The 72,089-nt window shown below is 37.3% G+C and overlaps 1 protein-coding gene, 1 long non-coding RNA gene and 1 pseudogene across 2 annotated transcripts; 2 read left to right on the forward strand and 1 right to left on the reverse strand.

Annotated features, from left to right (window-relative positions):
• Positions 1-19,745: 19,745 nt before the first annotated feature.
• LOC127094995 (guard cell S-type anion channel SLAC1-like) lies at positions 19,746-21,813 on the forward strand (annotated as a pseudogene).
• Positions 21,814-37,142: 15,329 nt separating this feature from the next.
• Positions 37,143-45,961, forward strand: LOC127091044 (uncharacterized). The gene is made up of 3 exons (XR_007791862.1): positions 37,143-37,223; positions 37,340-37,403; positions 45,839-45,961. It is a non-coding gene; the product is annotated as an uncharacterized LOC127091044 (long non-coding RNA).
• A 5,212-nt stretch (positions 45,962-51,173) lies between these two features.
• Positions 51,174-51,740, reverse strand: LOC127094996 (secreted RxLR effector protein 161-like). The gene has a single exon (XM_051033750.1). It carries the CDS (start codon positions 51,738-51,740, stop codon positions 51,174-51,176), a length of 567 nt encoding a protein of 188 aa, XP_050889707.1.
• Between the last annotated feature and the right edge of the window lie 20,349 nt (positions 51,741-72,089).

The following is a 72,089-nucleotide window of genomic DNA, read 5'->3' on the forward strand; positions in this document are numbered from 1 at the left end:
AACCATCACCAAAAAAAGAAACAAGGACATGATATTAAAGAGAAAATGGCACTGAGCTCGAATCTAACCTCCAATTACTCCAATTCCAAATATATTAAGAGATATGTGGAATTGAAAAATGAGGTACATGTACTGAGTTGCTTCGATTTGGCCTCAAAGCAACTCAATCTTCTTGCCTACATTGGTAGGACTTCAGACAACCAAAGAATCAATGGAATTGAGCAATAAATTGAGAGAATCGAAGAGTTAAAAATTTCTGCAAATTACCTTCAATGGAGGTCTGAACTTTATGGATCTTGAGCTTGCTTGCACTTGGACTCACTCTAATTTCTTGTAGGAGAGGAATGGAAACGTTTAGAAGCAATGGATTCCTGGAGAATTGAATTCCAAAATAGTGGAGATTCAAGCTCAAATTCAAATGAATTTATCAGGTTCATCCTCTGAGAGTGAAGGGTTTTCAATGAGGGATCAAAGCTGGCGCAATATGTGTGTTAATTCTGAGCAAATGGAGCTTTATTTATAGGTGAATCAAGTGATATTTTCACACTCACTTCCACTTTCCAAAATTTGCAAATGATGATGCCATGTTGCATGGGCGTGCATAGGCCCATGAAATCATGGTTTGAAGGTCCAAATTGAATATCATATGCTTTGAAGATTGATTGGATTGCAAGGCAACTGAACATTGATTCTTGAGGTGGGATTCATGCCAAATGATATCAGTCTGTTTAAGCCATGTGCAGCCTATACATTTCAAGTCCAAAATGAATGAATTTGAGCTCTTTGTAAAGGTGAGACCAAGAGGAACAAGTTTTATGTTGAACACTTTTTCATTTGGAGATTGGACCTTGGAGAAATTTGAGATGGAACTTTGGAAAAATTTGACATATCAAAAAATTTCTAGGTGTGAAGCCATATGTCTCAATATTCCACCTTGCTTAACTTTTTCTATAAGCTTCAAATGACAAACGTGTCTTCATAAAAGTTGTATATCTCTCAAATAACTTAAAAATGGTCACCAATTTCATGTCATTTAGATTTGAAATGATAGAGTTATGCATTTTTGAAGTTTGAAAAAATCACTTGATCAATGGTATAGGTCAAAAGTGACCTATAATGTAGCCTCATATCACTTGCTCAAAAAAGTTGAATTAGATCCCACACAAAACATCAACGTTGAATTAGACACATTTAATTTGATTGTGAAACTTTGGAACCTTTCATCTCATAAAAATTGAGCAAGTTATGGCCTTGGGAAGTTGACTTTCAAATTAGGGTTTAGACAAAATGACCTCTAATGTTTCAACATAGAAAATGATTTTACAAGAAAAACTAGATCTAGGTCTCAACATGAAAGTTGTTTGGAATGTCATTTAGAGTATGTTTGCTCTAGGAATCATTTTCATATGGTGAAAAGTTTAGGAGATAGGGTCTAAGGAGACCCAGTTTTGATCAGATGAATTCATCTGGCCAACCACCATCAACCAACTTGCTAATTTCCAATTCTCTTGACTTTCTTGGCTCATGGTAGATCATATATGCATAAGATGATTAAATTTGAAGTTTCCTTTGAGAAATTTTGATCAATTGGTGAGATAGCTTGTTGGAGAAGTTACTCAAGATACCCAGTCAAACTAGGGTTTCCAAGGCAAATCACCCTCAAACTCTTGAAGAAAACTTGATCAATATAACATGTAGAGATAACTGGGACTCATATATGATGTTCATAACCATTATTGAATCAATTATTGGTTGTGCGCTTTTTCCATGAGGGTTTCAAACCCTAGATGTGAACTTGATGAATAAAATGAGGTCATGCCCTTCCTTCAAAAGAGTTAGACAAATGCAAAGACATATTTTTGGTATTTTGGTTAGTAAATGATAATATACAAGCATGATATAATCACAAAGTCCTTGGTGATCTCTCTCAAGACAAACCCAATAAAAGAGGGGTAAGGAGGATGCCAAGACATGATCCCAATGCTAATGCTTATGATGAAATTGCATGAGGGATCTTAGGGTCAAAATTGGGGTCTTACAGCTGCCCCTATTTAAGAACATTCTATCTGAGGAGGCGAAGGTTAAAATATTCATGTCGACTCAGTAGAATGGGCTTAAATAACAACATATAGAAACAAATTTTGGTCCCTAAGAGACCTCATGATGCATATGATATGAATGCAAAAGTTAATGCTCAGTGGAGAAATATTGCCACAAAGGAAAAAGAAATCAGAGAGACCGAAAGTCCACATGAGCATAGTGCATTCCATGAGGAAAACTCAGTGGGGAGACAGAGACTCTTGGGGGGGAGAAAGGAGTTATGCGTAGGTCAGGCAACGACTTAAAACTACTGGGGGACTCGAGGAGCAAAGATACATGGCGATTGGTGGGGACACCAATGCGATCTACTGGGGAAAGTCAATCATATCTGATGGAGATCCACCTGCTGAGGAAATACCAACTCCGCTGGGGAAGGCCGAAATTCTGTTGGGGAGAAGGACACGCCGCAACTCAACTGGGGAGAAAGAAAGGAGTTCCACTGGGGATCAAACACTCTGCCAAGGAACTGCATCAACACTGACGTCCAGGAATACCAAAAGAATTAACTGCTTGGGGAACCTCTGATGTTTCACGCTTAAGGACTTGTTATTTATTGAAATGTTGTTGATATTCCTTTTACTTGCTTTGGAAAAGTTCTTGCTTTCATATTTTAAAGGAAACTTGATTTTGATTTAAAAATTTAATTTCAAAATGATCATAATAAAATTTAAAACTATTAGCTGAAGTAAATAAGAGTAGAAACAATTAGGATAAAAGCTCAACTTTATTTGATAGAATGGTAGTCTGCAAATGATAAGACTCCATAGATTTTACAAAAGTTGAAAATGGTAATTTACATGGAAAAGGGTTACATTGAGTACAGATGATCCTTAATCCTTCTACCACCTCTTGAGATCCATTGTGCTTTTGGCCGCTGCTGGGATGATGAACTGACGTCAACCCTTGTGCTTAAACAAATCTTCAAAATCACTGAAGATCAGCAGAATGCAGTTACTTGCCATAATCCCTAATTTTTGCATAAGTTGCCCCAAGGGGGGTACTCAACTTATTGGGAAATTCTTTTTGTTTTATGTCTCTAATTTTTGCCTGGATCGCCCTTTCGGGTTTTCAATCCACCGAGACGCTCATTTTTGCCTAAGCCGCCCTTTCAGGTTTTCAACTTAGCAAGTTGTTCTTTTATTTTTAGGCAAAGTATTTCTTGACTGCATTTGTGTTCACAAGACGAGTGAACTCTTCACCATCCATAGTTATAAGAATCAATGCACCACCTGAAAAGGCTCTCTTGAAAACATATGGGCCTTTATAATTGGGAGTCCATTTTCCTCTGGAATCTGGTTTGAACATCAAAATCTTCTTGAGCACAAGGTCTCCTTTTCTAAACACTCGAGGTTTGACCTTCTTATTACTTTCTTCATCCTCTGCTGATATAACTGACCATGACACATGGCAGTCAATCTCTTCTCTTCAATCAAATTCAACTGATCAAACCTGGTCTGACACCATTCAGCTTCAGTCAACTTGGCTTCCATGAGCACACGCAACGAAGGAATCTCAACCTCTACGGGGAGCACTACTTCCACACCATAAACAAGAGAGAAAGGGGTTGCCCCTGTTGAAGTGCGGACGGATGTACGATACCCGTGTAAAGTAAATGGGAGCATCTCATGCCAATCCTTATATGTGACAACCATCTTCTGGATAATTTTCTTGATGTTCTTATTCGCAGCTTCAACGGCCCCATTCATCTTGGGTCTATGGGAAGAAGACTTATGATGTGCAATCTTGAAGTCTTTGCAAAGAGCTTCCACCGTATTGTTATTCAAGTTCGATCCATTATCAGTAATGATCTTACTTGGCACACCATAACGGCATATGATTTGATTCTTGATAAACCTTACAACAACTTGCTTAGTTACATTTGCATACGATGCCGCTTCAACCCATTTTATGAAGTAGTCAATTGCCACTAAAATGAAACGATGTCCATTCGAAGCTTTGGGCTCAATCATCCCAATCATATAAATCCCCCACATGGAGAAGGGACATGGGGAAGAGATAACATTCAATAGTGTCGGAGGAACATGGATTTTATCAGCATAAATTTGACACTTGTGGCACTTCTTCACAAACTTGCAACAATCATATTCCATTGTCAGCCAATAGTAACCTGCTCGCAACATCTTCTTCGCCATTGCATGTCCATTGGAATGAGTACCAAAGGAACCTTCATGCACCTCGGTCATCAACAAGCCTGCTTCGTGTCTATCCACGCATCTGAGCAAAACCGTGTCAAAGTTTCTCTTGTATAATATATCACCATTCAAGTAGAAATTACCGGCTAATCTTCTCAAAGTCTTCTTATCTTTCAAAGATGCCCCAGGCGGGTAAATCTGACTTTGGAGGAAACATTTGATGCCGTAATACCACGGCTTCTCGTTTTTTATCTCTTCAATAACAAACACATGAGCTGGCCTATCAAGACGCATCACAGATAAATTGGGAACTTCATTCAAATACTTCACTACAATCATTGATGCCAATGTTGCAAGAGCATCTGCCTTCCGGTTTTCATCTCGAGGGATATGATGAAACTCAACCTTTGTAAAGAATGTTGAAATCCTCCTCGCATAATCTCTATATGGTATCAAACCGGGTTGATTCGTCTCCCATTCTCCTTTGATTTGATTCACAACCAAAGCCGAATCACCGAAGACATCCAAATGCTTGATTCTCAGATTCATGGCCTCTTCAAGCCCCATAATGCAAGCTTCATATTTTGCCATGTTGTTTGTACAATTGAAAGTCAATCTAGCTGTAAATGGTAGATGCGTGCCTTGAGGAGTAATAATCACTGCCTCAATGCCATTTCCATATTTATTAACAGCTCCATCAAATACCATGCCCCAACAGGAACCAGGTTCTAGCCCTTCTTCCTGCAATGGTTCATCACAATCTTTCATTTTCAAGTACAAAATCTCTTCATCAGGAAAGTCATACTGCACTGACTGGTAATCTTCAATTGGTTGGTGAGCCAAATGGTCAGCCAAGATACTACCTTTAATTGCTTTCTGAGATCGGTATTCTATATCATACTCTGATAAAAACATATACTGGTGCAGACGCTTAGCAGCCCAAGCCAATGTGTAACAAGTCTTCTCAAGCATAGAATACCGAGTCTCATAGTCGGTGAACTTCTTACTGAGGTAGTAAATTGCAAATTCTTTCTTTCCAGTCTCATCTTGCTGACCAAGAACACAACCCATACTATCTTCTAATACAGTCAAATACATGATCAACGGTCTTCCTTCAACGGGTGTAGAAAAAATAGGAGGTTCAAGCAGATATTCCTTGATACTATCAAATGCTTTCTGGAAATCTTTGGTCCAATCATAAGACTGATCTTTTCGAAGAAGCTTGAATATTGGCGCATATGTGGCAGTCGTGTGAGAAATGAATCTGGAAATATAATTCAAGAGGCCGAGAAAACATCTGACTTGCTTCTCAGTTTTAGGCGCAGGCATCTCTTGTATTGCTTTGACCTTGGCAGGATCAACTTCAATACCCTTCTCGCTGAAAATAAAGCCCAACAACTTATTAGAACGAACACCAAAAGTACACTTACTGGGATTCAAGCAGAGTTTATACTTCCTCAAACGCTGGAATAGCTTCAACAAATGCTCAACATGTTCCTCTTCATCAATTGATTTAGCAATCATGTCATCGACATAAACTTCAATCTCTTTATGCATCATATCATGAAAAAGAGTAGTCATTGCTCTCTGGTAAGTTGCACTAACATTCTTTAGACCTTAAGGCATCACTCTATAATAGAATGTTCCCCTGGATGTAATAAATGTGGTTTTCTCCATATCTTCGGGTGCCATCTTGATCTGATTATATCCGGAAAATCCATCCATAAACGAAAAGACATTGAATTTAGCAGTATTGTCTACCAACATATCAATGTGTGGCAGAGGGAAATCATCTTTCGAACTGGCTTTATTCAAATCTCTATAGTCGACACACATGCAGACTTTTCCATCTTTCTTCGGCACAGGCACAATATTGGCCACCCATTACGGATACTCAGCGGTCACTAGGAAATCGGCAACAATCTGCTTTTGCACTTCCTCTTTGATCTTCATAACCATATCAGGAAGTGTTCTTCTCAACTTCTGCTTGACTGGCGGGCATTCTGGTTTCAACGGCAATCTATGCTCTACAATCTCAGAATCCAACCCAGGCATGTCTTGATAGGACCAAGAAAACACATCTGAATACTCTCGAAGAAGATCAATCAACCCCTTCATAGCATCTGGACACAGCCGAGACCCAATCTTGACTTCCTTCACATCATCTTTGAAACCCAAGTTGACTAGCTCAATCTGTTCTTCAAATGGATGAATAATATTCTCATCTTGCTCAAGAAGACGAGACAACTCATCACTCACCTCTACATCACTTTCCCCCTCGGCTTCAAACACAGGGAATTCAAAATTTGGAGAAGGAGAAGGATCATTGTATTCAATGGGGTTAGGAACCAACCTGCATAATGATTTGATATTTTGATTTTAGAGAAGTGAATTTATGACCAAATATTATGCAGATGGACAATTATATTGTTTATTTATATTTTTTGTGATTACCGTTTTCAGAATAAGGCAAAAAGTAAAAATAAACATCAAAGATGTGGATGAATAGAATTAGTTTTATTGATGATCAATTTAAAATGCCCAGCAATGTTCACTTCTCCCTTAGGCATAGGAGAAGGATTTTAAAAGAAATTACTTAGATCGATGCAAAATAACAGGAATATCAACGGCAGTCCAATTGTTGCATGTCCCTCCATGCGTTACAAAGTTGGTGCAGTCTTCCTCTTCGCTATCCTCTAGCACAGCAGCTAAGTGTTGTTCATTGCCATGAATGAACCCTCCGCTATGGAAGTTGAGTTGCATATCTTCAAATCTAACAGCTGACGAGCCCTTCTGGAACCCCAAACCAGTTCTTCCTTTGTTGTCGGAGACCTCTACCACGCGCCCCCACTGATCAACAAGACATTCTTCAACAATCTTCTGAGCATCTTTCAGAGAGGACATAGGTGCCCCAACTCTCTTCTCAGCAACAACAGATAAGGCTTGGAACGGAGTTCCAACCTCATCCTCAGCTTCCACATATGAGAAAGATGACAGATGGCTTACCAACAACGCTTTCTCTCTTCCCACAATCACTAGCTTGCCATTCTTGACAAATTTGAGCTTCTGGTGCAGAGTGGAGGTAACAACCCCTGCCTCATGAACGCATGGCCTTCCCAATAAACAGCTATAGGCCGGGTGGATATCCATTACTTGAAAAGTAATTTGAAAATCACTCGGACCTATTTTGACTGGAAGGTCCACTTCACCAATGACTGTTTTGCGCGAGCCATCAAAGGCTTTGACAATCACCCCACTATATCTCATGGGAGCTCCTTGGTAAGATAGCTTTGACAAAGTTGACTTCGAAAGCACATTGAGTTACAAACCGGTGTCAACAAGTACATTTGACAAAGCATCTTCCTTATAATTCATCGAGATATGCAAAGCCAGGTTATGATTTCTTCCCTCCTCATGGAGTTCTTCATCACAGAAGCTCAAATTATTGCACGAAGTAATGTTAGCCACAATGTGATCAAATTGATCCACAGTAACATCCTGCTCCACATACGCTTGTTCAAGAACTCTCTCTAGTGCTTCTCTGTGCGCTTCGGAATTCAAAAGCAGAGACAACACAGAAATTTTTTAGGGAGTTTGGAGCAGCTGCTCAACCACATTAAATTCACTCCTCTTGATCAATCGGAGTACCTCATCATCATCATTGGCTCTTAAGTTACTGTATTCACCAGACTTATCCTTTGAACAACCAACCTGGTCTTCATTAGGCACCTCCGCCTTCTTACCAACAATTATTTCTTCTTTATTCTCCAGGAACACCGGTCGAAAAACTCGACCACTGTGGGTCACCTTCGTAACATCGGCAATGCTCACCACTGAACTGGTCGTAGGTAACGAGACCTCTTGACCATTCTCTATCATCGTAGCATTGTATTGATACGGTACAGCCTTATCAGATGCATACGGGGCTAGGCCCGCTAACCGTATTACTAACGGAGATACTGATCTTTGACTGGCACTCTTGTTACTGCTATCATACGGGATTACCAACCGTTCTTGCTGCTTGAAAATGGGCACTATGACATTGACGTCGTCATCTACATGACGGGATTGACAAATTTGGATCATGCCTTCATCCATCAGACGCTGGATGTCCCTTTTCACCATAACACACCCTCTTGGGTTCATGCTACAAATATCACAACCATCATGATCATGCTCACAGTCACTCACCATACAGATGTCCTTGTGTATTTGCACCAAGAATCCACGAATAAAACGTACATCAAAAACTTTGTACTCACCAGGACAACTGTCCACCATATTAACTGAAGAATTCCCATGAGCGGGCAAAGGGTTATCTTTCACATTTGGCGCGCGGTCTTCAAAGGACACCATACCACTCTTCATAAGCTTTTGCACCTCATATTTCAACGGACAACAATTTTCAATATCATGCCCAGGTGCACCCTGATGAAAAGCACAATGAAGCTCAAGTTTATACCACCAGGGAAGTGGTTCTGGGATCTGCGGTGGGTTCCTCGGTTGAATCAAATTTTTGAGGACTAATGATGGATATAATTCTGCATACGACACAGGAATCGGGTCAAAAGAGACCTTCTTCCTCTCAAAATTCTGTTGATGATGATGATTGTTCTTGGAATTGTTGTTGTTGTAGGTGTTTGTTCTTTGTTGTGGTTTTTGTTGTTGACGTTGATTTTGTTGTTGTTGAATTGGTATTGTTTGTTGATTAGAGAATCGTGGAATAACGAAATATACTTGATGATGATGATGTTGATGGGGTGGTGGATTTCTTCTGATTTGAGGCCTCCTCTGCCTCCCACTGGAAATTGCATTTGTTTCATTATCCTTCCTCTTGCTGAAACTACTGCCATATTTCTTGCTCGTTAACGCCTCATCTTTTGACAAACGTCCTTCACGGACCCCCTCTTCAAGTCTCATCCCCATATTTACCATTTCGGTAAAATCACTGGGGGCACTGGCGATCATGCGTTCATAATAAAATGAACTCAGGGTTTCAGAAAGATTTTCGTCATCTCTTTCTCCTCCAGAGGAGGAGTGATTTGGGCAGCCAACTCCCTCTATCTCTACGCATACTCCTTGAATGTCTCCTTATCTTTCTGAGATATGGACCTCAGTTGGTCCCTATCTGACGCCATATCCACATTGTATTTATATTGCTTCACAAAAGCCTCTCCTAGGTCATTGAAAGTATGGATGCTTGCACTGTCCAACACCGTATACCAACAAAGTGCAGCACCTGTCAAGCTATCCTGGAAGTTGTGAATCAACAATTGGTCATTATCTGTCTGAGTTGACAACTTACGGGCATACATCACAAGATGACTGACTGGACAAGAATTCCCCTTATACTTCTCAAAGTCAGGCACTTTGAATTTCACTAGGATTTTAACATTGGGTACCAAACACAATTCAGCAACACTCTTCCCAAACATATCTTTGCCTCTCAATGTTTTCAATTCCTTGCGCACCTTAATAAATTGGTCTTTCATTTCGTCCATCATCTCATAGACGTCCGGGCCCTCAGATGGCTCGGAATGATAGATGGTGTCCTCTACACGAGGCAAAGTGTGCACAACTAGAGGTGGCACAAACATGACCGGGCTAGATGCTGACATGGAAGCAAAAGTAGGCGCGAACCCCTCTGGCACAAAATTGGGCGGCATTCCCCACGGGAATCTGGCAGGCAGGTTTGGCGCGAAGTGGGCAGTGGCAGCAGGCACGGTAGAGGTAACCACTTCAGAAATAACTGTCCTCGCGGGAGCAGCAAGAACTGACTCCACCATAGTAGTCAGTCGGGCGATCTCCTCTTTCAAATCTCGGTTCTCTTGCTCAAGGTGCTCCATGATTCTCGAATGATTAGCTTTGGTGTTATACCGGTGAGTCAGCTTGGCTAAAGCATGGAAGAAACACCAATCAGACACCTGGCAAAAACCTGCTTATGCAAATTATGCATGAAATGCAATACTTGATTATTATTATTTTTTCAAGGAACTTACTATATCATTTGCAAATATATATTTAAATGGCAAATTGCAATAATTTGATATGACCAAAAATCACTTTTCATTTATATAAATTGGAAGGATTACACTGAGTAAAATTTCAGAAACAAAAAAAAAAGATACCAGAGAAAAGGAGACTAGTCATCCTAAGGATCCCTAACAACAATTTTAGAAGATCTGGCTGAAGCTGCGTACTTCCTTCGAATGCGACGGACCTCGGTCTCAAAAGAAGCCTTCATCTGAGTCTTCTCGAGGACAAGATGGTCAACAATATTCTTCCAAGCAACGGAAGGCTGAGGCATGCTAGAAGATGAAACCTCTGGCTCTCTTTGTCTCTTCGTCACTCGGTCTTCAAGTAGCTCAATCGGTGCGTCCTTGTCCTTAGACTCGAACAGCAACTCTTCATGCTTCTTGCTCAAAGCAAGGAAACGCTCTTCCCACATATCCTTCTCTTGCTTCATCTTGATAAGCGTGTCTTCCAACTCCTCTACATCTTAGTTAGGGAGAGTTAATGGCTCAACCACAACCATAGACATAGGTCTTTCACAAGGATAAGGCATCTTCAACTCCATAGCTCTTTTCTTCACCCAAAGAGTGTAAGCTTCCAAAGCTACACAATTGCACGGACCAAGCTCGTATCTTCCTTTCTTATGCACATTATGCCAAGCATGCACAATCTTCTGCCTTAAATGTTTGGTATCTTTACCCTCTTGATAGAAAAGACCTTCTGACAACATGTTATTAGGTCTGTCTCTTAAGGGGAACCCAAGTTGACGACGAGCCAAAGCAGGGTTGTAGCTGATTCCTCCTTGTGTACCAATAAGGGACACATTAGAGAATTCTCCACAACTATCAATAATATCCAAACTGCTTAAAGAAGGGTCATAGTAAACTATATCATCATTAGTGAGAGACATAAGTCTCTGAGACCACCTTAGACATTGTTTGTTCTCCACAAAAGTAGGCGTCTGAGGCAAGTGCAAAATAAACCACTTGTATAGAAGAGGAATGCAACAGACAATAGTTCCACCACCTTTTGAGTTCCTTAGATGCAAAGAAAAATACATATCACCCAACAAAGTAGGCACATGATTCCCAATCAAGGAAAGTCTAATGGCGTTAACATTGACAAAACCGTCAATGTTAGGGAACAAAGTGAATCCATAGATGAGCAACACAAAGATAGCTTCAAAAGTGTCCACACTACCAGCTTGAGCAAAAGTGGTAGCTTCCTTGATGAGGAAAACAGACGGGAACCCAAATAAACCTCCTTTGTTTACCCAATGAGCCTCTATCTCAGACTTCTTCATGTGAAGAGCTTCAGCAATAATACTAGACCGGGGAATCTCCTCCAATCCACTAAAAGGCACTCTACTAGAAACAGGTACCCCCAAAAGATGAGAATACTCCTCCAAGGTAAGCACAAGCTGAAAATCTGGGAAAGTGAAACAATGGTAGAGAGGATCATAGAACTGCACCAATACACTCAAAAGTCCTTCAACCACATCAGTAGACAAGATAGACAAAAGCTTCCCATGACGTTGTTTGAAGTCCAAGGGATCTAATACAAAAGATGTTAGCTTCCTTAACTCTTTCAAGTCGGGGCATCTGAAACTGTACTTCTTAGTGTTCCTTCGTCCACAATCCATGGTCTGAAAATATTTGCAAATGATACCATAGTTCCTTGAAATTTTCGTGTGATGAATGTTATGATGCGCATGAATGCATGAATGCAACAATCACAAATAAGGGATCACACACAAGGAAAACAAAGGTCAATGGATGAATCAAGTCATTGTCAAGATCAATCAACCATTTTGGTGGATTATGGTTTACACCTTATCAACACCCAAGTTTCATTGATATTGACAAAACTTGATTGGATCAACCAAGAGTCAAGGGTTTGTTGCAAGTCACGAGCATGGAGTCTGGGTAAGAACCATCCCAAAGGAGTGAACTAAGGATAAAAACCTGTAGATCATGTTCTAAAAAGTTCCCAAAGTCTTAATTCCATCTATCGGATATTATAGGTTAAGATGACTGACTCATCGACCCATAATATTCTCAAGAGAAACTCGTCTGAGTGTAGTATCATGTAACAACTGTTATCAAGTCTACACTTGAACAGTTTCCGCACTACGTCCTAAATAGTCCAAGATGGGTTAGGTGTTCTAAGCTCCTCAGCTTCTCCGACCCAATTAGAAATAGTAATGCCTAACCACAAATACTTGTGTGACATTTCCAAATCCAAAGGAGTCTCCACTGAGCAGATGAATCTCAAGCCAACTTGTTAAGGACTACTCCACACAAGTCGAACATGACTATATTATCCTCATATCTTAATTGCACTCAAGTTCGGGTTAGAACTTATCTCACCACTCAGAGATCACCAAGCACAACAAGCAGATTATATCACACATACATATATACAAACATCACATATATACAAATATATTTACACAAAAAGTAGGCTAAACCCACTGGAGAGTACTCCCGAGCAGAGTCACCACTTAATTTCTGTAGCGATAAATTCATGACACCAAGCTATTGACAAGCTAGAGATCAATTAACAAGAGTCGCCACCGCGTTTTTATTGTTTCCAAGGGATAAGGGAAAAAGTACGAACAAAACCCAAATAGTAAGAAGTTTTCAAATAAAAACTAATAAAAAATCAGAGATCACAGATAAGGGGGTTGGTTACACAGAGGGAAGGTGTTAGCACCCAAAGTGTCCTAGGTACTCCTAGGGAGCCCTTTTTGTGTGCATATGTATTTTGTACAAAGTGATGTTTACAAACAAATAGAATGGGGGGATGAGAAAAGAATTCATTAATTATATTTTTGGGTTTGACAAGACCTTCGATCTTGTGCCTACATACCAACATAAAAATGAGGGATCAAAACCTCGTAGTTCATGCTAAAAATTTCAAAATGAGTGTGTTGATTTTAACAAAATTTAAGTTTGAAAGGTACAAAGGCCTAAAATGATTTGAATAAGTTAGTTCTTTTTGGCTTTTTGAAATTTTAGGTCAAGTATTGTTAACTTTATTCACAAGTTTGATTTAAGAAAATATGTTTGAAAATGCAATGGCATAAGGCCAAAGTTTCTATCTTTTTGTGAAAGTGGTCAAAGTTTAGAACAAAAATAGTTCACACAAAGAAGGTTTTGAAAATGGAGGGAGAGATTTTGAAATTAAAGAAATGGGGAGAAGATGAAGAGACTATCGTATGCATAAAATTTAAAATTTTAAAGTTGAAAATATCTGACCAAATGGGCAGCAATCCAATAGAAATAAATGTCAATAGAAACCCAGAATTCCCTTGGACTTTTAGAATTAAGCAACACACAAATGCACAATTATATTCTCTTGAAGAGCAAAGGCATCAAATAAAGATGGCCTCATCCAAGATTATTCACTTCAATGATCTTCTTCAAAATAGCCCATGCAACAGATGAATTCCACAAGTCACAAGTTCAAAATAACAACTTCATATTGATCATGTTGCAGATGAATCTTAGAGAGATCTTCAAGGATGCATCAGATGAAGTTAAAATTGTAAGCACTTGGTTCTTCAACAAGTTCGCATTTGCCAAGTCCTTTAGCTTAGGAAGGTTGCCTTTATTCTAAGTCCTTTGCTCAAGATCAAACCAACAGTCCACTCAAAAGTTTTTTAGGGTTCTTGTTTTTATTATGTACATTAAATGATCAAAGACCACATAAACAAACAAAGCAACACAAACAAATACCATGAAAGAGGGGAGACTTACAATCTCTCTAACTAGAATGCTTGTGCCTTTTGTCACAAATTTAGCGCTATGTTAAGCAATCGTAATTGGACTTTTGTAGAAGTCCCAACTATTTGAGGTCGGGCAATAGACTTTTGGTGTTAATGCATATTGGAGACATAGTATTATGAACTATGCTTCTGAAACATACCACACACAAAAAATATGCAAAAGGTGTGGCCTAATCTCATCCATACTCATGTCAATTTTTCAATCAACTAGCATTAGGACTTTGAGATGTCATAGGCCAAATGGAAATGAATGGATGAAAAAGGGGAATTAGATGAAGAGGGAAGGGGATGAATGAGATCACAAATTGGTCACTAGTGGATTTTTACCAAATTAATATCATTCATTCATTTTGGGAGATGGAATGCACATTCCATCAATCCCCTAAATCCAATTATATTAACTTGACAAGGTCAAATCAACCTTGACCAAGGCCCAACAACAAACAATCACACTCAATTAGGTCAATACAAATGGTCAACACAATTTAAATGGCATTTATTCAATTAAAAATAATAAAATAATGCATTAAAATCAAATATGTTTTGTCCAAATCCTAAAATCTCATCAAAACACCAAAAAAATGGCCATGAGATTTACCATAGTTTTTTGGACATTTAAAAATATTTTTAAGCAATTAAAAACAAATGCAAAACCAATTAATTCATGAAAAATATTAATAATGATCCAAAAAATAATTTTAATTCAGAATTTGGAAGAGAAAAATATTTGAAATTTTTTGGTGAAAGTCCCATATTTTTTGGATCAATATTGAATTTAATATGAATTATTGAAGAAAATGCAATTAAAATAAAATATAAGAAATTCAAAAATACGTGGACCATCAGATTTCCCTCATTAATTGAGGTGGCAGATCTGATGATCCAAAACGCGCGTTCCACATATGTCTTATTCAACCGTGTGGCACAGATGGTAATCACAAGGGACGATCAAGATTAAAACGTGGAGGATGGATCCTATGGTTCAGAGATTGTCCAGATCTTCGTCGGTGCCAGAGCTCAGGTCATCTTCTCCGGTGGCACTCACCGGACTGGTCAAGAAGAACCATCACCAAAAAAAGAAACAAGGACATGATCTTAAAGAGAAAACGGCACTGAGCTCGAATCTAACCTCCAATTACTCCAATTCCAAATATATTAAGAGATATGTGGAATTGAAAAATGAGGTACATGAACTGAGTTGCTTCGATTTGACCTCAAAGCAACTCAATCTTCTTGCCTACATTGGTAGGACTTAAGACAACCAAAGAATCAATGAAATTGAGCAATAAATTGAGAGAATCAAAGAGTTAAAAATTTCTGCAAATTACCTTCAATGGAGGTCTGAACTTGATGGATCTTGAGCTTGCTTGCACTTGGACTCACTCTAATTGCTCGCAGGAGAGGAATGGAAAGGTTTAGAAGCAATGGATTCCTGAAGAATTGAATTCCAAAACAGTGGAGATTCAAGCTCAAAATCAAATGAATTTATCAGGTTTATCCTATGAGAGTGAAGGTTTTTCAATGGGGGATCAAAGTTGGCGCAATGTGTGTGTTAATTCTGAGCAAATGGAGCTTTATTTATAGGTGAATCAAGTGATATTTTCACACTCACTTCCACTTTCCAAAATTGGCAAATGATGATGCCATGCTGCTAGAGCTGTCAATTTAGGGGGCCAATTAATTTAGGCCCCAACCCCAAAAATAAGGGGGCCTAAAAAAATTAAAGAATAGTAAGCCCTCAAATATATAGGCCCTAAAGTTAGATGGGCCCAAAATTTAAAAGAGGGCTATAAGGCCCCAAATAAAACTAAAAAACTTAATTTTGAAAAACAAAATAAAATAAATTCAAAAAATAAAAAAACTTTATTTTGAAAACCAAAATAAAATAAATTCAAAATATAAAAAAATAATTTTTAAATAAATCTGCTAAAAATTTCAAAAATAAAAAACAATTTAATAAAAATTAAAAATATAATTTTCAACATAAAATTCCAAAAATAAAAAAGAAAAGAAAGCATATTACATAAACCAGTTCAATTATGTGACTTGCTAATATTTATACACTTGAGTAGGATTTTATGTTCTTTTTCAAACACAAACAACAATATTATCCATCTCAATTCACGAAAAATACTATGTAAACATATCACTGAAAGATATATGTTGATACTCCGGACATTCAACATTCGAAATTCAAGTAAATCAATACAAACATGAACCACATATCACATAAACAAAGACACTAATTCAACCAAAAAAACATGAAAAGATAAATTCAACAACCAGAATAAAGTATATGGCACTAAAATTAGTCTTCCACTTCAATCTTGCAATCCAAATGTATGTTGAGTCATTGTCACCTCAGTATTGCCTTCATCATTAGTGTTGATATCTTCCTCATCTTAAAAACACAATAAATCATACTTAGGTGCAGATGCAACAAAACAATGACATGAGTATATCATAAACATGAACAAATAAAAATAAATAAAATACAAAGTAGTATTACCATTCATATTTTCCGAAAATCCATGCAACCAGCTTCGAGTACAAATCAACATTTGGATGTGTTCAGGAAGAGTAGAACTTCTGTATTTCGTAAGAACACGTCCACCGATACTGAAAGAAGACTCAGATGCTACAGTCGTGATAGGAATGCTAAGCACATCGCGTGCCATTATGGAGAGTATCAGAAACTTTTTCTCATTAAACTTCCAATAAAGAAGTACATCAAAATCTTCAAAGTGTTCTTCATTTAGCTCCAGTAATTCATCGTCAAAGTATATATCTAATTCATTCTTTCTAAGAACAAACCTACTCTCAATTGAGTTCCATGTTTTAAAATCCTGCGATATATATAAATAGTTAGGACATATTTTACTCTCAATATTCACAGAAACAACATAACATAATTTTAAACAATATTTAGATAAATACATTTCATTTCTATCTATGTAAGTTCTTAATGTTGCTATGTTTCTATGTTAGATAAAGACCAATCTGTTTTTTTCTAATCATTTAACAATATTGAATATTTTTTTTACAACTAATTAAATAATGTCATTGAAATAATTGAAATATGTTGCTATGTTTCTATGTTAGATAACTCACATTCAACTTTCGATTAAGTTACTAAAGATTTAAGTAACTCGAAAAAGAACCAAATACATTGTCTGCAATATTATTCAAGCATTTCCTTGTGACCATTATTAGTACTCAACATTCAGAATACACATGTATGCTTTACTAGTAAAGCCACATACAGAGTACAACACAAAGTTTCATGCAATAATCCTTACTAACAATTTCATGCAATAATCCTTCTCTTTTTCTAATACTAATAAAATATAAATAATAGACAACCTAAAGTTTTCAAACAAGTATATATATAAAAGAGGAAATGGGGTGAAATAAATATGTTAATATAAAAACTTACGGTTATAATCTTTGATTTTTTAGCTTTATTCCCCTCTCTAGATAGCTTAGCCAATGTGTTGAACTCATTAGATGGTTGAGAAAGAGAAACACTTTGATTGGTAGAATAACTCACATAATCTTCATAAAGCCCTTTGAATTTATCCATTACATTCTTAAGTTTCCCTTCAGAGGTTGAGGCATCAAGTGTAGTATAGCAAAACTTCAAAAATTTATCCTTCAAGCGTGGGTCAAGAATAGTTCCAAATGCTAGCACAATACTATAGTTTTTCCAGTATTTGTCAAATTTCATTTTCATATTATCAGACATATCTTTTATCACCTTATCAATACTTTTTTGATGTTTTTCTAAAATGCATTGGACTTTCCACACTTGCATGAAATACAGATTTGCAGTTGGATAAGATGAACCAGAAATCAAATTGGTAATTTCATAAAAAGGTTCTAAAAACTCACAAATCCTTTCCCCCTTTTCCCATTCCTCATCAGATGGACAATATTTATAGCTTCTATCCGCCACCTTATAAAACTCAAAAGCTTTCCTATACTGCAAGGAACTTTCAAGCATCAAATAAGTGCTATTCCATCTAGTAGATACATCAAATCTTAAACCACCGCTAACATTTATCCCTGCATCCTCGACACAATCTCTGAACTTAAGCATCCTTCCATCATATCCTTTAATATGCTTGACACTCTCTCTAATTTTATGGAGGGCTTCACTAGCAACTTTTAAACCCTCTTGGACAATTAAGTTGAGTACATGGGCCGAACATCGGATATGAAAAAATTCACCATCACACATCAAATTGCCTTGCACTCGAAGATGAGTTTTCAAGTGGTCTTGCATGTTATCATTGGCAGATGCGTTATCCAGCGTAATAGTAAATATTTTCTTATCTATTCCCCATTGTTTTAAGCAATCAAATAAAGTAGCTTCCAGTGCAATACCCGTGTGGGGGGCTTCATTCGAAGAAAGTTAAGAAGACAACTAACTAACTTCCAATTTTCATCAACAAAATGAGCAGTCAAACAGATATAACCCTCACTAGTAGATGTTGTCCAAACATCCGATGTTAGACAAATTTTATTTGGAATCCTACCCATGATTTCCTTAAGCTTGATCCTTTCTTTATCATATATTTTTTCAATATATGACACCATGGTATTCCTAGAGGCCATTTCAACACATGGATTCAAATATTTCACCCAAACTCGAATTTTTTCATACTCGACAAAGCTAAAAGGAAGATCATGTGCAATAATGGCTTCTCCAAGTAATTCACGATGTGTGTTTTGGTTGATTGGGGTTAGGCTTGACGATTCCTCTAGACTAAGAAGGCTCAACTGGAAACTTTTACAAATAAAAACATGACGACTTAGATGTGAAGTTCCATAACTTTGACCAGACTTGGGGTTTTTTCCAATGGCAAAATCAGTACTACAAAAATTGCATGCAGCTCTTTCAACTGCATCTTTTCCTTTGCCGATTTTAGTGAAAATAATCCAAAGTGTTGACAATATTTCCTTATGAGTTTCATCTTGACCTTGTGCATACTCACTCGTATCCATTGACTTCATACTATAACAAAAAGAATGTGTGTTATGTCATGGTTATATATTAAGAGTCACATTCCAAAAACTAAAAAAACTATATAAACATAGAGTTAAAATATATTACAATGAATTTTAATATCATTCTATTTACTTGTATACTCCATTTGGTAACTAGTAGAAAGATAAAATGCTGAAATCTGAAACAGCGATAGACACTTATTATACCTCATCATATCCAGTCTCTGTTTAATTAACTGCTTTCAAAACCTCAAATAAAACAGCAATATTGCTGCAGCAGTTTGATATGCTTTTGTGAGCTGGGAACTGAAAAACAGAAAAGCAGGACTAACCTCTATATTAAGGAATATCTTTTTGCTGAGCAAACTCTCAATGTCCTGGAACACAACATAAGCTCATAAGTACATGAGAGTTCCATATAATATTCAGTGCAAATTTAATTACATGTATAGATTTTCATTTCATAACAGAAGAGGCACGCAGCAAGTATTACATACAACAAAAAGAAAATAAATTAACATTTGATTTAAAAATAATAATTAATGATTGGTGTTGAGAGTGCTGACCAGGATAAGCTGTGCTCAAAACATATAAATGACAAGATATTTTTAGAATGCAGATTCTTCAACTACAACACATGGACCAGTCTTACCAAGTAGCTAACTGAATATATCAAATTTATGAAGGTTGTAGAGGGTAAATCTTTAGGTTACATCCTAACCTCCTAAGGTACATAGAACTATTTATCTTGAAAAATCATTTGTGCAGCTTAAAGCTTTTAGATTAGTAGTGGCACATCAATCAAAACTAGACTGGACTAGTCAGTTACATTGGAAAACCTGTAAATTGATCAGATGCCTGGTCTATTCAGACCTAAAAACTGGTTGATGACCAATAGATGAGTCACATCAGTGGTTGATGACCAATAGATGAGTCACAACAGTGGTTGATGACCAATAGATGAGTCACAGAAATGGAACTAGCTTAGGAGGTTTGAATCCTGCAAATAAGATTGGTTTGGAAGGACAGAAAAGAGATTTCAGTATCTTTAAGAAGAAATCCACTCTCAGTAAACAGAATTCTTTGTTACCGAGAAAAACCGAGAAGGAATTGGAGTCTCAGAAGATTAATGTCACTTCTGGTGTGGATGATGATTCTGTTAATGCAAGTGTTCCTGCTGGTAGATACTTTGCTGCTCTTAGAGGACCTGAGTTAGATGAAGTCAAGGTGAGAAATTGCTACCTAAGTTTTAAATTTTTACCTCAAAGTTGCATGAATGCATGCATGTTAGCTAGATATATGCTATATATCTTTCCAAAGACTCGATCACAGTTAAAAATTATGGGATTTTAAAATGATGTTTAAGAGAATAGTTGATCAGATATTTTTATTTTTAAAATAGTTTTTAAATATGTATAAATGATCAATTATAATGTTGTGCATGCATTTGACACAGGACTATGAGGACATCCTTCTCCCGACAGATAAGCAGTGGCTGTTTCTCCTTCGGTTTCCTATAGGATGTTTTGGTATCTGTCTCGGCCTAAGCAGTCAAGCGGTTTTATGGCATAATCTGGCAACAAGTCCTGCCACAAGGTTTCTTCATATTACACCAAATATCAGTTTTCTAATATGGTTGTTAGCCTTAGCAGTGTTGATAGCTGTTTCCATCACCTACATTCTGAAATGCATATTCTACTTTGAAGCAGTTAGAAGAGAGTATTTCCATCCGGTTCGTATCAACTTCTTCTTTTCCCCTTGGGTTGTCTGCATGTTTTTAGCAATCTTTATACCCTCTAAACAATCCCCACAACAAAACCTTCACCTTGCCATTTGGTGCACTTTCATAGCACCTTATTTTCTACTTGAACTCAAAATCTATGGCCAGTGGCTTTCTGGAGGCAAAAGGCGTCTATCTAAGGTTGCAAATCCCTATAACCATCTCTCTGTGTCTGGTAACTTTGTTAGAGCAATTTTAGCTTCAAAAGTGGGTTGGAAAGAACCTGCCAAATTCTTTTGGGCGGTTGGTTTTTCACATTACCTTGTGGTGTTTGTTACACTGTATCAGAGATTGCCAACAAGTGAGGCGTTGCCTAAAGAGCTACATCTTGTGTACTCTATGTTTATTGCAACTCCCTCCGCGGCTTGTCTTGCTTGGCAGAGTATCTATGGAGAGTTTGATGGGATATCCAGAAATTGCTATTTCATCGCGTTGTTTCTCTACATTTCACTTGTTCTTCGGATCAAATTTTTCACTGGTTTTAGGTACAATCTTGTGTCTCTATCAAAATATAATACAACTTTGGTTCAATAATCTAGGTTTAGGTGCTAGGGAATTTAACTTTGTATCTTTTTATGGACAGGTTTTCAGTGGCGTGGTGGGCTTATACCTTTCCCATGACAACTGTTTTAGTGGCAACCATCAAGTACGCAGAGAAGGTTCCTGCCTTCATTAGTAAGAGTCTTGCTCTTGGACTTGCATTTATGTCATCAACTATGGTCTCTGTTCTGTTTGTGTCCACTCTCCTGCATGCTTTCTATTGGCGCACTTTGTTCCCAAATGATCTTGCTATTGCCATAACGAAGAGGAAGCAAGGTGGAGAGAAGAAACCCTTGAAGAAGGCCTATGACATTAAGCGTTGGACAAAGAAAGCTCTGACCAAGAACTCCGAGAACAAGGATAATAGTAAGAATAATGGCTACAACAGTTCATATGATAATAGTAGTGTCATGGTCTATGATGGGTAGCAGCATACTCCTATATTGCCCTTATAATTCTAATGTGGGGCCAATCATGGATTTATATTATCTTGAGCAGATTATGCTTGAGAAACCTATATTTGAATGGTAGTTTGTGTTTTAAATTTTGTTAAAAATGCTCTACTCGGATCAAACAATTTCATATTCATTAAACTGGTCCAATTACTAGGCACTACGCCATTGATATGATTACCCTCCAATCTGATATCAACTAAAGAACCTAAATTTGCAACAGAATGACTCAAAGTACCACTAAGATTAAAACACGGCAAATTAATCATCGAAACTTTACCATCAGAATTGCATTTTAATCAAATTTATATCATGTATAAAGTTGTTGAGGCATTTCCACAAACAGCTTGTGAGTCTACATATTAAGCAGTATTATAAACATGTTGATTCAAATGAGATAAAAAATGAAATTTGATATTAATAAAACTAAAGATTAAAGAGAAATGGAGATAAAAGAGTACCTTTATTTCTGTGATAGAGAAAAGTCGACGGCGGTGTAATTGGTTGACGGTGGCGGAAGCTTTGCACAGAACATGAATGGAGTGATAAACTCAACGTCCAAATTTTGGGAATAAAATAAGGCCCCTCAATGGCACCTAAAAAATTGCATTATATAAAGGGCCTAAAATACATCTCAATGATAAGGGGCTTAATATATTGGGGCTTTAATAGGGCTTAATAATTGGGGCTTTTAAATATAGGGCTTATTTGACAGCTCTACATGCTGCATGGGCGCACATAGGCCCATGAAATCATGGTTTGGAGGTCCAAATTGAAGATCAAATGCTTTTAAGATAGAATGGATTGCAAGGCAACTGAACATTGATGCTTGAAGTAGGATTCATGCCAAATGATATCAGCCTGTTTAAGCCATGCGCAGCCTATGCATTTCAAGTCCAAAATGAATGAATTTGAGCTCTTTGGAAAGGTGAGATCAAGAGGAACAAGTTTGATGTTGAACACTTTTTCTTTTGGAGCTTGGACCTTGGAGAAATTTGAGATGGAACTTTGGAAAAATTTGATATATCAAATATTTTCTAAGTGTCAAGCCATATGTCTCAATATTCCACCTTGCTTAACTTTTTCTATGAGCTTCAAATGAGAAAAGTGTCTTCATCAAAGTTGTAGCTCTCTCAACTACCTTCAAAATAGTTACCAGTTTCATGTCATTTGGATTTGAAATGATAGAGTTATGCATTTTTGAAGTTTGGAAAAATCACTTGATCAATGGTATAGGTCAAAAGTGACCTATAATGTAGCCTCATATCACATGCTCAAAAAAGTTGAATTAGATCCCACTCCAAACATAAAAGTTGAAGTAGGCACATTGAATTTGATTTTTCAACTTAGAAACCTTTCATCTCATAAAAATTGAGCAAGTTATGGCCTTGGGAAGTTAACTTTCAAATTAGGGTTTAGACAAAATGACCTATAATGTTTCAACATAGAAAAGTATTTGCCAAGCAAAACTAGCTCTAGGTCTCAACATGAAAGTTGTTTGGAATGTCATTTAGAGTAAGTTTTCTCTTGGAATAATTTTAATATGGTGAAAATTGTAGGAGATAGGGTCTAGGGAGACCCAGTTTTGATCAGATGAATTTATTTGTCCAACCACCATCAACCAACTTGCTAATTTCCAATTCTCTTGACTTTCTTGGCTCATGGTAGATCATATATGCATAAGATGATGAAATTTGAAGTGTCCTTTGAGAAATTTTGATCAATTGGTGAGATAGATTGTTGGAGAAATTACTCAATATACCTAGTCAAACTAGGGTTTCCAAGGCAAATCACCCTCAAACTCTTGAAGAAAACTTGATCAATAAAACATGTAGAGATCATTGGGACTCATATATGATGTTCATAACCATTATTGAATCAATTCTTGGTTGTGCTCTTTTTCATGAGGGTCTTAAACACTAGATGTGAACTTGATGAATCAAATGAGGTCACGCCCTTCCTACAAAAGAGTTAGACAAATTAAAAGACATATTTTTGGTATTTTGGTTAGTAAATGATAATATACAAGCATGATATAATCACAAAGTACTTGGTGATCTCTCCCAAGACAAACCCAATAAAAGAGGGGTAAGGAGGATGCCAAGACATGATCCCAATGCTAATGCTTATGATGAAATTGCATGAGGGATCTTAGGGTAAAAATTGGGGTCTTACACAAAATAAATATATTTAAAAAATAAAATAAAGTTATAAGAAATAAGCACAATGCACAAGAGGTGCCCATATACTAGATAAAAAGTAAGAAACTCGACAAAAAACACAAAGCCTCAAGCATGGGGCAATAGTCAGAAGCAAAACCACAACTCTACAAAACCACCTCACTACTCTCAGGCTAGTTCTCGAAACAACCAAATACACCATCAAGAGGGTAAATATCAACACGATAGAGATCCACCATCATACACTGAGTTAGGGAAAACACTTGATCCACTATAGATGCGGGTAGAGGACAGGGTTCTAAAGCCAATTCGCGAAGGTGCAAGAGTTCTCCCATACCTACCCAATAATCAATTCAAAGACAAAAATATATTCTTCTCCTCTACTTATTTTGTTGATTATGTGACTCTATTAAAGATAACATAGTTTCAGGCTTTCCAAATATACCATATTACAACATGTCAAACCATAAGGTAACCACCTTTATACTTTACTCTCCCTCCTAAAGAAATGAAAAATTCAAAAAGCAACCTAAGACCTTAGTGAATAACTACCTATCACGCCAACCATATGAAAACCATATACCACACTAACAAGATTATCTCACAAGTAATAAAAATATGAGAAGCAATCTCAACCAGAAACCCATAGACAAGAAATCCTACTAGTGTCTGATAACACCCATCTTCTAAACAGCTTGACACTAAAAGGGAATTTATCTTGCAATAATTGCCAAGAAAATACCAGGTCTTAGACGGAGCATAACTACTCAAAATAAGAGAAATAATATGACTCTAAAATGAAAGAAATGTCATAGAAGAAGTCAGACTCCCGCACTAGACGAGGTAAACAAAGGCCACTAAAAAGTACCACCCCTAGAAGGGTTCCAAATCCACTTTTTTTCTAGAGTAAGGTTAACATCTCTAAGTAAGACATGAAACTCCTCTATATTGGGAAACTCTCTAAGATAGAAGGATTTTTTCCATATAAAGTCCCAAGTAAAGACCCCATTAATAACCTCCTCTATCTCACCCGCCAACCCTTGTGGCTGGAGAGAATTGAAGAACAACAATGATACTTTTACTTTTAAGGGATGCTCTATAACACCCTAACAACCCCAACACAAAATAATACAAATTTAAAACAACTATACACATAGGGTGTCACACAAACACAACATAAACCTGCTCCATAATACGGGTTAGATAAAACAAGTAATAACTTAAACATCTATCATCACATGGGCTCATCGCAGCGGAAAAATAAATCAAATAAAGTAACTTAACAAACGATTAAGTCTCATAACAATTTCTTTTAAACATAAACACTTTGTTATGGAAGAATTCCTTCAACATCAACAACCTCAAAATAATAACAATTAATAAAACATAACGTTCTCCTGTCTAGTGTTATAAATCAGAGCAACTAAATCTAAATATTGCATAAAACGAGAAAAGAAGAATCTCCTCGACGCCATGCTTCAGCTTCTAAGCAGCTTCTCATTAACCAGCTCATTTGTATCCAAAAAGGAGCACATAACCACACAAACAACAAAGGGGTGAGAATAAGCTCAAAATATATAATGGTGCAAAAGTATGCAAGGGTAGCCTAAGAAAACATCAACAATCACATATATCATTCGCACCATTTCTACATAATTCATTCGCATCAATCACGTAAGTATTCTTTATCACCAATATCAACATAATCATTCGAATTACATATGCAAACAATGGATGCAATATACTTAACACCACGACTCTATATGCATTCCCTACCATTATGGATAACACATGTCCATCTCGCTCCTGAATTCCCTCCTTAGAACAGAGCACACAAATTCGCTTCTAACACCTCTAGTAACGCTTAACTGATTCCCATTTGGAACGAGCTACTCGCTCTTGAATCCAAACCATTGGACCATAGCACATCAAAACTAGACGAAAGCATGTACATCATGATGCATGATTTTCAACAACATGCACTATCACCAAAGTTATCACCGTGCAAATTACCACAATTATGTATAACATCATACTCATCATACAACAATTAATTAATTTCTACCATAAATAATAAATAACACTAAGGTAACTCCAAAAAATGGTCAAACGGTAGCCTAATCATAACATAACATAAAAAATTGGAACCAATAACTCAATTCCACACAACTGAGCAAATGACGCTCATTTTGGCAACATGACATGTTACCCATCACAAGGGTATTGCCCGTCACCGCCCACACCATTTCACAAAACATGGCTTGAGGACCATGATGGTCTACCCATCATCGTCTCAAAGGCCATGACGACCTGGTCGTCATTAGGGTGATGCCTGTCACCTTGAACCGGAACACAGAAACTACATTTTTTCCATGGAGTTCAATCGAGAACTCCGATTTTCCCTTCCCATCCCCCAATTTGATCAATAACATTAGGTAAAACAATATTTATCATCAATACATCATCTATCTATCAATTAACATGCATTTTCCTCAATTAATCATTGTTCCTACATGTTTTATTCATCAAAATCACAACAACATAAAAACACCAATTCATATCATCTTCACTAACAAGAACACACAATTTCCATGGGAAATCAGTATGTGAATTTCATATAATACAACATATCATTCATACTATCACACAAATCAATTTACATTCATCAAAAGGGAAAAATTAGGTAAAAACCTAATGGGATTAAGGACTTCCCTCTATCCAATCATGCATTCAATACCATATTTGGAGTAATCCCCATACCATTGATTTTCCAGCAAAAGCACCTTCAAGCTCTAACGATGGAGGTTCTCTTAAGCCCTTGTTATCCTAGCCTCTCATCTTCCAAACTCAATTTTCATGTACTAACCCCAAAACTCTCTACTAACTCCTTTTTTATTATAAACCTAATTCTCTTTAATTAGTAATTCCCATAATTCCCTCATTTATTCTCCTATTTACCAAAATACCATCTTTGACTCTAATTTTATTTTAAGGGTTAAATAAGTTTTTTATCCTCATAAATATTGCGATTTTCATTTTTAATCCCTCTAAGAATTTCTTTCAAGAAATCGTCCCTCCAAATTTTTTTGTCCAACCAATTAGTCCTTGGCGTCAAACACCACTAATGGATGCTTACATGGCAAGACATATGGATTTTTGTTTTGTTTTTTTTTTAATTTTCAGGAATGATAGTGTGTAAAATACCACAATTTAAAGTTTAGCCATTTTCATTTTTACCTTAATTAGTCTTTCTTAAAGCCTTGTTCTTTTTTGTCCGATTCTTTCCCCTTAACTTTGTGTTTTTTCATCTTCTTTGTCCAGCTTCTTCATTCATCTTTCTCAAAGCCTCCTTATTTTTCATCTTCGTTCATCTTGGTCTGTTTCGTTCACTTTCACCCAAGCCTCATTCGTTGTTACCTAACCTAATGTCGTCTTCCTTTATAAAATCACGAGTTCGGAAGTTTTGTGGGTGTCAGGTTCGTAAGGTTTCGTACCAATGCAATAATGGACCTAATAAAGGAATGTTTTTTTATATCTCCTTATTGGAGGAGTGATTATATGTGTAATCTATTCTTATGGGATGAAGACCTTGGAGAAAAATATGGAAATGCATATGGAAGCATTATGAACTCAGAGCTAGAAGTTATGGTATCTATGGGATATATGAAAACCTTGTATGAAGAATCAAGGAAGAAGAACAAGAATTTGAAGACCAAATTGAAAACATAAAAATTTCATGGAAACTTGAATATGTTGAGTTTTGTAATGTATTTTTCAATATTGAGGACCTCCTGAATCATTTTTTATGTCAATCACCACAAAGTTTGTAGGGAAGGTCAAACCATCGACATGAACTAGCACATCTTATACAATACCAAGCGGACGAGTCACTGATGAATCGGTCAAAGCGAGTGTCATGTTGCTTGGTGTGATCTCTCTTATCTCCAATTCCTTAAATTTGCTCAGCGACATGACATTGATGCTCGATCCAAGGTCACATAAAGTACGGGGGATTTTTAACCCACCAACGGTTCAAGTGATGTTGAACTCCCCAAGTTCTTTCATCTTTAGTGGAACTTCCGACGATTCTACCATCTCCTTTTTCTTTGTCATGTTGACATGTCCTTGAGCCAACTTCTACTTTCCACGTCTCAGCAATATCTGCATAAACTTAGAAAACTTGGGAATAAACTCTAAAATTTTATGAAAAGAGATACTTACATGAAGTTGTCCCAAAACTTCTTTAAAATTTTCAAACATTCCATCCTCAACCTCATGGACCAGTTTCTTCTTATTAATGTGATATGGTAATTTTATGTACTTTTGTAAAGGTGGGTTCAATTCATTTAGGATTTTCTCCTTCGATCTCTTCCAAGGAGAGTTTTTGTCTATAAGTTGATCAATGGTGACTCCTCTTTCCTCTTTGTCACCTTGATTTACACTCTCCTTCTTTTCACTCCCACCTTACGTTTTCTGGATTTCATCCTCTTGAACTCTTTTAGCTTTATTCTTTATAGTAACTACTCCAAAATTTGTAACCATAACCTTGCATGTTTAATTTTTAGGATTATTAACAGTGTTACCGGTGAATCATCCACTTGAGCTTGGAAAAGAAGTTATTTGTTTGGATAATTGACCAATCTGAATCTCTAAATTCTTGATTGACGCATCATGGTTTCTGCTCAAAATTTCATGGTTCCTTATTACCTTATCAAAGCTACTTTGAGTAAGTTTAATGAAATTCTGCAAAGTCTCTTCCAACTGTGATGGCTTCCTTTGAAACTGAGCTTGTTGGCTTTGTTGCATACCTTGGTTAGAATTTGAACTCTTATTATTATTCAAATGGAGAATTGGGTGATCTTTCCAACTCGGATTGTATGTGTCGGAATACGGGTTGTTCTTTTGAAAATTAGGAAACAGGACCTCCTCACTTGTGTCTTCAAACGAACACCTTCCATTCACACATTCTCCTCCACAAATATCGCACCTAAGTGCATGTACCTGGCTCAGATTAGCTCTACCTAGGCTTATTTCAGCTAGCTTTTTATTCAACAATTCAATTTGAACTAAAAGAGCAGTATGGATATCAAGAGGTAACATACCTTTAGACGTGCCTACAATTTCAAGCTAGACCGACCTTTCACTTTTTAAGTGGTACTCATTCATACACATATTCTCAATGAGGTCTTTTACTTGTGGTTCATTCATTTGGAGGATAGTACCTCCTATGGAAGAATCCAATAACATGTGAGTTTGACTCTTGAGACCTTTGATGAAGTTTTTCATCTGCTCCATATTATTCATGTTGTGATTTGGGCATCTGCACAACAAAAATTTGAATCTTTCCCAAGCGTCTTAAAGTGACTCAATTTCCTGCTGCTCAAAATTAATAATTTCTGCTCGGTGCTCAGTAAACTGAGTTTTAGTAAAAAAATCTTTCAAGAAAGGCGGAGCAACCAATCTATTCCAAGTCCGAATTGTTCCATTCAGAAGGAAAACCAACCAATCTTTCACCCTTCCAATCAGTGAGAACCCAAACAACCTCAATTTAACATGGTCTTCAGAGACATCAATTGGTTTGCACATTGAAGTTGTTTCATAAAAGCGTGCAAGATGCGCCCATGGGTCTCTAATCGCGTTCTCGTTGAATGGATTTTCCATTGAACCTGAAAGTACATAATTTTTAATATCAAAGTTAGCAGGGTTTGCCGGTACAAAACCACCTAGAAACATGTCCTTCATTAGTTCGTTTACAGCAGTCCCTCCTAGTGAGGGGTTGCGCAGCTGCTATGATGAATTCTTCTTCAGAATCAAAAGAACTTGATGGTTTCTCTTCTTTTGATATTTTGTCATATAGAGTTTCTTCTCTAACTGCTTTTCTGAGAGCACGTGTGGTTCTTTCAAATTCTAGATCCAATGGAATTAATGGTGATCTTGAATTGTGCATACACAAACAGAAAAAATACCTCAGTAGCACTATGATAAACAATAAAATAAAAACTTTAAAAAAAATTGCACATATGTCGCCTTGTTGAAAAATCAACAGTCCCTGGAAACGACACCAAAAACTTGATGACATCTCGGCAAGTGTACTGATAATGTCAAAGTAATAAAAAGATTGAATCCACAGGGACGGTCTCCATGCAAGATAAAATGTGTGCGATTTATACAAACTAGTAAAAAGAGTGAGAGGGGGGTCGAGTTTCACTGCAAAAAGTAAATAAACCAGTAAACAATATTACGAAAGCGGGCAAGTTTTATTCTAGAATCCCATATTCCTCTATTGTTGATGGTTAATTTCATGTATGAATGATCTAATCAATATAACCCTACGGTGAATTAACAAAACTTTTATAGTTGATCTCTAACGAAATCACTAACCATTATTTGGAGCGTAAGTACAACAATTTCCCTAGTTCCAACATATAGACTAATGGCCAATATTCCCTAAGTGCCCAAAATCATATAAAAAGAGTATCTCACATAAAAAAATGTTATGAGCAAGAAGAAATTGAATACTATTATAGATCAATAGGTTCATACAATGATCAAATCAACATAGAATCCAACAATATATAAATAGGTTCATGATAACACAACCTAACCTAGAGGATCTTAGCTACTCATAGTGCAATTAACAATACCACAATTGATAGATACAAATAACATGATAAGTCCCTTGAAGTGATGTCCTCTAATGGCTTCAAATGCTCAAAAATTCTCCACTTCTGCCCTCAAAACTGTGCTTCAATCTCCAAATTTCGTAACCCTTGTGAAAGTACAGAAAATCCTCTTTTAAAGGCCTCAGAATGGACCAGAACGCATCAGAAAAAGTCTAGAAAAGTGACCATCGTGCACACGATGCAACTTTAAATGCCATATCGTGTGCCCGATGGTGCGCGTGATTATTCTAGTGGATACACGCTTGTGCTCCCTTTTCACTCAAATTTTTACTAATTCCACAATTTACACAGTTAGCTATTTTCCCTCATTCTTCAGTCATTCTTTCTCATATTTGCTCGAATTTCACTTGTTTTTCTCTGATTCTTTGACTAATTAGATGCAATGACGGACTGTCATCACAACCCCAAACTTGAGTCATTGCTTGTCCTCAAGTAACTCGCCTGCACTACACATTTCAACAGACAACAAGTCACACTATAACAATCAAGCATGCTCAAATTAAATATTTCTTTTACCTGACCATTGTTCTACCTCCCATCTTTTATCCGACGAATTCATAAAACACCTTCAACATTGACGCTTGTGCTCCCTTCTCAATTAAACTTAGTTTGATCATGTTCTAATAGAGTTCATCATAGAAATCACAACACACACATTAGAGGACTAAGTTGTAACTTGGCTTATGTTAGGGTAGGATATATTATGGAAAGTAGGTTTAAACCTTTGGAGTTAGGTTCCTAGTTCACCTTCTATCATCATATCTCTTTGTTCCTTTTTGATAGTACTATAGAGTTTTGATCCTCCTTATAATATCATTATTTTCTTTTCTCATTCATTTTTTTGAATAAGTGCCTTTTTTCACTTCTTTTTTCACAAATTTATTTGAAATTTTGGATCATATTCTCCAGTACCCCAATCCCAAACATAAAACTTTGCTCACCTCCAAGAGCAACCCCAAACATAATCTTTTTCATATACTTTAGGAACTATACTTCTACCTAACTCCAAAGAGAGGGTGGAAAGAAAAGATCTTTCATGTAATATGGCTAAGAATCTTAGGCTACATCACCTAAAGAAAGGCATAAACTCTAAGTTGTTAGCAATGAATATACCTGTTACTGCAGGGTGGTTTACAAAGGCTCAAATTTATAAATAAAAAATTGCCTTAGTGTATGTTGGTCAAACCAGATAACTTAATCGAAAATATATTAAACCAGATAAAAGAATAATGCATGGATACACTTATACAGAAAGAAAAGTGAACAATGGAGATATTTTACTCAAACTGTACTAGAGAGGTATCTATAGGTTGAGCACAAGTCCATTGATTATTTTCTCATCCTTCGCCTTCAAGTTGCTAGTTGCTATGGTGATGATCAAGATTATTTTTGATCATCTGTTCAATGCTAAACTGCGAAACATGCAATTTGAAAGAAACAAAATAACTACAAACTTGTTTATTGAAGACAATACAGATCTTCGTGTCAAGGTTACACTTGAGTTGCTAATTTCTCTTGTGGATGGTCTTGAATAAAAATAAAATAAATTCTATAAAACAAAAAATGATTAGAAATGATGGGTTGCCTCCCGCTAATAGTTTGGCGCATAATGCTCAAAACACGTCAGGCGCAAAGGATACCCTCACGCTAGTGAAAACTCCTTCTTTCATTCTTTTATGGACTTCACTACCTTTCTCTTCCAATTGATAGCATGTATCTAAATCTTCCACATATGTTGTCCATTGATATGCATTGAACACCACCTTCTCCTTATTAAACTTCAAAGTTATTCACTTGTCTCCACATCTAATTTTTCCTTCCAAGTTGCCAAGAATGGGCACCCGAGAATCACTGACCTTTCTGAATCATTTTTCATGTCAATCACCACAAAGTCTGTAGGGAAGGTCAAACCATCCACATGAACTAACACATCTTGTACAATATCAAGCAGGAGATTCACCGATGAATCGGCCAAAGTGAGTGTCATATTGCTCGGTATGATCTCTCATATCTCCAATTCCTTAAATTTGCTCAACGGAATGACATTGATGCTCGATCCTATATCACATAAAACATGTGGGATATTTAACCCACCAATGGTGCAAGTGATGTTGAACTCCTCTAGATCCTTCATCTTTAGTGGAACTTCCGACGATTCTATTGTCTCCTCGTTCTCTATCATGTAGACCTATTCTTAAGCCAACTTCTGATTTCCACCTCTCAGCAATACCTGCATAAACTTAGCAAACTTGGGAATTAACTCTAAAATTTCATGAAAAGAGATAGTTACCTGAAGTTTTCTAAAAACTTCTTTAAATTTTTAGAACACTCCAGCCTCATCCTCATGGACCAATTTCTTCTTAATGATGGAATATGGTAGTTTTATGTACTCTGGTAAAGGTGGATTCGGTTAATTCAGGATTTGCTCCTTTGTTCTCTTCCAAGGAGAGTTTTTTTCTATAAGTTGATTAATGGTGACTCTTCTTTTCTCTTTGTCTCCTTGATTTACACTCTCCTCCTTTTCACTTCCACCTTCCTTTTTTTCGATTTCATCCTCTTGAACTCTTTCAGCTTTATCCTTTATACTAAATACCCCAAAATCTGTATCCACAATCTTGCATGTTTAATTTTTAGGATTATCAACGGTGTTACCGGTGAATCCTCCACTTGAGCTTGGCAAAATAACTATTTGTATGGGTAATTGACCAATCTGAGTCCCCAAATTCTTGATTGATGCAATATGGTTTCTCCTCAAAATTTTATGGTTCCTTATTACCTGATCAAAACTACTTTGAGTAACTTTAATAAAATTATGCAAAGTCTCTTCCAACTGTGATGACTTCCTTTGAAACATAGCTTGTTCCCATTGTTGCATCCCTTGGTTAGCACTTGATTTCTGATTATTATTCGAACAGAAATTTGGCTGATCTTTCCAACCAAGATTGTATTTGTTAAAATACATGTTGTTCTTTTGAGAATTATGAAACTGGACCTCCTTACTTTTCTCTTCCAACAAACACCTTCCATTCACATGTCACCTCCACAGAATCGCACCTAAGTGATTGCACCTAACTCACGTTAGCTCTACCTAAGACGCTCTTAGCTAGCTTTTTATTCAAAAATTCAATTTGAACTAAAATAGTAGTATGTGTATAAAGAGGTAACATACCTTTAGGTGTGCCTACAATTTCAAGCTTGACCGACCTTTCACTTTTCAAACGGTACTCATTCATACACATCTTCTCAATGAGGTCTTTTATTTGTGGTTTAGTCATTTGACGATAGTACCTCCCGCGAAACCATCCAATACATGCGAGTTTGACTCTTGAGACCTTTGATGAAGTTTTACATATGCTTCATATTATTCATGTTGTGATTCGGGCATCTGCACAACAAAAGTTTAAATCTTTCCCAAGTGTTATAAAGTGATTCAATTTCCTGCTGCTCAAAATTAACAATTTCTGCTCGGCGCTTGGTCAACTGAGTAGCAGTAAAAAAATCTTTCAAGGAATTTATCCTCTAAGTCCAGATTGTTCCATTAGGAAGGCAACACAACCAATCTTTTGCCCTTCCAATCAGTTAGAACCCAAACAACCTCAATTTAACATGGTTTTTAGTGACATCAGTTGGTTTACACATTGAAGTTGTTTTATAGAAGCGTGCAAGATGCGTCCATGGGTCTCTAATCGCTTTCACGTCTTTGGTCATTCTTCTTCATATTTTTTCGACTTTCACTTGTTTTTTTCCGATCCTTCGACTAAATATATGCAATAACAAACTGTCATTACAACCCCAAACTTGAATCGTTACTTGTCCTCAAATAACTCGCATGCACTGCACATTTCAATAGACAACAACTTGTATAATAACAATCAAACATCCCCAAATTAAATATTTCTTTTACCTGATCATTGATCTAGCTCTCAACTTCTATCCGGAGAATTCGAAAAACATTTTTAACATTTTCATCATAGAAATCACAACACACATTAGAGGACTAGTATGTAGCTTGGGTTATGTTAGGGTATAATATTTTGAAGAAAATAGGTTTAAACCTTTGGAGTTAGGTTCCTAGTTCTCCTTCTATCATCATACCTCTTTTTTTTCCTTTTTGATAGTACTAGGGAGTTTTTATCCTCCTTATAATATCATTCATTTCTTTTCTCATTCATTTTTTTTTGAAGAAGTGTCTTTTTCCATTTCTTTTTCACAATTTTTTTTGAAATTTTGGACCATATTCTCTAGTACCCAACCCCAAACTTAAAACTTTGTTTACTTCCAAAAGTAATCCAAACTTAATTTTTTTCATATGCTTTAGAAATCATACTTCTATCTAACTCCAAGAGAGAGTGTAAAGAAAAGATCTTTTAAGTAATTTAATTAAAAAATTTAGCCTACGTCACCGAAAAAAGACCTAGACTATAAGTGATTAACATTGAATATGACTATTACTAAAGAGTGGTTTACAAACGTTCAAATGAGTCATAATCATTGAAATGAATGACGTTTGCAATGCCACTATTCGAGCATAATTCAATGAACTTTTGACATCATATGAGTAAGTTATAGACATTTGACAAAAGGATAGGTTGATGTCTTTTTTTTCTCGAGATTATTTGGTGTAGGACTAATGTGAAACTGGGGGTGTAAGGTTGGAGATGAAAATGATAGTTACTTCATCATCTTTGTTGTGAATGATTCAGGCAGAAAGTGATCATGTGGTCATACTTAATTTCCACTGTTGAAAGGGGAATTTATGATACTCTACCTTTGTAAATGCTGCATTATTAAGTACTTAATAATTACAATCTGCAACTGTTGTTCATAATTCGTCTACATTTCTAAAGATAATGGCCTTTTGGAAGGCTTAAAATATATGTTCCAACATTTGGTGTTGCTGCTTAGGAGGTAGTTGATCTGCTGCATTAAGTTGACAATGTTTTTGATTCAATTTTGTGGGGAAGGACCACTGTTGTCAATTACTCTATTTAACAATATTTTTTAGTAAATAATGTCTTCAGAGAAAAATCTACTAAATGCTGGTTTTTGTTAGATTCTTTAGAGTCCATCTCATTATTAGTGACATCTTGCCATAAATATTGAAGTGTAGGCTCATTCTCTCACTAACTTTTAAATCATATACACCCATATTATATATATATATATATATTATATATATATATATATATATATATATATATATATATATATATATATATATATATATATATATATATATATTATGAAAATTATTATATAAATAGTTCTTATAGAGTACATTTATTATATAAATATATAACTGATTATGTTAAAATCATTTTAAATGTCCAACTAAATTTATAGTATTTATTGCCATAACAATTCAATTGAATCAATTGTAAGTTTAAAAATTTGAACAAAATTTAATTAAATCAAATTGTGAGACATGTTATAGTGACACATATGCACATGAACATAAGTTAATTATTTTTAAGAGTTTAATAGATATTTATAGTATAAAATAAATTTTATATTATAGTTGAATAGAAATTCATCACTCTGATATATTATATAAGTAATTTAAAAAATTTCGTCCTATTTAATAGGATATATGATTGACATTGATTAACAATTTATATTGTCAATGTATATTCTATTTTCTCTATTTTTAAATATAATTTTTTTTAATTATTTTTAAATATAAGAATTTGTTAATTAATTTTAAATATGAAAAATTTTATAAAATAATTATGATGTATATTTATATTTTGAAAAACAAGTTGCTATATTATTTAAGGCTGTAAATTTATGTATATAATGCCTCCCCTATTTAATATTTTTAGCTCCGACCATTATTAAAAAGAAAATGAATGATTTAATATTCACGTGTGATCTTTAAAACAACAAATTAATACTCTGGCTAGTAGTCAAAACCCGATCTATTTTGTGGGTTGGGAAGTCCTCTCACAATGTCTATCATTGGAGGGGACTCTTACTTTTTGCATTTTCAATGGAAACATAGAAAATTTTCTTCAATGTCTTAGATAAAGGTACAACGTTTTTATTGTGAAAAAGGTATATTTTTTTTAGTTTATGTGTGTCAGTTTTAACTTTTCTAAAGATGTTGTTTGCACTAATAACAGAAATTTGATAATGAAGTTTTGATGTGCTTCTTCTTTATAGTTGTAAAAAATTCAATATAATTTTACCTATTATGTTTACATAAGCCTTGAAATGCAATTTTAGACTATTCATTTTCCTTTTAATAGTGGTCCAAACTATGCAAAATACTTATAGTTTTATTAATGATATATTTACTCCTACAAAAATGATATTGCAACACAATTTAAATTAAAAAATCAATAATAATTTCATGGTTAAAGTTAATAAAATCAATAGTAATAATTTCATGATGAAATGCATCTTTCTCTATATATATTTTTTATGAAATAATAAAACTGAGTCTAAGTCTATATGGTAGATGAATAATAGGTGGCTGATAATAATCATAATAATGATCCTCAATTGGCTGATTTCATTGAGAGTAAGTTTTTGGATGAACATGTAACAAATTTTAATGTTGTAGACGTGTTAATTCTTTTTTCCTCTCCAATTTTCTATGTTTTTTTCTTCTTATATGTATGTATTTTGCTTGAACAGGTTCAATATATTAAGAAGATATCAGAGTATGTGACACAACTGAGACTAGTTGGAAAGGGTCATGGTATGTAATATGTATATATTTTCTACTCATTTGTGATCAAGAGAATATAGTAATATGCATGTGTATTAAAAGAATAATTGTTTTTGTTGTTTCTTGCATTGCTGGTTGCTAGGTTGTTATTTTTGGTGGTAGAAGGATTGTTTCTTATTTTAGTAGCTAGAAAGTTTCGTGTGTTTTACTTAAAAGTTGGAACTATTTGTTGGAACAAGTACAAAAGCTTGTATGTGAATCAATGGAGGTGATGGATAATTTTGATGAAATTGAAGGATTGGGGAAGATGAAGTTTAGAGAGAATAGAGATTAATTGAGAGGGTAAAAATCATATGGCATTAATTCATTCAAATTGTTACAAAATGTATATATATATTGCCTACTAACACTAAACAAAGTAACAAACAAAAGCTAAACAAAAACAGCCTAAAAATAAAAGTATTTTTCTGGTTTTCCTGCAGCATTCTGGCAGCTTTTCCAAAGAGCTTCTCAAATAAGCTATTCTCCAAACATGCTTCTAATCATAGTTACATTGCATTTGACTTATATAACATCCAACACACCACCTTAAGTCAAATGCTCGATGTTCTTCATCCCCAAATTCACCACGAGTCGCTTGAAAACATCGTTTGTAATCGATTTCGTCAACAAGTCTGTGACTTGTTCTTCACTTTTGTAGTAGCTTAAACGTAACTGTCCAGAACTCACCAAATCGCGCAAGTAATGGAACCTCATCTCAATGTGCTTGCTTCTCCCATGTGCTATGGGATTCTTAGTAAGGTTGATGGATGAAACATTGTCCACCAACAACAAAACTCCCTCTCTCGTGCAGCTGTCCAGCTCACGCAACAGATTCACAAGCCACACAGCTTGGCATGCACACGTCGAAGCTGCAATATACTCCGCCTCGCAAGAAGAGAGAGCAACCACCGGCTCCTTTCGAGAATGTAACAACTCAATTTTAGTAATTATTTCTTATATTATTATTATTATATTTTATTTTATTTATTTAGAGTGTTAATTAAGTAATTGGTTGTTAGGTAGTATAATAATTGATTATATTAATTAATTTGGTGTGTTAATTAATTATTTAGTTGATATGAGATACAATGAATAATTGAATTAATTAACTTGGTGTGCATATTGTGTTAGTTTAATTTAATTGAACTTATTAGAGATATTTAAATATTAGGTCTTATTTGGCCTATTAATTAAATTAGAGGTATCACTCTTTAAGCCCAAATATAATATTAATATAAATAGTAAGAGGTGAGGAGAGTGAGAAGTAGGATTCATTTGCTCATTTGACGGCAATAGAGAAAAGAAGAGGAAAAGTAAGGAGAAGAGGGGAAGAACAAGAGAGAAGCTAGGGTTTCCAAAAAATTGAAGAGGTAAGCGGGAGAATCCTTATTATTATGGGTTAGTATAATTCAGGCAATGGGTAGAAATATGTTTAGGTTGAAATCCCTAAATTGCATGGTTTTGGAATTGTTAGGTCTTGATGAATATTCTCGATTTGTGGTGATTTGATTGTGTTACAACTGTAAATTAATGTTATATACTTAGAGTATTCTATGAGTCATAATTTTCTGAACGTTTGGCTTTTTACGGAATCGAAATCGGAGGTCTGAAAGTCCTCCAACGATGAAAAACGCAGAAAATTCTGCATTCTGTTTTACGTTAACCGGTTACCCACCGAGCGTTAACCGGTTACTTGCTTGAAAATCTGCGCAGGAAGTTGATTCTGGTTTATGTTAACCGGTTACCCACCGAGCGTTAACCGGTTACTTGCTCTGTTTTGTGTTAACCGGTTACTCACCGAGCGTTAACCGGTTACCACTGTTGAAAAATGAAAAATTGAGATTTTAAAAAGTTGTATTCATTTGCAATGAGATCTAGTGTGCGTAGTTGATAATTAGCCTATATTTGTGAATGATATATTGTTATGAATGTGTATATGTACCATTGGTGGATAATTCATAGAGTTGAATTATGGTGATATGTGGAATGTTAAGATGGTAGAGATGATCTTAATTGCATATGTGTTGGTATTTGTACATTCATTCATGGCATGGTCGACTTCATGGTGGAAGCGGTGAAACTGTGGGTTCACATGGTAGCATACGTTGATCCTTAATTGGAAATAGGCGTAGTAGACGTTGATCCTTGAATAGAAATAGGCGTAGCATACGTTGATCCTTAATTGGAAATAGGCGTATTAGACGTTGATCCTTAATTGGAAACAGACGTAGTGGCTTTGATCTTGTCCGAATCGGAAGCGTGGCTTGGATTCTAGATATTGAATCGGAAAGCGGTGAAACATTGGGTTCACATTGCGGTACCACATGCATAGAGTCACATGTCTTGCATTGAGTCACATTAGAGTTATGTGATAATGGAGTGTATGCATTGTTGTGATTGTGATGTGTGTATGAGATATGGTAATTGAATTTGATGATGTTTGGATACATAACTTGGCAAAGTATGTGATTATGTGATAATTGTAGTTATGTGTATTTTGGGGAATATAGTATTGGAGTTTAATATCGTACTCCTTGCGTTTTGATGGATGTTTGAAACATGTGAAATAAATATTGGTTAGTATTATTTACATGGTTATACGAAGTGTGATGAATTCCTTTAATTGTTGATTTAATCATTGTGCCTTATTATACTTTATCATAATGATTTGAATTCTCACCCTTCTGTTGGAATGATGCTTTACATGGCATCGTGTAGATACTCCAAAGTAGTATTGCTGAAGTAAGTGGACGGTAGCTCGCTCGAGATTAGCCGGAGAGTATCCGTATTTTAGTTTGAAGACTAGGTAATGAGTCAATGCTCTGGTCATGTAACACGGGGTAAATTAGTAGTATTGAACTCGTATCTTATTTGGATAAGTATTATGTTATTACTTGTGAACATGCTTATTTGCAATTGCTGTTTGAGTGGCCAGAGTGCCAAATATTCTGGTTATGGTTTTATTTTAACTTGAGGAGATTATTGAGAGATGATCATGGTATGGAACATGGATTATTTTATGAAATACATGAGTATTCATTATTTTCCGCTGCGAACGCATATTCTTGAATATTCATGATAATTGAAATGTGTTATTTTAAATGACCAGGTGTATTGTATATTGATGATGAATGATGTTGGTTTTTGAAAGCTTTTAGTTTTTGAAAACGTCGACGTGACGCCCTTTTGTTTATATGCGTGCTTATTTACTATGATTATATGTTAAGTATTTTGGGGTAGAAAAAGGGGTGATACATTAGTGGTATCAAAGCAGGTTGGTCCGTCCGGCCAGGTTGTTTAATTATGTTTGTTCCCTAGTATGCGACATGTGTGTGAGAACACTGTCGATGCTTGTTTTATTCTCCGTTGTAGGTTGGGAATGAAATAAGTGGGGGAGAAGCGTCTGCTTATCTTGGATGTTCCAATTGTATCAAGCTTGGACATTATGTTGTCGCATGTAAGAGTGCAGTGTTGGCTAGTTAACCTGTTTTGAGAATGTGGTGCTTTTCCTGAACCCGAAGAGAGGTCGGATTCGAGGATGGTGTTGGTTAGAATTTAATCGGGTGTATATCAACTGTTTCGAGAAGACGGTTATTTTTCCTGAGGTTGGTGCTAAGGAAGATTGGTTTGTGTCTGCTAAGCAAGTTGATTAATCGGTGCAAGATGGTGCCGAGTTGTTTATGTTGTTGGCAACTTTGGATATTCGTGAGAAGAGGACGATTGAAGAATTGCCAATAGTTTGTGAGTTTACGGAGGTATTTCCGGAAGATATAAGTGATTTACCTCCGGAACGTGAGGTTGAGTTTTCGATTGATTTAGTTCCTGGAACTAGTCCTGTATCGATGGCTCCCTATCGAATGTCTGCTTCTGAGTTGAAAGAGTTGAAGAGTCAACTTGAAGACTTGCTCGAGAAGAGGTTTATTCGTCCTAGTGTGTCACCGTGGGGTGCACCTGTTCTGTTGGTCAAGAAGAAATAAGGTTCTATGAGATTTTTTGTTGACTATAGACAACTGAATAAAGTGACGATTAAGAACAAGTATCCACTACCGAGGATTGACGATCTGATGGATTAGCTGGTTGGAGCTTGTGTGTTTAGCAAGATTGATTTGAGGTCTGGGTATCATCAGATTCGTGTAAAGGCTGAGGATATTCAAAAGACTGCTTTTCGGACAAGGTACGGTCACTACGAGTACTCCGTGATGCCTTTTGGTGTGACTAATGCACCTAGTGTATTTATGGAGTATATGAATAGAATTTTTCATGATTACCTGGATAAGTTTGTTGTGGTGTTCATCGATGATATATTGATTTATTCCAAGAGCAAAGAGGATCATGCCGAGCATTTGAAGGTTGTGTTATCGGTGTTGAAAGAGAGGAAGTTGTTTGCTAAACTCTCTAAATGTGAGTTTTGGTTGAGTGAAGTAAGTTTTCTTGGACATGTGATTTCGAGTGGTGGTATTTTTGTGGATCCTACGAAGGTTGAAGCTGTATCTCAATGGGAAGCTCCTAAGTCTGTTGTTGAAATTAGAAGTTTCCTTGGTTTGGCTGGTTATTATAGGAAGTTCATTGAAGGATTTTCTAAGTTGTCGTTACCATTGATGCAGTTGACTAGGAAAGGTCAAGCTTTCATTTGGACTTCGCAGTGTGAAGCGAATTTTCAAGAGCTTAAGAGAAGATTGACTACGGCTCCTATTTTCATTTTACCGGATCCGTTAGAAACTTTCGTTGTGTATTGTGATGCTTCTTTGTTGGGTTTGGGAGGTGTTTTGATGCAAAAAGGGCAAGTGGTAGCTTATGCTTCAAGGCAACTTAAAGTTCATGAGAGGAATTATCCGACGCATGATTTAGAGTTGGCCACCGTTGTGTTTGTGTTGAAGCTTTGGAGACATTATTTGTTTGGATCGCGATTTGATGTGTTTAGTGATCACAAGGGTTTGAAGTACTTGTTTGATCAGAAAGAATTGAATATGAGGCAAAGGAGATGGTTGGAATTCTTGAAAGATTATGATTTTGGTTTGAATTATCATCCTGGAAAGGCGAATGTTGTAGCCGATGCATTGAGTAGGAAGTCATTGCACGTGTCTATGTTGATGATTCGAGAGTTTGAATTGTTGGAGCAATTTAGAGATTTGAGTTTGGTTTGTGAAGCGACGCCTTCGTGTGTTAAGCTTGGTAAGTTGAAGCTTACGTGGGGCATTATTGACGAGATTAGAAGGTCAGAAGTCAGATTTAAAATTAGTCGATGTTATGACATTGATTAATTAAGGCAAAGGTGGTGACTTTCGGATTGATGAGAATGGTATCATGAGGTGTCGTGATCGAGGTTGTATTCCGGATGTTGCGGATTTGAGAAATAGGATTCTCGAGGAAGGGCATAGAAGTGGTTTGAGTATTCATCATGGTGCTACTAAAATGTATCAAGACTTGAGGAAGATGTTTTGGTGGCAAGGTATGAAGAAGGATGTAGCGGAATTTGTGTATTCATGTTTGACTTGTCAAAAGTCAAAGATTGAACATCAAAAGCCGTCTGGTTTGATGCAACCGTTATCTATTCCCGAGTGGAAGTGGGATAGTATCTCTATGGATTTTGTTTCGGGTTTGCCGAGAACATTGAGTAATTGTGAGGCGATTTGGGTCGTTGTGGACAGGTTGACAAAATGTGCTCATTTTATTCCAATGAGGATGGATTATTCGATGGAGAGACTTGCTAAGTTGTACATCGAAAGGATTGTGTGTTTGCATGGTATTCCGTCGAGCATTGTTTCGGATAGAGATCTGAGGTTCACTTCGAGATTTTGGGAAGGTTTGCAAAGTGCTTTGGGTACGAAGTTGCGTTTGAGTTCGGCATATCATCCACAAACTGATGGTCAAACGGAGAGGACTATTCAGTCACTTCAAGATCTTTTGAGGTCTTATGTTTTGGAACAAGGAGGAAATTGGGATAGTTTCTTGCCTTTGATCGAGTTTACGTATAACAACAGTTTCCATTCGAGTATTGGAATGACACCTTTTGAGGCTCTGTATGGTAGAAGGTGTATAACACCTTTGTGTTGGTACGAATCGAGAGAGGGTGCTGTGGTTGGACCCGAGTTGATTCAAGAGACTACGGATAAGATTAAGATGATTCAAGAGAAGATGAAGGCTTCTCAGAGTCGGCAAAAGAGTTATCATGATAAGAGGAGGAAGGCTCTTGAGTTTGAGAAAGATGAGCATGTGTTTCTTCGAGTTACGCCAATAACGGGTGTTGGTAGAACTTTGAAGTCGCGTAAGTTGACGCCGCGTTTCATTGGTCCTTATCAGATTTCCGAGAGGATAGGTGAAGTGGCATATCGGATTGCATTGCCATCATCACTTTCTAATCTTCATGATGTGTTCCATGTGTCTCAATTGAGGAGGTACATTGCGGATCCATCGCATGTTGTTCCATTAGATGATGTTCAAGTAAGGGATAATTTGACGGTTGATACATCACCTATGCGAATTGAAGATCGAGAAGTCAAGAAGCTTCGTGGTAAGGAGATTGCTTTGGTGAAAGTGATATGGGGCGGAGTCGCCAATGGCAATATTACTTGGGAACTCGAGGATTAGATGAAGGAATCGTATCCGGAGTTGTTCGTTTGAGGTATTTTCGAGGCCGAAAATCTTTTAAGTGGGGGAGAGTTGTAACAACCCAATTTTAGTAATTATTTCTTATATTATTAGGTAGTATAATAATTGGTTGTTAGGTAGTATAATAATTGATTATATTAATTAATTTGGTGTGTTAATTCATTATTTAGTTGATATGAGATATAATGAATAATTGAGTTAATTAACTTGGTTTGCATATTGTGTTAGTTTAATTTAATTGAACTAATTAGAGATATTTAAATATTAGGTCTTATTGGGCCTATTAATTAAATTAGAGGTATCACTCTTTAAGCCCAAATATAATACTAATATAAATAGTAAGAGGTGAGGATAGTGAGAAGTAGGATTCATTTGCTCATTTGACGACAATAGAGAAAACAAGAGGAAAAGTAAGGAGAAGAGGGGAAGAACAAGAGAGAAGCTAGGGTTTCCAGAAAATTGAAGAGGTAAGGGGGAGAATCCTTATTATTATGGGTTAGTATAATTGGGGCAATGGGTAGAAATATGTTTATGTTGAAATCCCTAAATTGCATGGTTTTGGAATTGTTAGGTCTTGATGAATATTCTGGATTTGTGGTGATTTGATTATGTTAAAACTGTAAATTAATGTTATATACTTAGAGTATTGTATGAGTCATAATTTTCTGAACGTTTGGCTTTTTACGAAATCGAAATCGGAGGTCCGAAAGTCCTCCAACCATTAAAATACAGAAAATTATGTATTCTTTTTTACGTTAACCGGTTACCCACCGAGCGTTAACCGAGTACTTGCTTGAAAATCTGCGCAGGAAGTTGATTCTGGTTTATGTTAACCGGTTACCCACCGAGCGTTAACCGGTTACTTGCTCTGTTTTGTGTTAACCGGTTACTCACCGAGCGTTAACCGATTACCACTGTTGAAAAATGAAAAATTGAGATTTTAAAAAGTTATAGTCATTTGCAATGAGATCTAGTGTGCGTAGTTGATAATTAGCCTATATTTGTGAATGATATATTGTTATGAACGTGTATATGTACCATTGGTGGATAATTCATAGAATTGAATTATGGTGATATGTGGAATGTTAAGATGGTAAAGATGATCTTAACTGCATATGTGTTGGTATTTGTACATTCATTCATGGCATGGTCGGCTTCATGGTGGAAGCGGTGAAACTATGGGTTCACATGGTAGCATACGTTGATCCTTAATTGGAAATAGGCGTAGTAGACGTTGATCCTTGAATGGAAATAGGCGTATCATACGTTGATCCTTAATTGGAAATAGGCATAGTAGACGTTGATCCTTAATTGGAAATAGACGTAGTGGCTTTGATCTTGTCCGGATCGGAAACGTGGCTTGGATTCTAGATATTGAATCGGAAAACGGTGAAACATTGGGTTCACATTGCGGTACCACATGCATAGAGTCACATGTCTTGCATTGAGTCACATTAGAGTTATGTGATAATGGAGTGTATGCATTGTTGTGATTGTGATGTGTGTATGAGATATGGTAATTGAATTTGATGATGTTTGGATACATAACTTGGCAAAGTATGTGATTATGTGATAATTGTAGTTATGTGTATCTTTGGGAATATAGTATTGGATTTTAATATCGTACTCCTTACGTTTTGATGGATGTTTGAAACATGTGAAATAAATATTGGTTAGTATTATTTACATGGTTATACGAACTGTGATGAATTCCTTTACTTGTTGATTTAATCATTGTGCCTTATTATACTTTTCCATAATGATTTGAATTCTCACCCTTCTGTTGGAATGATGCTTTACATGGCATCGTGCAGATACTCCAAAGTAGTATTGCTGAAGTAAGTGGACGGTAGCTCGCTCGAGATTATCCAGAGAGTGTCCGTATTTTAGTTTGAAGACTAGGTAATGAGTCAATGCTCTGGTCATGTAACACGGGGTAGATTAGTAGTATTGAACTCGTATCTTATTTGGATAAGTATTATGTTATTACTTGTGAACATGCTTATTTGCAATTGCCGTTTGAGAGGCCATAGTGCCAAATATTCTGGTTATGGTTTTATTTTAACTTGAGGAGATTATTGAGAGATGATCATGGTATGGAACATGGATCATTTTATGAAATACATGAGTATTCATTATTTTCCGCTGCGAACGCATATTCTTGAATATTCATGATAATTGAAATGTGTTATTTTAAATGACCAGGTGTATTGTATATTGATGATGAATGATATTGGTTTTTGAAAGCTTTTAGTTTTTGAAAACGTCGATGTGACGCCCTTTTGTTTATATGCGTGCTTATTTACTCTGATTATATGTTAAGTATTTTGGGGTAGAAAAAGGGGTGTTACAGAGAACAGCAAGAGATTGGTGCACCGCCGAACATAAAGACATAACCCGCCGTTGATTTTCGATCGTCTTTATCTCCGCACCAATTGGAGTCGGTGTATCCAAGTAAATTGCAACTTCTGCCTGTGTCACTTGCCGGAAACAAAATTCCACAGCCAAGAGTACCTTTCACATAACGAAGGATCCTCACATAACCGCTGCCAAGTGTAATACCTTTGGCTTTTCCATGAACCTACTAGCAATACCGACACTAAACGCCAAATCAGGCTGCGTATTGCACAAGTAACGCAATGATCCAACCAATCTCCGGTATTGAGTTGGATCCACATCTTGCTCTTCCTCACTCTTGGATAGTTGTAACCGTGCCTCAGATGGAGTTATGGCAGCCTTGCAATGCTCCATATCACACCTCTTCAAGATCTCCATTGCATACCTTCTTTGATGCATGAGCAGCCCCAACTTTGTCTTTTGGAACTCTATGCCTAAGAAGTATGTCATAGCACCAAGGTCACTCATTTCAAATTCCCTCATAAGCTCTTGCTTGAACTTTGAAATGTATGATTCACAACTTCCGGTAATCAACAAATCGTCCACATATAGACAAAGAATGATCACCCCTGCGCTAGCACCCGTTTTCACATACACCCCATGCTCGGACACGCATTTCTTAAAACCAACATCGTTAAGAAAACCATCTATGCGTTTTTTCCAAGCTCTTGGAGCTTGTTTCAAACCATAGAGTGCCTTCCTCAACTTGTAGACTCTTGCCTCTTGGTCTTGAACAACAAAACCCGAAGTTTGTCCCACATACACCTCTTTATCCAATGGACCGTTCAAAAATGCCGATTTGACGTCCATTTGATATAACGACCAACTGTTGGTATTTGCAATCGCAACAACTAACCGGATGGTTTCATGCCTTGCAACTGGTGCGAATACCTCATCAAAATCAATGCCTTCCTTTTGGAAAAATCCTTTTGCCACTAATCGAGCCTTATGCTTGATTATCTCACCTTTCGGATTTGCTTTCACCTTGAAGACCCATTTCACACCAATTTCCTTTTTACCTTTCGGTAAATCGACCAACATCCAAGTATTGTTTTTCTCAATTGATTCCAGCTCATCCTTTATTGCACTCATCCATTTTGGATCGCTTAATTCCTCCTCCGTATTCACCGGTTCGGATTCGGCCATTAAAGCGAAATGGATGAGATCACCATCATGATTGATCTCTCTATCACGGAATACCTCACAATCTTGGAGTCTTTGAGGCATACCTCTCTGCCTCGTTGGCCGTCTACTCATTTCACCATCCTCCGTTGCGAATGGTTGCTGTCTAGGATCATTAATAGACTGGAAATTCAAATTTCCTCCCAGGAAATCGATTTCTAGGCCTGAATTTTGACTTCCAGCAGCACCAGGGGGCTCTGTCACGGGCTGGAAATTGATTACCTCATTTGGTAAATCGATTTCCTGTACAGAAACAGCAAAAATTTTGCTGTCAAACGTCCGGATTTCGTCCACAATCACGTCCCGACTTACCACAATCCTCTTGCTACTCATATCAAACAATTTGTAGCCTCTAGTAGGATGATATCCCACAAGTAACAACTTCTCACCCTTATCATCAAGCTTCTTTCTAAGTTGTCCCGGAATGTGTCGAAACGCAACCGAACCGAAAACGCGCAAGTGACTCAAACTCGGTTTGAATCCGGACCATACCTCTTATGGAGTTATCTTTTCCAGCTTCTTTGTCGGACACCTATTCAACAAATAGGCAGCTGTAGATACCGCTTCACCCCAAAGCTCTTTCGGTAAATTTTTGCCTTTTAACATGGTTCGTACCATGTTCATGATTGTCCGATTTTTCCTCTCCGCAATGCCATTTTGTTGTGGAGTGTAGGGAGGCACCACCTCACGAATTATCCCCTCATCATTGCAATAGCTCATAAACTCACCGGATGTGAATTCACCCCCACCGTCCGTTTTGAGAGTTTTGAGCTTTTTACTGCATTGGCGCTCAACCATTGACTTAAACCGTTTGAACACTTCAAACACCTCATCCTTCCTCTTAATGAGGTAAATCCACAACTTCCTACTAAAATCATCAATAAACGTGACAAAGTATCGATTGCCACCGTAGGAATTGACTTGCATCGGTCCGCATACATCGGAATACACCACCTCAAGGTGATGCTTGGTCCTATGACCCGCATCCTTGCTGAAATTACTCTTGTGTTGCTTCTTATGAACACACTCTTCACATATTTCAGCTGGAATATTAATCCTTGGCAACCCGGACACCATACCATGTCTTTGTAACGCGTCGAGATCAGGAAAGTTGAGATGACCGAGACGGTAGTGCCATAACCATTCCTCACGACTTGCAGCAGTAGCTAAGCACCTATGCTCCATAACTTTCAACTCAATCCTGAAAGTTCTATCGGCAGCCATAGGAGCCTTAAGGATCAAAACTCCATTTTGGTCCAAAACGCGCAATACTTTGTTTTCCATGCGAATTGTGTAATTCCTTTCAAGTAATTGGCCAATGCTTAAAAGGTTACACTTAATTCCAGGAATGTACAAAACGTCCTTGATCAAGGAATGACCACCATCCCTCCTCATGATCAAGACATCACCGACACCGTCGGCCGCTAAAGTCGTATTATTCGCGAATATCACTCTACTTCGCATGGCTTGATTGATCTTCACGAACCAATCTTTTCTACCGATCATATGCGTCGAACAACCAGAATCCAAGTACCACTGATCACTACCTTGGACTCCATCTCGAACCGTTACTAATGCGTTTTTCTCCGAACGCATTTTCTGCATTTTTTCTGCACTGCAGTAGTTGCTGTCCAGCAACTTTCAACTGCTGTCCATGCCATTATTCTCCTCCGTAATCACCACAAGAAGTGTTCTATCATCATCCACTTCTTGCCTAGCAACCTTAGCTTCATCCGCATCACTCTCCTTGCGCTTGAAACGATAATCTCTTGAGAAATGTCCAAGCTTTTGACAATTGTAACATCTCTTGGTACTTTTGTCGAGCGGCTTGTAGTTGCCTTGACTACCATCCTTGGAGGTTCCCTCTCCTATTTGTCCTCTTGAATTTTGTAGATCTTTTCCACCAAAATTCTGGAAATTCTTCTTATCTCTAGAAGACCATTTCCCTTTCGATCTCTTATTCTTTTCATTGAAACGAGCTTGCAAAGCCACTTCCGCTTTTTCCTTATCGTTTCCTCTTTCATCCATCCTTTGTTCATGAGCTTCCAATGAACTTTATAGTTCATCCTTCGTCATGGTCTTGAGATCCTTCGATTCTTCAATCGCAACAACAATGTTGTCGAATTTTTCCGTTAAAGAACACAACACCTTCGACACAATGTTTTCCTCCGAAACCGACTCACCGCAAGCCTTCATTTGATTCACCAAAAGCCTCACACGCATTATGTAATCGTTGACCATTTCCTTCTCTTCCATTTGGAGTAATTCAAACTGCCTCTTGTGAGTTTGTAACCTCACCACCTTCGCTTTGTCAACTCCCGCATACGCCTTCTCGAGTATATCCCAAGCTTTCTTCGCCGAGTCACAATCACCAACCTTTTCGAAGTTGTCTTCATCTACGCAAGAATGTATCAAGAAGAGAGCCTTGTAGTCTTTCTTCTTCTCTTCTTTGTGAGTGGCTTATTGGCAGATATAGCCTCTTCAACAAGAGGGGTAACACCGGTAGTAATCACATCGAGCACGTCTTGGTAGCCAAACAAAACTTTCATTTGTTTGCACCATTTGTTGTAGTTCTTTGAATCAAGAATGGGAAGATTGGTGGGGATCTTGTCATTTGAAACGGACATTGCAGCGGAATAGGATCGGAACCAATGCTCTTGATGCCAAATGTTAGAACAAGCACAAAAGCTTGTATGTGAATCAATGGAGGTGATGGATAATTTTGGTGAAATTGGAGGATTGGGGAAGATGAAGTTTAGAGAGAATAGAGATTAATTGAGAGGGTAAAAATCATATGGCATTAATTCATTCAACATGTTACAAAATGTATATATATAGTGCCTACTAACACTAAACAAAGTAACAAACAAAAGCTAAACAAAAACAGCCTAAAAACAAAAGTATTTTTCTAGTTTTCCTGCAGCATTCTGGCAGCTTTTCCAAATAGCTTCTCAAATAAGCTATTCTCCAAACATGCTTCTGATCATAGTTACATTGCATTTGACTTATATAACATCCAACACTATTGTAGTTAGCATGCAATAATTATTTTGTTAAAAATGAAATTGAAAATGTTTGGCTATGTTAGGACATAAAAACTCAAATTGAAGGTTTGACAATGGTGGAAGATAAGAAATTGGGGAAGATGAAGTTTAAAGAGAATTAGAGAGAACAAAATGATATTGGATGAATAGTAAATTTGGCATTAATTGGAATTGGGAATATTACAAGAGTATTTATACATTGAGAGAGAATAACAAAAAATACAACTCAAAATACAACTAAAGTGACCCAACAATTAAATTCTGTTATTTTTTGACAACTAGCCGGTAATAAAAGAAATTTAATTGCATTTAACACACCACCTCACTTTAGTTGCTCCAAGTCCACCATGCTCAAGCACTTCTTCAGCCTCTTGAACACATCATTTGTCACACCCTTTGTCAACAAACCCGCGACTTGGTCTTCGCTTTGGCAATAGCTCAATCTAAGCTTTCCATCACCGACCAATTCTCTCAAATAATGAAACCGCATCTCAATATATTTTCTCCTTCCGTGTGCAATCAGATTCTATGCAAGATTTATTGCGGAAACATTGTCTACAAACAGGGTGGTGGCAGCATCATCACCACATCCCAATTCCTTCAATAGATTCATAAGCCACATAGCTTGGCATGCACCTAACGACTCTGCAATATACTCGGTCTCACAAGAAGAGAGTGCTACAACCGGTTCCTTTTTCGAACACCAAGAGATTGGTGTACTACCAAACATAAAGATGTACCCCGCCGTCGATTTTCGGTCATCTTTATCTCCGCACCAATTAGAATCGGTGTAGCCAAGTAAATTGCACTTACGCCCTGTGTCCGATGCGGGAAAGAGAATTCCGCAGCCAAGAGTACCTTTCACATATCTAAGGATCCTCTTGACCGCCGCCAAGTGAGATACCTTAGGTCTCTCCATGAATCTACTCACAATACCGACACTAAAAGCCAAATTCGATCGCGTATTGCACAAATACCGTAAAGATCCAATCAAGCTCCGGTAAAGCGTTGGATTGACATCCTCCTCATCATCACTTTTGGACAGCGGCACTCTAGCCTCACAAGGTGTAATAGAAGCATTACAATGCTCCATATCACACTTTTTAAAAATATCTAGAGCATACTTCCTTTGGTGCATAAGCATCCCCACTTTTGACTTGTGAAACTCTATGCCAAGGAAGTAATTCATGACACCAAGGTCCGTCATCTCAAACTATCTCATGAGCTCACTTTTGAACCTTGAAATACTCTTGTCATGGCTGCTCGTAATCAAGAGATCATCAACATACAAGCAAAGTATAATAACACCATTATTCGTATCCGATCTCACATAAACTCCATGTTCGGATACACATCGTTCGAAACCAATGTCAATAAGAAAGTCGTCAATACGTTTGTTCCAAGCTCTTGGAGCTTGTTTCAAACCATACAACGCCTTGTGTAGCTTGTAATACTTCATCTCTTGATTTTTTATCATGAAACCGGGTGGCTGCCCCACATAGACTTCCTCAACAAGAGGACCATTCAAAAACGCAGATTTGACATCCATTTGGTAAACCATCCAATTGTTGTTATGCGCAATACCAACAACCAAATGAATAGTCTCTAATCTAGCCACCGGTGTTAATACCTCCTCATAGTCTATACCTTCTCGTTGCAAGAACCCCTTCGCCGCTAATCGAGCTTTGTGCTTGATTACTTCACCTTTCGGATTTGCTTTAACCTTATAGACCCATCGCACACCTATCGGTTTCTTTTTAAGTGGTAAATCGACCAACTCCCAAGTACCGTTTTTCTCAATAGATTCCAGCTCCTCTTTCATTGCACATATCCACTTAGGATTACTTAAGGCTTCTTCCTCATTTACCGGTTCGGATTCGGCCATAAGCGCGAAATGAACAAAATCACCATCGTTATTCACTTCGTTATCTTGGAATCTTTCGTAATCTCAGAGTCTATGAGGCAAGGCTCTTTGCCTCACTGGTCTACCATTATTAACAGCATCATTTTGCGCTACTGTAGGTGCTGGTACAACGGTGTCGGAAGCCTCCAGATCAGCGATTTTAAAAAACTGTTGCTGCTATTTTTCTGTGAGTAACCGGTTACTGCTAGTAGGGTAACCAGTTACTGCTGCATTTTCTGCATTTTCGACTTCACCAAAAGTCACATCCCGGGTTATGACGATCTTCCGATTTTTTCCATCGAACAACTTGTACCCTCCAGTAGAGTGATATCCTACAAATATCATCTTCTCACCCTTATCATCCAATTTCTTCCGAAGTTGGTTCGGTACATGACGATATGCAATCGATCCAAAAACGTGCAAATGATTCAAATTCGGTTTGAAGCCACTCCAAGCCTCTTCCGGTGTGAGTTTCTCCAGCTTCTTAGTGGGACACCCATTCAACAAGTAGGTGGCTATAGACACGGCCTCACCCCACAATTCCTTAGGAAATTTTTTCCCACAAAGCATACTACGCACCATGTTCATTATTGTACGATTTTCCTCTCGGCAACCCCGTTTTGTTGAGGCGTACACAGAGGCACCACCTCACGTACAATTCCCTCAAGATCACAAAACTTCCCAAACTCACTAGAGGTATACTCACCTCCACCATCTGTGCCACCTCATACTGTTGATGCTGCTGAGCTAGTGCAATCTTTGGATGGCGGGGCTGCTCAGGATGCTAAGCCAGAGGCCTTTTGAGGAGGCCCTGTAGAGTTGTCACTATTGCCTCTTGAAACTAGAAAAAATATACTAAAATGCATCACACGGCCGAAGATAACAGATTCTTCATTGAACTTTATTTATTCCTAAAGGAAATGGAAAACATTGGTAAACCCCGGGGGAAGAGAAAAAAGGTAAGGAAGTCAGTTATGCAAGGGGAAGGTATTAGCACCCCTTACATCCGATGTACTCAACGGGAACCGTTTTGATTATTGTAGCTCTAATGGGTGTTACTATCTAAAGGTTACTCGCAAAAGAATAAAGGGAAAAATAATGGAATAGATAGAGGACTCGATGAGTTTAAGACCCCAATTTTGACCCTAAGATCCCTCATGTTATCTCATCATCTGCGTTGGCTTTAAGATCACACCTTAGCATCCTCCTTACCCCTTATTCATTGGGTTTTCATTGGGAGAGATCACCAAGCACATTTTATTGTATCATACTTTATTTTTCATTATTTACTAACCAAAATACCAAAAATATGTCAATGTATAGTTTAACTTTTTTGTAGGTAGCGTGTGTGCTCACCTATGCTCCATCAAGCTCATATCTAGGGTTTGAGACCCTCAGTGCAAGCAGACTAATCAAGAGATGTTTCATATTGACTTTATACATCATATATGGGTCCCCATGATCTTCACATATCATTTTTATCAAGAGATCATCAAGAGTTTAGAGTTTGTTTGCCTTGGAAGCCCTAGTTCATCTTGGTATCTTGTGTGACTTCCTCAACAAGTTTCTTCATTATTTGATCAAATATTTCAAGGTATACTTAATATTACATCATCTTACACATATATGATCTTCCATGAGTCCAAAACAACAAGAGAATGTCAAGCTAGCAAGATGGTTCATGGTGGTTGACTAGAGAAAGTCAACTAGTCAAAACTGGGGTTCACTAGACCTTATCTCCTATAATTTTTGTCATATGAAAATGATTCCAAGATAAACGTTACTCAAAATTACATTCCAAACAACTTTCATGTTTAAGTCTAGAGCTAGTTTTTCTTGGAAAGTCATTTTCCATGGTGAAATATTATAGGTCATTTTGTTTGAACCCTAGTTAGGAGGTCAACTCCCCAAGCCCATAACTTTCTCAATTTTTATGAGATTAAATCCATTAAAATTCCATGATAAAATTAAATATTTCCTATTCAACTTTTATGTTTGGAGGAAGTTCAAATTCAACTTGAAAATACATGTGCCAAGAGGAAACATTATAAGTCATTTTGGGCCATTACCATTGAACAAGTGATTTTCCTCAACTTATAAAATACATAACTCCTTCATGAAAAATCTAAATGAGGTCAAATTTGTGACCAAATTTAATAGTTTTTAATTAGCTACAACTTTGATGAAGGAAGTGTTTCCATTTGAAGTCCATAACAAAAGTTATTCAAGGTGGAAGAAGTAAACATTTGACTTGGTACTTAGAAAAATTTCATTTATGTTTGATTTTCCAAACTTCCACCTCAAAATTCATAATGATCTAAGCTTTAAATAGAAACGTGTTCAAATTGTAAGTTGGTCCCTTTGATCTCACCTTTCCAAAAAGTCCAAGATCATCTCATTTGGATTAAAATTGAAGGACTTGCGCATTGGTGTAACGCATGGTACCATTTGGAAGTTTCTAATGATCGATTTCATTTCAACATTGCATGGCTTAATGCATTGCTTCCAGCATCACATGTGCACGATTTTGGACCTTTTCTAATCATTCTTTAGGCTTTTTACATGCCCATGCAAGCTCGTGATACAATTGCTATTTTTGGATTTCAAATGAAAGTGTGTAGAAAGAATTTGAATTGGCTATAAATACAAGTGCAATGAGCTCAGAACTTCATGAATACCTTGCCCAAGCTTTGCCAGGATGATTCAAACCCTTCACTCCGTAGAAATTCTTGTAGATTTCATTATAATCGAGTTTGAATTTCACCTTCTGTTTTGAAATTCAAACTCCAACAATTCATTGTCATTTCCATCTCAATTGATCACTGCAAGCAAAGGGAAGAGGAATCAAGCAAGTCCAGATCAATAACAAGCAAATTTGAAGCAACTCGAAGGTGAAAATTCAGAAACTTCATCTCTTCGATTCTCTCTTAATTATTCACTATTCTTTGTGATTTTTGGTTTGTTGAAGTCCTACCAATGTAGGCAACAAGATTGAGTTGCTTTGAGGTCAAATCGAAGCAACTCAGATCATGAACCTCAAATTTCAAATCCATGTATCTTTTAATATACTTGGAATTGGAAGAAATTGAGGTTAGATTCGGGCTCCTGAGCATTTTTTCTTCAAATTAGTGTGCTTATTTTTCATTTTTCATGAAGTTTTGGTTGGACCAGTCTAGTGGTCCTCACCGGAGAAGATGACCGGAGCTAGGGCTTCGGTGGTGTGTTGGCAGCTTCCCAACCATCTGATCTTGATTCCACGTTTTAATCCTGGCCTTTGTTTTGTTTGACTCATGTTGCAGCGCGTTTGACTCATGTGTTTGGTGCACCTTAGCGCGTCGCCATCAGATCTTCCACCTCAATTAATGAGGGAGATCTGATGGCCCTTGTTTTTTTTTATTTTATTTATATTTTTTGATTTTTCCTTTAATCCCTTTATTTTGTTTAATTCATATTAATTTCATTATTAATCCAAAAAATATGGGACTTTCACCAAAAATATTTAAATATTTGTCTCTTTTATTTTCTGAATTAAAATTATTTTTTAGATTAATTTTGATATTTTTCATGAATTAAATGTTTTTGTGCATATTTTTAATTGTTTAAAAATACTTCTGACTTTTCAAAAATCATGAAACTTTTTGTCTAAGGTCCTTTGACCTTGTTTGACCTAGGATAAATCTCTTGGCCATTTATTTGGTGTTTTGAAGAGGTTTTAGGTTTTGACCAAACTAATTTGTATTTTAATGCTTTTTTAATTGATTAATTGTGTAAAATTATGTTGAGACATTTTTATGGTCTTCTAATGTTTGACTATTTGTTTGGACCTTGGTCAAGGTTGATTTGACCTTTATTAGATTAAAATCCTTGGATTTAGGGGATTGATGAAATGTACATTTCATCTCCCAAAATGAATGAATGATTTTAATTTGGTAAAATTCCTCCCATGACCAATTTGTATTTCTCTCATCTCCCCTCCCTCTTAATCTTCATCCTCATTCTTTTCCATCCTTTTCATTGACCAATGAAGTCTCAATATCCTAAGGCTAATTGGTTCATCAATGACCTTATGTTAGATGAACCAATACAAGTATGGATGAGATAGGTTCATCCCTTGTGATCTTTGCTTTTAGTGTGCGGTATGTTTTAGGAGTTTGGTTCATTATACCAAATATCTAACATGCATTAGCACTTAAATTTGTATTGCCCAACCTCAGATAGTTGTGACTTCTACATAAGTCCAATTACGATTGCTTAACATGGAGCTAAATTTGACCCTAAAGGCATAACATTCTAGTAAGTGAGATGTAAGTCTCCTATCTTTCATGGTATTGTGTGAAAAACTTGGCCTTTTTTCCTTCCTTTGGAAGATGTCTTGGTTCAAGGATCCATGCTTGTGAATAGATGGTTGAGTGTTCTCCAAAGAATGACTTAATCAATTGAATAACAAAACACCACTAACATATAATTAACCTTGACTAACATTTGACTAATTCTTATCAATATTTCTTTACATTCAAGTCATTTACTTTATGCAATTTAATTTCAAGTCATTTACCATTCATTGTCATTTACATATCATTTAACTTGTTTATATTTATGCCATTTTCACTTTGCTCATTTGAGCCATATATTGTGATTGTATATATTTGTTTGTGCTTGTGGTCTTCGGACCTTAAAATACCTAATAAAAAAACATAAAAAATGTTTGGTGGACTATTGAGCTTGATCTGAACTTTTGGACATAGGATTAGGCAACATTCCATATGCAAAAAGGACTTGGCCAATGCCAACATTTTGACACCAAGTTATTGTGATTTGAGCCTTCATTTGATGCAAGTATTGGGATCTATTTGAACTTATCTGCTACATGGTCTTGATGCAACTGTTATTTTGATCTTGTGTCTGATGCATTATTCTGAGTTAATCACAGAATATTTCATCTGATAGATGAGAAGACAAAAGACTGCTAGCTATGGAATTGCTTGTTGGGATATGACTATCTTTATTTGATGCCTTGATCTTCATGATGTTTGATATTGCTAATTGCTTGTGGATAATTGCTTGATTCAGAGTCCAAAGGGAAAGTGGGTTTTCTATATGACATTCTTGTCTGTTGGATTGCATCCGATTGGTCAAATCCTTTCAACTCTTAACTTTTAATTTTATGCTTAGGATAGTCTTTTCATCTTCTCCCACTTCTTAAATTTCAAAATCTCTCCCCCTTTTCAAAAACCTTCTTTGCTTGTGATTTCAAACTTAGACCTTATTTCAAAATAGAAACCTTGGCCTTATGCCATTGAATTTTCAAACTCTTTTCTTAAATTAAACTTGTAAATAAATATAATCATATTGACTTAAAATTTCAAAAGACAAAAAGAATTAACACTCATCCAAACTTTTGGACCCTTTGTGCCTATTTTAACTTAAATTTTGATTAAAAGCAATCCACTCATTTTGAAATTGATACCATGAACTACGAGGTTTTGATCCCTCATTTTTATGTTGGTACGTAGGCACAAGACCGAAGGTCTTGTCAAACACAAAAATATAATCAATGAATTATTTTCTCACCACCACACTCTATTTTTCTCAAACATCATTTTATACCAAACACACATACACACATAAGAAAGGGCTCCCTAGGAGTTCCTAAGACACTTTGGATGCTAACACCTTCCCTCTCTGTAACAAACCCCCTTACCTGTAATCTCTGGCATTTTACTAGTTTTGATTTAAAAACTTCTTATATTTGGGTTTTGTTTGTACTTTTACCTTTTCCTTTGGAAACAATAAAAGCGCGGTTGCGACTCTGGTTTTATTGATGTTAAGCTTATCCATAACTTGATGGTCATGAATTTACCGCTACAAAAATTAAGTAGCGACTCTACTGGGGTGTAGTCCTTAGTGGGTTTAGACTACTTTTTTATGTGTATATATTTGTATATTTGATGTTTGTATACTTGCTTATGTGATATAATATGTCTGTTGTGCATGGTCGTCTCTGAGTGGTGAGATAAGTTCTAACCCGAACTTGAGTTTAATTAAGATAGGAGGATGATATAGTCATGTTCAACTTGTGTGGAGTAGTCCTTAACAATTTGGCTTGAGACACATCTACTCAGTGGAGACCCTTTTGGAGTTACTAATGTCACACAAGTTATTTGTTGTCAGGCATTACTTTCTCTGATTTGGGGTCCGAGAAGATGCGAATCGTAGAACATTTAACCCACTTGGCCTATTTAGGACGTAGTGCGGAGACTGTTCAGGTGTAGACTTGATAACAGTTGTTACACGATACTACACTCAGACGAGTTTCTCTTGAGAATATTATGGGTTGATGAGTTAGTCATCCTAACCTATAATATCCGATAGATGGGATTAAGACTCTAGGAACTTTTTAGAACATGATCTACAGGTTTTTATCCTTAGTACACTCCTTTGGGATGGTTCTTAACCTGACTCCATGCTCGTGACTCATAACAAACCCTTTGATTCTTGGTTGATCCGATCAAGTCTTGTAAATATCAATGGAACTTGGGTGTTGATAAGGTGAAAGCCATAATCCACCAAAATGGATGATTGATCTTGATGATGACTTGATCCATCACTTGACCTTTGTTTATGTTTCCCTTGTGTGTGATACCTTGTTTGTGATTGTTGCATTCATGCATTCGTGCACATCATAACATTCATCACAAAAATAAATTTCAAGGGACTGAGGTCTTATTTGCAAATATTTTCGGACTATGGATTATGGACGAAGGAACACTAAGAAGTATAGTTTCAGATGTCATGATTTGAAAGAGCTAAGGAAGTAATCATCCTTTGTATTAGATCCATTGGACTTCAAGCAACGTCATGGGAAGATTTTGTATGTGCTATCTACTAATGTGGTTGAAGGACTCTTGAGTGTTTTGGTTCAGTTTTAGGACCCTCTCTACCGTTGCTTCACTTTTCTTGATTATCAGCTTGCGCCTACGTTGGAGGAATATGCCCATCTCTTTGGAATACCCGTTTCTGACAAGGTACCTTTTAGTGGATTGAAGGAGATTCCCAGATCTCATATCATAGCTGAAGCTCTTCATTTGAAGGAGTCTGAGATTGAGACTCATTAGGTGAAGAAAGGAGGGATGTTTGGGTTGACTTCTGAGTTCCTCATTGGAAAAGCCACTGTCTTTGCTCAAACCGGTAGTGTGGATGCTTTTGAAGCCATCTTTGTGTTGCTCATCTACGGTTTAGCTTTGTTCCCTAACATTGATGGTTTTCTTGATGTTAACGCCATTAGAATCTTCTTGATTGGGAATCATGTTCCTACTCTGTTGGGTGACATGTATTTCTCTTTGCATTTGAGGAATTCGAAAGGTGGTGGGACTATTGTGTGTTGTATTCCTCTTCTGTACAAGTGGTTTATTTTGAACTTGCCTCAGATGCCTGCTTTCTTAGAGAACAAACAATGTCTACGGTGGTCCCAGAGACTTATGTTTCTCATTAATGATGATATTGTTTGGTATGATTATGCATTAAGCGGTGTGGATATTATTGATAATTGTGGTGAATTCTCTAATGTTCCTCTCATTGGTACACAAGGAGGAATCGACTACAACCTTTGTTTGGCTCGTCATCAACTTGGGTTCCCATTGAGAGACAAACCTAATAACACTAAGTTAGAAGGTCTTTTCTTTCAAGAGGATAAAGATACCTAACATTTGAAATAGAAGATGATATATGCTTGGCATAAGGTGCATAGGAAAGGAAGATCTGAGCTTGTTTCGCGCAACTGTGTAGCTTTGGAAGCTTACATTACTTGGGTGAAGAAGAGAGCTTTGGAGCTGAAGATGTCCTATGCTTGTGAAAGACCTTTGTCTTTGGTTGTGGCTGAGCCATCAACTCTTCTTAACCAAGACGTAGAGGAGTTGGAAGACGCACTCTCCAAGATGAAGCAAGAGAGAAATATGTAGGAAGAGCGGTTCCATGCATATCTCTTGAGTCGAAAGACAACGATGCACTTATTGAACTTCTTGAAGACCTAGCAATGAAGAGACAAAGAGAGCCATATGGTCCATCTTCCTCTAGTATGCCTCAGCCTTCCAGTGCTTGGAAGAAGATTGTTGATCAACTTGTCCTTGAGAAGGCTCAGATGAATATATCTTTTGAGTCTTAGATTCGACGCATCCGAGGGAAGTACGCGCCCGCAGCCAGATCGTCTGACGTTGTTGCTAGGGGATCCTAAGGATGATTAGTTTCTTTTTCTCTTGTATTTGTACTTTGGTTTCTAAAATTGTACTCAGTGTAATCCTTCCAAATTGTATGAATAAAAAGAGATTTTTATGGTTAATCAAATTGTTACTGCTATTATTTAAATATATTTGCAAATAGAACTTCATGTGTTCCTTGAAATTCAAAACAAACAAAAATATTGCATTACATGCACCATGTGTATAGCAGGTTTTTCTTTCGCCAGATTGTCTTATCGGTTATTCTTCTATGCTTCAGCCAAGCTCACTCACTGATACGACACTCGCGCTAATTAACCCAAGAACATGGAACATTTGGAGCAAGAGAATAGAGAGATGAAGGATGAGATTGCACGGTTGACCGTTATGATGGAGTCTGTTCTTGCTGCGCAGAATCAGTCTTCACCAACTCCTGTAACTCCTCCCTAGAGGACTGTTATTTCTGAGGTTGCTACCTCAAATGTTCCCATCACTGCTAGCCAATTTGGTCCTTCCATGCCTGATGGATTCCCGTGGGGAATGCCACCAAACTTTGTGCCTGAAGGGTTTGCACCAACTTTTGTTTCTATGCCAGCATCTAGCCCGGTCATGTATGTGCCGCCTCTAATTATTCATACTTTGCCTCATGTTGAGGACACCATCTACCATTCTGAGCCATCTAAGGGCCCATATGTATATGATAAGATGGAAGAAATGAAGGATCAGTTCCTTAAGTTGCGAAAGGAGTTGAAGACGTTGAGAGGAAAAGACCTGTTTGGAAAGAGTGTTGTTGAGCTCTTCCTGGTACCGAATGTGAAGATCCTTATGAAGTTCAAAGTCCCTAAATTTGAAAAGTATAAGGGAAACACTTGTTCACTAAGCCACCTTGTTATGTACGCCAGAAAGATGTCAACTCAAACTGATAATGATTAGTTTCTAATTCACTACTTTCAGGACAGTTTGACTGGTGCTGCTTTGAGATAGTATATGGGGTTAGACAGTGCAAGTGTCCGTACTTTCAATGATTTGGGTGAAGCTTTTGTTAAGAAGTACAAATACAACGTTGATATGGCGCCTGATAGAGACCAGTTGAGGATTATGTCTCAGAAGGATAAGGAGACATTTAAAGAGTACGCTCAGAGGTGGAGGGAACTTGCTGCCCAAATTAATCCTCCATCGGAAGAGAAAGAGATGACGAAGATTTTCCTGAAGACCCTGAGTTCGTTTTATTACGAAGGTATGATTTCCAGTGCCCCCAGTGACTTTTTTGAAATGGTAAATATGGGGATGAGGTTAGAGGAGGGAGTATGTGAAGGACGTCTGTCTAAGGAAGAAGCATCGTCCATAAAGAAGTATGGGAGTGGTTTCTCCAAGAAATAAGAGGGGGAAACTAATTCAGTAGCGGAGGGGAGGCAGAGGAGGCCTCATGTCAGAAGGAGTTCTCAACCGCGTCAGCACCAACATCAAGTTTCTTTTGTGATTCCTATATTTTCCAACAATTCCAACAATCAATTTGTTCCGATTCAACAACAACAACGTCAACAACAAGCGCAACAAATAACCAACAACAACAACAACAATAATCAACAACAAAATTTTAAGACGGAGAAGGTATCCTTTAACCCTATCCTTATGTCCTATGCATAATTATATCCATCTTAGGTTCTCAAGAACCTTATTTAACCCAGAAATCCACTTCAAATTCCCGAGCCACTTCCATGGTGGTTCAAACCTGAACTCCGTTGTGCCTTTCACCAAGGAGCCCCTGGCCATGACATTGAGAAATGCTACCCGTTGAAGTATGAAGTACAAAAGCTTGTGAAAAGTGGGATGGTGTCCTTTGAGGACCGTGCGCTTAATGTGAAGCTAATTATTTGCCCGCTCATGATAATGCTTTTGTCAATATGGTAGATGGTTGTCTTGGAGAGTATAAGGTTTATGATGTCCGCCATATCAGACAGTCTTTGGTTGTAATTCATAGAGATATCTGTTTGGCCAGTGATTGTGAGCATGACCATGATGGTTGTGTGATATGCATCGTGAACCCTCGAGGATGTGTAATTGTCAAGAGGGATATTCAGAGGTTGATGGATGAAGGGATTATCCAAATTTGTCAGTCAAGATATATAAATGATGTGAACGTGATTGTTCCTATGTTCAAGACCCCTGAGCGGATAGTAATCCAGTTTGATAGAAGCAACAACAACAATGTTAATAGATCGATATCACCGTTAGTAATACGGTTAGCGAGCCCTGTCCCATATGCATCCGATAAAGTTGTGCCTTATCAGTATAATGCCACCATGGTGGAGAATGGTCAAGAGATTCCTTTACCCGTAGCAGATTACGTGGTGAATATAGTTGATATTGCAAAGGTGACCCGTAGTGGTCGTGTCTTCGGTCCGGTCTTTCCGAAGGAGGTAGAGGATGTTGCAACCAGTAAGAAGATGGATATGCCAGTGGTAAATCCAGTTAGTACTCCAGTGTGTCAGTCTGGTGAATCCAGCAAGCTGAAGACTAATGATGATGATGAAGTTTTGAGGTTAATAAAAAGGAGTGAGTTCAATATGGTGGAGCAGCCGCTCCAAACCCCGTCAAAGATTTCGGTGTTGTCTCTGATGATGAATTCTGAGACACATAGAGAGGCGTTGCAGAAAGTGCTAGAGAAAGCCTATGTTGAGCATGATGTTACTGTGGATCAATTTGACCACATTGTTGCTAACATCACTTCTTGCAATAATTTGAGTTTTTGTGACGAAGAACTTCCTGAGGAAGGCAGAAATCACTACCTAGCACTCCATATTTCAATGAGCTGCAAGGAGGGCGCTCTGTCCAATGTATTGGTTAACACTGGTTCGTATTTGAATGTGCTTCTGAAATCAACTATGTCTAGACTTTCTTATCAAGGCGCCCGAATGAGGTGCAATGGCGTGATTGTCAAAGCGTTTGATGGTTCTCGTAAAACCGTCATTGGTGAAGTGGACCTTCCAGTCAAGATAGGGAAGGCCATGGATTCATGAAGCAGGAGCCGTGACATCTACTCTACATCATAAGCTTAAATTCGTGAAGAATGGCAAGCTTGTCATTGTGGGTGGAGAGAAAGCGTTTCTAGTGAGCCATATGTCATCCTTTTCTTATGTCGAAGTTAAAGATGAGGTTGGAACTCCGTTCCAAGCCTTGTCTATTGCTGAAGTGAAGAAAACTGGGGCACCCATGTCTTCTTTGAAGGATGCTTAGAAAGCTATTGAGGCTGGCAGCACTGATCCGTGGGGTCGTGTGATAGAAATTGCTGAAAACAAGAATAGGGCCGGATTGGGATTTCAACTAGGGTCGTTCAACATCCAAACTAAAGATGTGCAACCGAGTTTCCGCAATGGAGGGTTCCTTCATGGTAATGATCAACACTCAGCTACTGTGATCTAGGATGGTGACGATGAAGACGAAGCTTGCGCCAACTTTGTGACGTATGGCCAGACTTGCAACAATTGGATTGTTGTTGATATTCTTATTGTTGTTCACCGTTCTAAGTAATTTGTTTTTCATTTTAAGAAAATCCTTCTCCTATGCCTAAGGGAGAAGTGAACATTGTTGGGCATTTCAATTATCATCAATGAAATACAATTTTATTCATCCACATCTATGATGTTTTATTTTTTACTTTTTGCATTTCTGAAAATGATAATCACAAAAAACATAAATAAATAATAATTTTCCTTCTGCATAATATTTGGTCACAATTCACTTCTCTAAAATCAAAATATCAAATGATTATGTAGGTTGGTTCCCAAACCCATTGAATACAATGATCCTCTCTAAACTTTGATTTCCCTGTGTTTGAGGCTGAGGAAGAGACTGATGATGAAGAAATATATGATGAATTATCTCGTTTACGTGAGCATGAGGAAAAATCCATTCAGCCGTTTGAAGAGCAGATTGAACTAGTCAACTTGGGTTTCGAAGATGATGTGAAGGAAGTCAAGATTAGGTCTCAATTGTGTCCAGAGGCTAAGAAGGGGTTGATTGATCTTTTTTGAGAATATTCGTATGTGTTTTCTTGGTCCTATCAAGACATGCCTGGTTTGGATTCTGAGATCATGAAGCATAGATTACCGTTGAAGCCAGAATACCCGCTAGACAAGCAAAAGTTGAGGAGAACTCATCCTGATATGACAGTAAAAATCAAAGAGGAAGTGCAAAAGCAGATAGATGTTGGTTTTTTGTAACCTCCGAATATCCGCAGTGGGTGGCCAATATTGTGCTTGTTCCTAATAAAGATGGAAAAGTCTGCATGTGTGTTGATTATAGAGATTTGAACAAAGCTATCCCGAAAGATGATTTTCATCGGCCACACATTGATATGTCGGTAGATAATACAGCTAAATTCAAAGTCTTTTCATTTATGGACGATTTTTACGGTTATAATCAGATCAAGATGGCACCTGAAGATATGGAGAAGACAACACTCATTACACCCTGGGGAACATTCTGTTATAGAGTGATGCCTTTCAGTTTAAAGAATGTTGGTGCAACGTACCAGAGAGCTATGGCCACTCTTTTTCATGATATGATGCATAAAGAGATTGAAGTCTATGTTGATGATATGATTGCCAAATCAAGTGATAAAGAAGAACATGTTGAGCATTTGTTGGAGTTATTCCAGCGTTTGAGGAAGTAAAAACTCCGCCTGAATCCCAATAAGTGTACTTTTGGTGTTTGTTCTGGTAAGTTGTTGGGCTTTATTATCAGCGAGAAGGGTATTGAAGTCGATCCCTCCAAGGTCAAAACAATACAAGAGATGTCTGTGCCCAAAACTGAGAAGCAAGTCAGAGGATTTCTCGGCCGCTTGAAGTATATATCAAGATTTATATCACATATGACTGCCACATGTGCGCCTATATTCAAGCTTCTTCAGAAAGATCAGTCTTGTGATTGGACCGAAGATTTCCAGAAAGCTTTTGACAGTATCAAAGAGTATCTACTTGAACCTCTGATTCTGTCTCTGCCTGTTGAAGGAAGACCTTTGATCATGTATTTGACTGTGCTCAATGAGATTTTAGGTTGTGTTCTTGGTCAGGAAGATGAATTTGGAAAGAAGGAATACGCAATTTATTACCTCAGTAAGAAATTCACCGACCGTGAGACTCGATATTAAATGCTTGAAAAAACTTGTTGCGCATTGGCTTGGGCTGCTAAGCATCTGCGCCAATATATGTTAAATCATACTACTTGGTTGATATCCAAAATGGATCCAATCAAGTATATTTTTGAGAAGACTGCTTTAACTGGGTGGATTGCCCGTTGGCAGATGTTGTTATCAGAGTATGATATTGAATACCGATCTCAAAAAGCTATTAAAGGTAGTGTCTTGGCTGACCACTTGGCTCACCAACCAATTGAAGATTACTGGTCAGTGCAGTATGATTTTCCCAACAAAGAGATATTGTACCTGAAAATGAAAGATTGTGATGAACCATTGCTTGAAGAAGGGCCAGAACCTGGTTCCCGTTGGGGCATGGTATTTGATGGAGTTGTTAATCAGTATGGTAATGGCATTGGGGCAGTGTTTATTACTCCTCAAGGCACTCATTTTCCATTTACAACTAGGTTGACTTTCAGATGTACAAATAATATGGCTGAGTATGAAGCTTGCATTATGGGGCTTAAAGAGGCCATTAATCTCAAAATCAAATATCTTGACGTCTATGGAGATTCAGCTTTGGTTGTGAATCATATCAAAGGTGAATGGGAGATGAATAAACCCGGTTTAATACCGTATAGAGATTATGTGAGGAGGATTTCAACTTTATTTACAAAGGTTGAGTTTCATCATATCCCTCGAGATGAAAACCGGATGGCAGATGCTCTTGCAACGTTGGCTTCTATGATCATGGTGAAATTCTGGAATGAAGTTCCCAATTTGAATGTGATCGTCTTGATAGGCAAGCTCATGTGTTTGCTGTTGAAGAAATCAAAGATGAAAAGTCGTGGTACTTTGATATCAAGAGCTTTCTACAAAGTCAGGTTTACCCACCTGGGGCATCTTTTAAAGATAAGAAGACTTTGAGGAGATTAACTGGCAACTTCTACTTGAATGGTGAGGTGCTTTACAAGAGAAACTTCGACATGATTTTTCTCAGATGCGTGGATAGACACGAAGAAGACTTATTGATGACTGAAGTCCATGAAGGTTCCTCTGGTACTCATTCCAATGGACATGTTATGACAAAGAAGATGTTAAGAGAAGGTTACTATTGGCTGACAATGGAATCTGACTATTGTAAGTTTGTGAAGAAATGCCACAAGTGTCAAATTTATGCAGATAAAATTCATGTTCCTTCGACACTATTGAATGTCATTTCCTTTCCATGGCCCTTCTCCATGTGGGGAATTTATATGATTGGCATGATTGAGCCTAAAGCATCAAACATACATCGTTTTATTTTGGTGGCTAATGATTACTTCACAAAGTGGGTTGAAGCGGCATCGTATGTAAATGTAACTAAGCAAGTCGTTGTGAGGTTTATCAGGAATCAAATTATATGTTGTTATGGTGTTCCAAGTAAGATCATTACTGATAATGGATCTAACTTGAACAACAATATGGTGGAAGCTCTTTGCAAATACTTCAAGATTGCATATCATATTTCTTCTCCCTACATACCTAAGATGAATGGGGTTGTTGAAGCTGCAAACAAGAACATCAAGAAGATCATTCAGAAGATGGTTGTAACCTTCAAAGATTGGCATGAGATGCTCCCATTTTTTATGCATGGGTACCGTACATCTGTCCGTACTTTAACAGGGGCAACCCGTTTCTCACTTGTTTATGGCATCGAAGTTGTGCTCCCAGTAGAGGTTGAGATCCCATCATTGTGTGTCTTGATGGAAGCCGAGTTGACAGAAGTTGAATGGTGCTAAACCAGATATAACCAGCTGAATTTGATTGAAGAAAAAAGGTTGGCTGCCATGTGACATGGTCAGTTGTACCAACAGAGAATGAAGAAAGCTTTTGATAAGAAGGTCAGGCCTCATGTTTTTCGAGAAGGTGACCTTGTGCTCAAGAAGATTCTATCTTTCAAACCAGATGCTAGGGGCAAATAGACTCCTAATTATGAAGGCCCATATGTTGTGAAGAGAGCCTTTTCAGGAAGTGCTTTGATTCTTACAACTAAGGATGGTGAAGAGTTCACTCGTCCTGTGAATGTCAATACAATCAAGAAATACTACGCCTAAAAAAGAAAAGAACAACTCGCTAAGTTGAAAACCCGGAAGGGCGACTTAGGCAAAATGAGAGTCTTGGTGGATTGAAAACCCGAAAGGGGGACCCAAGCAAAAATTAGAGACATAAAATATAAAATTCATCCCGATAGATTGAGTACCTCACCTTGGGGAAATTTATGCAAAAATTAGGGATTATGGAAAGTAAATGCATTCGGTTGGTCCCCAGTCATGGAAGCAGTTTTGAGCAAGTCAGTCAGTTCTGATTCATCATTCTCAACCGAAGCCAAGAGCGTAGCGGATACTGAAGTTGGTAGATGTAAGACCCCAATTTTGACCCTAAGATCCCTCATGGCATCATAACATTGCATTTGCATCGCCTCAAGGATCTTTAGCATCTTGGTTCCCTTTGCCTTTGGGTGGGACTCCTTGTGATTGGTTTGAGATCACCAAGCATGCTTGAATTATACATCATTGTTTCTCTTACTTTTGTTTACTAACCAAAAGCACAAAAATGTGTCACTAACATCTTTTGTTTGAAGCTTGAGTATCATCCAAGACACTTTGTGGGTTCTATTTAGATGATCAGTCAACACAAGGGAATGGCTTGAGATACTTCCAACAGGTTCAAATGGGGTTTATTCGTCAGTCAAAACGTTAATCTTGAAGGAGAAAAAGTTTGTTCATGAGTTGTCATGCTCGCTAGGCGAGCAGAATGGGTCGCTTAGCGAGTCCCAAGAAAAGCCACCAGAATCACCTACGCTCAGAGGAATTTCTTGAACTGTCATGCTCGCTAGCCGAAGCCCACGTGTTTAAAAAAAAAGGAAAAACGAAAAGAAAAAAAAACGAAAAAAAAAGTAAATAAATAAATAAATAAAAATATAACAGAAAAATTTTGGACTTGGGCCTCTCTCATTTGAGCCCACAAGTCCACAAAAATCAGGTTATAAATTCAGAGTTTTAGTGAAACAAAAGGCAATTCCATTCCTATTACCCTGGCAGGGAAAAAGATAGTGAGAGAAGAGCTAACAGAGTTCAGAGCAACCTCTAGAGACTGAAGGGAACTCATCAGCAAAGAACCAATTCCCTCTCATATAAACCCTCAGATTGCTTTGCAAACCCAACCGAGCAATTCAATTTCATTCGATCTCTCCAGTCAGGTTTGCCTTATTCCCATTACTTTATGCTTTTAATTTGAATGCTCTGAATGTATGAGGTATTATGGGTGAATTTGATACCTTTTTGATGCATGTGTTTGACAAGAGGTTTAGGCCTCCTACCCTTGGTTGCTTTTTGTGAGCTTTTGTGAATTTTAATGGCATGATTCATGTGGTTACATTTTGATTTGGGGGCAACTCCTGATTACCCTATCTTGTTTCTCTAACCTGTTTGTTGAGTTTTGTTTTGTGAGGGCTCATATGACTCTTGCAGAGATGGCTTGCCTGGTGTTCCACTTTATTTGTGGGATACCACCTAGAGGTTTATTCCGATTACCTGTATTGACTCACTTTCTTTGATGGTGTTTAGCTTGGAAGAGTCTTTGGGTTTCTTATTTATCTAATTATTGTTACTTCGGATCTTTATCCGTACGGTAGATCTCTCGATCCCTTTACTTTTCCCGCATGTTACCGATTTCTTAGGTTTCGTATAGCCTCTCGTGGCATGTCATTTAAGGTAGCGCGGTTCCTTCATCTAGGACTGCCTTTTTGCATGAGCATCCCTAAACACCCCAAACTCATTGATTTTTCTTCTCCTAAGAACACGTTATCTCTTTCTACTACAGGCGAGTAAGTCTCCAAAGGTCGAGCATCCGGTAGATTGCGTAGTAACGTTGTTCACCCCAAAACACAACCCTTACCCCATAGGTGGTCGAACTACGTTTTGCTCTGATTTTCATCCCAGATGAGATACGTAGGCATAAGATGCGATGTCTTAGCGAGCACACTCCTCTTTAACCCCTAGGTAGCCGAGCTACAAAGACTCTGATTCTCAGATTCAGATGAGATACGTATGCAGTGGATGCGACGTCCGTGTGAGTCATTTTGTTTTGACCCTTCTTTTAGTAAGTAGTACATTAGATAAACATACACGTTTTTCTCATCCCTTCAATCATGTTTGCACAAATAAATTTAAAAAAAAAAAAAAAACAACCTTTGTAACAAATGTGATAATGGCTCCCTAGGAGTACCTAGGATGCTTTGGGTGCCTAACACCTTCCCATTGCATAACCAACCCCCTTACCCAGATCTCTGACATTTTTACTAGTTTTTGATTCGATAAAACTTTTAGGTTTTTGTTCGCTTTCTAACCATTCCTTTGGATAAATAGAAGTGCGGTGGCGACTCGACTTGTATGATTTACCTTAGATTTAGTCAATATCTCTAATGGTAACGAATACCCCGCTATAGAAAAGTGGCGACTCTGTTGGGGATCGAAACATCCTAGTGGGTTTTGCCTACTTTTCATATTTGTTGTATTGTATTGTATATTTTTTTTTGTGACATATTTTTGTGCAATTTGGGATTACTGTATTGTATCTAATGATTGAATTGTTTGAATATTAATTCCTTGTATGCTTGGTGATATTTGTGAGATGAGTTCTATACCCGGACTCGAGTGCACTTAGGATAGGAGAATGGCATAATCTTGTCGACTTGTGTGGAGTTATTCCTTAGCAAGTTGACTTGCAAGTCCATTCACTTGGTGGAGGTTATGTTGGTATCAATAATGTCACACAAGTAAGTTGTGGTTAGACATTACTCTTTCCAATATAGACCTTAGAAGCCAAGGACCTTAGTCTACCAAGCCCATCTTGGCCTATTCTTAGGATGTAGTGCGAAAGTCGTTCAAGTGTAATATTTGATACGATTGTTACGCGATACTACACTCATAAGAGTCTCTCTTGAGAATATTTTTGGAATACGAGTAGTCGTTTCTCCAATAATATCCGAAAGATGGGATGATGACTATGGGAACCTCTTGTAGAACATGTTTGGCAGGTTTAAACCCTAGTACACTCCCTTTTGGGTGGTTCTTAACCTAACTCCATGCTCGTGACTTACAACAAACCCTTGATTCATGGTTGATCCGTTCATGAATCCTTAATATCAATGGAACTTGGGCGTTGATAAGGTGTAAACCATAATCCACCAAAATGGATGATTGATATTAAGGATAACATGATCCATCCCATGACCTTTGTTTGGTGTGCTTTGCTTGATCCTTGAGTGTGATTGTTGCATTCATGCATTCATGCACCCATTTGCATTCATATCATCAAAATAATAAGAAAATTTTCAAGGAACTTAAGAGGTCTATTTGCAAAGTTTTCAGACATGGAAAGACAAAGAAGGAATACAAAGAAGTACAGTTTCAGACAACCAGACTTGAAAGAGTTAAGAAATCTGACATCCTATGTATCAGATCCCTTGGGTTTCAAGGCTCGTTTTGGGAAGCTTCTTCCTCTTCTAACTACTCAGGCGGATGAAGGATTGATGAGTGTATTGGTGTAGTTTTACGATCCTTTGTACCGTTGCTTCACGTTTCCGGATTTCCATCTTATGCCTACCCTTCAGGAGTATGCTTACCTTGTGGGTATACCTATTCTAGACCAGTTGCCGTTCAGTGGCTTGGAGAGTATTCCTACTTCTCAAGAGATAGCTGACATGTTACACATAGATGAATCTCTGGTTGGTGCTCATATGACAACCAAAGGTGGAATTCAAGGTCTCCCTTCTGAGTTCCTCATTGCTCAAGCTACTATATACGGGAAGGCCATGAGTGAGGACGCCTTTGAGGCCATATTTGTACTTCTCATCTATGGGCTAGTATTATTCCCCAACATCGACAAGTTTGTGGATGTGAACGCTATTAGGATCTTCTCTACTCTTAATCCCGTTCCGACTCTGTTGGGCGATACCTACTTCTCTTTGCATATGAGGAATGCAAAGGGTGGTGGCACCATGTGTGTTGTTTGCCTCTGTTGTATAAGTGGTTTATTTCTCACTTACCTCAGACGGTCGCTTTCAAGGAGAACAAGGAATGTCTACGGTGGTCCACGAGACTTATGTCTCTCACTAATGATGATATCTCTTGGTATAACCATATG

This window comes from Lathyrus oleraceus, chromosome 6, assembly GCF_024323335.1.
Source record: "Lathyrus oleraceus cultivar Zhongwan6 chromosome 6, CAAS_Psat_ZW6_1.0, whole genome shotgun sequence".
NCBI classification, from domain to species: Eukaryota; Viridiplantae; Streptophyta; class Magnoliopsida; order Fabales; family Fabaceae; genus Lathyrus; species Lathyrus oleraceus.

Coding starts and splice junctions, on each gene's coding strand:
- LOC127094996 (XM_051033750.1), bottom strand. CDS start 51,740: ATGGAGCATTGTAATGCTTCTATTACACCTTGTGAGGCTAGAGTGCCG.